Genomic DNA, 72,089 nt, shown 5'->3' on the forward strand with positions numbered 1-72,089 from the left:
AAAGTTATAGTGATGAAACAGCCCTAGTGGTGCAAGGATGGGACGTATAGCTCTATGGTATAGAAAAAAGGTCCAGAAACAGATATATGAGAACTTGATATGATAGAAAGTGGGGAAATTAAGGAGTTTTCAATAAATGGCATTAGGACAATTGCATATCCATGTGGGGAAAAGTAAATTAGAAAAAAAAAAAAGCAAGCCCTGGTCAGGTGTGACCTTGGGCCCAGGGCCATTGGCACAGGTTGTCATGTGGGATGTTCTTCCTTAGACTCCTCCCTCCCTCCTGTGTCACTGTCACTTCCTCCAGAACCTTCCTGGACTCCCCTCCACAAGCCCGGGGTGTGCCCTCACCCGCCCTGGATCACCAGAATTCCAATCCCGGCCCACCCTTCCCCGCCAGGTAGAGAACTGTGCATGGTCAATAAGACCGTAGAGGTCATTGGCCATTGCTATTGCAGCTGGAATTGTTACTGTGTTTAGATAGGGTGACCAACACCCGCCCCCAGTTTGCCCAGGACCGCTCAGGTTTGAGCGCTGGAACTCTGGGGAAACTCTCAGTCCCGGGGAACCCCAGAAGGCTGGTCAGCCTATTTAGGACAGATCTTTCACTTGATCTCCCAACCCCCGAGAGCCAGAAAGGGAATCTCCCCCCTCCTTCCATTGTAACCTTCATTCATTCACCCACTCATCCCTTTATTCAACTCCTTTATTCAGCAAGTATTTATGAAGCATCTACTACACAGCAGACACTCTTCTAGGTGCTGGGGACATAACAGCATCCCTGTCCTCAAAGAGCTCACGTTCTAGCGAGGGCAGCAAACAGTAAACTGAGAAGGTGTGATTTATTACATGGGGATGATGTCTCGGAGACCACTGCAGGGCAGGGGAGGTGGGAGAGGAAAGGGGCAGTTCTAAATGCAGGCGCTGACGGGATTGGGGCAGACCTTGCCCTGGGCCAGGCTGGTTGCTTCAACACAGCTGTCCTCGCCCAGAGCCATCCTGCCCCCGCCTCACCCAGTTCTTCCGTGATGTGTGGGGAAAATCTGTGGTTGTCACAACTGGGAGGGAGGGCCCCTGGAATCAAATGGGTGAGGCCAGGGATGCTGCTAAACCCCACACAGTGCCCAGGAGGGGCCCTCAGCAGAGGATGACCCGCCCCGAATAACCCCAGTGCCACGGGGAAGACCCTGCACTAATATTATTCAGACCCGCTGGTGCCCCGATTCCTGCACAGGCAGGGACTCTAACCGGCTCACCTCTGTATCCCGAGGTGACCTAGAGTGGGGCAGCCACGAGGGCTGAGATGAGTATCGGGGGTGAAATGACAAACCTCTGCACCCACTCTCCCCTCCGCACCCCAGGGGCGATGGTCTCTATCTCCTCCCCGTGCAGGTAGCTTTTCCCTGAGCCATTTCTTCTTGTCAAGGTCCCTGTCGCAGGTTGGGTTCCCTGAAGATGACGTTGAGAGCAAGGATTGGAGTGCAGGTGGTTGATGTGAGGCGTGCAGGAACAGATACAGCTGCCATAGGGTCCCACAATTCCACTCCCGGGCATAGATCCGGAGAAAACTCTAATTCAAAACTATACATACACCCCTGGCATTTCCCTGGTGGTCCAGTGGTTAAGAATCCATGCTTCCAGTGCAGGGGGCGTGGGTTCCATCTCTGGTCAGGGAACTAAGATCTCACATGCCGTGTGACAATAAAAGAAGAAAGAAAAAAGAAAGAAAGAAAGAGAGAAAGAGAGAGAAAGAAAGAAAGAAAGAAAGAGAAAGAGAGAGAGAGAAAGAAAGAAAGGAAGAAAGGAAGAAGGAAAGAAGAAAGAAAGAAAGATACATGCACCCCAACGTTCATTGCAGCACTATTTACAGTAGCCAAGACATGGAAGCTACCTAAATGTCCACTGATGGATGAATGGATAAAGAAGATGTGGTACATATATACAATGGAATATTATTCAGCCATAAAAAGAATGAAATAATGCTATTTGCAGCAACGTGGATGGACCTAGAGATTATCATACTAAGTGAAGTAAGTCAGAAGAGAAAGACAAATATCATATGATCTCACTTATATGTGAAATCTAAAATACGACACAAATGAACGCGTCTACAAAACAAAAACAGACTCACAGACATAGAGAACAGACTTGTGGTTGCCAAGGGGGAGAAACAGTGAGGGAGGGTTGGATTGGGAGTTTGGGGTTAGCAGATGCAAACTATTAAATATAGGATGGATAAACTACAACGTCCTACTGTCTAGCACAGGGAACTATATTCAGTATCCTGTGATAAGCCATAACGGAAAAGAAAAAAGTTTTATTTATAGGTTCCATCCCTAACTGAGCTGGCCCATCCCCTCCCATGTTTCTAAGTGCAGCCCGAGGCTGCAGACTTCCCACCGTGGTCTTCAGCTCCAGAGCAAGCCACCTGCGAACCACCCACATCTTCCCAGGGGCTGGCAACTCTCCTTTGCTACTGATTCCAAGACACATCCAAATAGCAAAAATGTGACCATGAAAAGAAACTCAGGCATGTTCAAATCAGGGAAATAACATTCTTAGCTCTGTTCAGTACTCGCTTAATTTTACAAGAGCTTAGAGTTACAAAAAAGTTGCAAAGATCTGTACAGAGTGTACAGAGTGCCGTGGACCCTGACCCAGTACCCCTATTTCCAACTCATTAGTACCTTAGTGTGACATGTTTATCCAACTAAGGAACCCAGATGGATACATTGTTATTAACTAAAGTCCACACTTTATTAGAATTTCCCTAGTGTTCCCCTAACATCCTTTTTCTGTCCCAGTCTCCTCTGGGCTGTGACATTTCTCAGACGTCGCTGGGTTTTGATACCTTGAAAGTTTTGAGGAGGACTGGTCAGGTGTTTTGTCCCTCAATTTGTTTGTCTGTTTGTTTTCTGATGTTTTCTTATGGTTGGTCTGGAGTTATGGGGTTTGGGGAGGAAGACCCAGACAGAGATAAAAATGCCATTCTCCTCAGGTCACATCAAGGATACACACCATCAACGGGACTTATGACAAACGATTTTACCCTTGATCACCTGGCCAGTATCGTCTTTTTTTTCTTGCTGCGTTGGGTCTTCGTTGCGTGTGGGCTTCTGTAGTTGTGTCACGGGGGCTCAGTAGTTCTGGCTCCCAGGATCTAGAGTGCAGGCTCAGTAGTTGTGGCCCACGGGCTTAGTTGATCTGCGGCACCTGGGATCTTCCCGGACCAGGGCTTGAACCTGTGTCCCCTGCATTGGCAGGCGGATTCTTTTCTTTTCTTTTTTTCTTTTGCAACCAAAACGTTAATCCCAAGGATTCTCACAAAACATATTACAAATGACAGCATGAAAAAAAAAATTGCACAGTAACTCAAAGTTCAGCTCTACAATATACTCTAAATCTGGCAGGACATTGGTATCTTGATAATCTCAAATTTCCAAAAAATATTACAAAGAGCTATGTATTCATGTACAGCAATCACAGAGGGGACGTATGACCTAACTCAAAGGTAAACTAACTTCCTTGAAACTTCTTAGATTTTAAACTCCCTGGACAACCTCTTGTCCGGTGTGAAGACTAGTGGAATTTTTAAACCTCTAATCTAGGGTAAGGGTGCGGCTTTCATTTTTACCTGCTGGCTTGGGTTCACAGCACCTTTTAAAGACTGCTTGCTTAACTACAGCTGCATACCATATCCCAGCTACAGAAAGTCTTTTCAACGTTTGCCAGTGTTGTTTCCATAATAGTAAACATCACACTTTAGGTGGGCAGGAGTTAGAGTTTTATTATCAGTCTAGGCAAGACCAAAAATTCAAAGCAAATTCAATTTTGCTTAAGGGAACATTGTAAGGTAACAATTCTTCATATTACATGCCTCACAGGACCCATTTCAAACCATAGAGAATGACACCTTTATGTGTCACTGTCCCAAGAGACAAACAAATGTGAACAACTAAAACATTTAAAAAGTGCACCAAGCTTCGGAAGTCTCAAACAAAACTTGAATTTTCTGTACATACTCCTGCCAAATGAAGTTATTGCCTGTACACCACTCCTCTTGCAAAGTGGTCTTCTATTTCCTTTCATCTGACCTAGATCGGCTAGAAGACCTAGAGAAAGATCGGGACGGCTTGTGATTTCTCTCTTGGGACAGGGATCTCTCTCTTCTCCTATATCTAGAAAGGGACCTGCTCTGGCTGACGGAGAAGGCTCTCCATCTTGGAGATGTGTGGGAGGTGGACGACTCCTCCTCCCATAATCATCTCGAGGGCGACGACCCCAAGAATGAGGCAGTCATGATTTCGACTTCTCTTTTCCCATTCGACAGGTCCACTCTTACTCGGCAGCCACCTAGTGTTCTCCCATCTAGTTCTCGGACAGCATCGGCTGCATCTCGGGGATCTTCACATTCAACGAGAGCGAAGCCGGGAGGGTTTTTAGCACCCCACACACTTCAGAGTGGTCCATAATAGCCTAAAGCTCGTTCCAATTCAGCCTTGTTACCACTGTTTCCAAGATTCCCTACATAAACTTTACAGTCCAATGGACAGGAATCACGATGCAAGACCCTCGTGGCTCCTGGGTTTCACGGGCCACAGGGTGGTCCCGGGCCTCTAGAATCTGGCAGCTGAATCTGCTTACCCAAGCTGTCCTGTGGGGATGCGTTTCCCCCTATGTGTCCAGCCCGGGGCCCTGCTCTCTTGGCCCAGCCTCCCGTGTGAGGGGGTGAACCCCAGCTCCCTGGAGCAGACACTCAGAGCCCTGGTGACCGGACTCACGGCTGACGGGGCTGGAGCGGCGGCTGGACACGTGTGGCCAGCCTGGTGGTGTTTGGCCCCGTCTGCAGTTCCAGTTCCAGCTGAGAAAGAGCCTCCCTGTGTTATTTTCTCCTGGTTGTGTAAGGATCCCCGGTGTCATTTGACAGAAGTGTAGATGGTGTGTTCTTTCTCTCTTTTCTCCCTGCTTCCTCTCCTCCCTCTATCCCTCCCTCTCTCCCTGTCCCTCTTTCCCTGTTCCACTCTTCCTCTCCCTCTTTCCCTCTCCCTCTCCCTCTCTCTCCCTCTCTTTCTCTCCATCTGTCTCTCCCTCTCTCCCTCCCTCTCTCCCTCTCCCTCTCTCTCTTTCCTCTCCCTCGCTCCCTCTCCCTCTCCCTCTTCCCTCTCCCTCTTCTCTCTCCCTCTGTCCCTCTGCCTCTTTCCTCTCCTTCTTTCACCTCCCTCTTCCCTCTCCTCTCTCCCTCTCTCCCTCCCTCTCCCTGTGCCTGTTTCCCAGTCCTTGTTTCCCTGTTCCGCTCTGCCTCTACCTCTTTCCCTCTCCCTCCCTCCCTCCTTCTCCCTCTCCCTCCACCTCCTTCCCTCTCTGGAGAGGGAAGGAGGTGGAGGGAGAGGGAGAGAGAGCAGGAGAGGGAGGGGGAGAAGGAGAGAAAGGGGGGAGACATCTCTCCCTCCCTCCCTCTATCCCTCTCTCCCTCTCCCTCCCTCCATCACTTTCCCTCCTTCTCACTCTCCCTCCCTCTTCCTCTCCCTCTCTCCCTCCCAGAGAAGGAGAGACAGAGGGAGAGGGAGAGGGGGGAGAGAGGGACATGGAGAGGGAGGGAGGGAGGGAGACAGAGAGGGAAGCAGGCACCCTCTCTCCTTTTCCCTCTCCCTAACTCCTTCTCCGACTCTCCCTCTCCTTCGCTCCCTCCCTCTCCTCTTCCTCTGTCTCTCCCTCTCCCTCCTTCCCTCTAGGAAAGGAAGAGGAAGGGAGGGAGAGGGAGAGAGGGAGGTGGAGGGAGAGGGAGAGGGAGAGGGAGAGTCATCTTGCCCTCCTTCCCTCTCCCTCCCTCGCATTTTCCCTTCCTCTCTCCCTCCCTCTCCCTCTCCCTCCCTCTGTCTCTCCCTCTCCCTCCGTCTCTCCCGCTCCCTCACTCGCTCCCAGAGAGGGAGAGATGGAGGGAGAGGCAGAGACCAGAGAGACGGGGAGAGGGAGGGGGGAGAGAGGGAGAGGGAGAGGGAGAGGGAAGAGGGAGAGAGGGAGAGAAGGAGGAGACAGGGAAAGAGAGGAAGGAAGAGACCTCTCTCTCTCTCCCTCTCTAACTCTCTCCCCTCTCTCTCCCTCTCTCCCTCTCCCTTGTCTCTGCCTCTCCCTACATCTCTCCATCTCTGGGAGGGAGTAAGGGAGATGGAGAGACGGAGGGAGAGGGAGAGCTGGAGGGACAGTGAGAGGGAGGAGAGGGAGCGAGGGAGAGACGGATAGAGGGAGTGAGGGAGAGATATCTTTGTCTTTCCCTCCCTCCCTCTATCCCACGCCCCCCTCTCTCTCCCTCACCCCCCTCCTTCTCCTGCTCTCTGTCCTTCTCCTTGAAACTCCTTCCCTTCTCCCTCCTGGCCCTTTTAGGCCACTCAAGCATGCAGGAAATGCAAATCAGCACTACAAAGAAGTCTCACTTCACAGCGGTCAGAAGGGCCATCCTAAAAAAGTGTAAAAACCAGAAATGCAGGACAGGCCAAGTAGAAAAGGGAGCCTTGTTAGGCTGATGGGTGGGATGTAAATTGCCAACGGCCACTCTGGAGAAGAGTATGGGGTTTCCTAAAAGATCGAAAAAACACAGCTAGAGAGCATATGGCACTTCCACTCATGGGCGTATAAATTGGGAAAACTAAAAATCAACAAGACACAGGCACCCCAAAGTATAGGGCTGCTCTGCTTACAAGAACCTCCACTTCGGTACACCTTAGATATCCCAGGAAAGAGAAAAATGGATAAAGAAGTTGAGGTACGTATGTACAATGGAATATCACTCAGCCATGAAATCAATGTCATAAGGCTAGTAGCAGCGTGATGAGTGGATTTAGGTACGAAGATTCTAAGTGAAATAAGTCACACGGAAAAAAACACCTTTCAAAAGATATCACTTATAGAGGGAATGTAAAAATCGCTACAGATAAACTGAATTACAAAACGGAACAAAGTCACACATTTAGAAAACACACTAGGGCTGCTTAACGGGAAAGCTGAGGTGGGGTGATGCATAAAACAAGGGTATGAAATTAGCACAGATACCGTTCCATAAACCAAATATGTGATAGAGAAGACCTCTTCCTTGCTCAATGAACTGGACTCAACACCCTCTATTCACTGCACAAGAATATATCTGACTAGTAAGAATCTTAAAACCTATGTATTGATATCTCTAAGTAAGAGAAGCAAGTGGGTGTAAAGCAGCATAAACACAGCATTGAAAATCAGATAAACCCCAGTATAAAAATAAATTCCAAAAAAATAAAGACAGTGAAAGAGAGAGACATACTTACAAAATTCGTTCGGGGGCTGTGATGCAACCTGGATTGACCATATCTAGACCCTCAGCTGAATGAGACATAAGGCTGGACACTCGTCGGGTTGCGAGGTTTGGTGAGGTTGGGTGCGCAAATGCAGACCCTTTAAAGTAATACTGCGTGGTACCCATTCCATGGGCCCAAAATCTCCAGGTTCAAGGGAATCTTCTTACAGCGAAAACATGCATAGGAAACCCAGAGGATGGTACACCGTGTGATCGGGAAAGGTTTCTAAAACGCACCTCATTTCTCATCTCCTGGTGCTCTGGTTCGCCATTCCAGCCGCTTTCCTAACAATCTCCCCACTTGGAGTATCACCACCTTTAAGTTCCTGTTTCATACAGGTTGCAATTTGTCCTGAGGATGAATGGGAAGAGGGGGAACCAATGAGAGACTAGCTCTAGCTATTCGGACAGGCACTGCTCACTCCAATTTCTCATCAGGAAGAAGAATTAACCATAGGCTCAGCCTGCTTCCCCGAACCAGAATAGGGCCTGAAGCAATCCTGCCTTTTTGCGACCAGCTCCCAAAAAAGCGAGTTGAAAAATGGAGCTCAGTGACACTACAATGCACAAACCTGCAGAGTTACAAATGATAACTATCGTCCAAAAATATATTGAGGGAAGGCAACGAAGAGGATGTGAAAGTAAGGCAGAATTGCAGGAAACAGATTTCAGGAGGTAGATTCGAATGTCCTTTAAAGCACATGAAAAGCGGCAAAACGTTGACAATGATGCACTTGGCCAAAAAGGGCGTATGCGTTTTTTCCTGAACATATTCAGGAAAAAATGCAAAGGCCCTTTTTGGCCAACCAAGCAAGCGGGAAATGCAAATCAGCACTACAAAGAAGTCTCACTTCCCAGCGGGCAAAAGGGCCATCCTAAAAAAGTGTAAAACCCAGAAATGCAGGACAGGCTAGGGAGAAATAGGAGCCTTGTTACGCTGATGGGCGGGATGTAAATTGCCAATGGTCACTCTGGAGAAGTGTATGATGTTTCCCAAAACATCTAAAAGACACAGCTAGAGAGCATAGGGCACTTCCACTCATGGGCGTATAAATAGGGAAAGCTAAAAATCAACAAGACACAGGCACCCCAAAGTTTACGGCTGCTCTGTTTACAAGAACCTCCACTTCGGTACACCTTAAATATCCCAGGAAAGAGAAAAATGGATAAAGAAGTTGAGGTACGTATGTACAATGGAATATCACTCAGCCATGAAATCAATGTCATAAGGCTAGCAGCAGCATGATCAGTGGATTTAGGTACGATGATTCTAAGTGAAATAAGTCACACAGAAAAAGACAGTTATCATAAGATATCACTTATAGAGGGAATGTAAAAATCGCTACTCATGAACTGAATTACAAAACAGAACAGAGTCACACAATTAGAAAACACACTAGGGCTGCTTAACGGGAAAGGTGAGGTGGGGTGATGCATAAAACAAGGGTTTGAAATTAGCACAGATACCGTTCCATAAACCAAATATATAATAGACAAGACCTACTCCTTGCTCAGTGAACTGGACTCAACACCCCCTATTCACCACACAAGAATATATCTGACTAGTAAGCATCTGAAAACCTATATATTGATATCTCTCTGTAAGTGAATCCAGTGGGTGTAAAGTGCCATAAACACAGCAGTGAAAATCAGTTAATCCCCATTATAAAAATAAATTACAAAAAAAAAAAAAAAACAAAGACAGTGAAAGAGAGAGAAATTCTTACAAAATTATTTCAGGGGCTGTGATGCAACCTGGATTGACCATATCGAGGTCCACAGCTGAATGAGACTTAAGGCTGGACACTCTTGGGGCTGCGAGGTTTGGTGTGGTTGGGTGAGCAAATGCAGACCCTTTAAAGTAATACTGCGTGGGACCCATTCCATGCATCCCAAATCTCTGGGTTAAAGGGAATCTTCCTACAGCGAAAACATGCATAGGAAACCCAGAGAATGGTACACCATGTGATCGGGAAAGCTTTCTAAAACGCACCTCATTTCTTATCTCCTGGTGCTCGGGTTCGCCATTCCAGCCGCTTTCCTAACAATCTCCCCACTTGGAGAATCAGCACCTTTAAGCTCCTGTTTCGTACAGGTTGCAATTTGTCCTGAGGATGAACGGGAAGAGGGGGAACCAATGAGAGACTAGCGCTAGCTGTAGGGAGAGGCATAGGTCACTTTAATTTCCCATTAGGAAGAAGAATTAACCACAGGCTGAGCTTGCCCCCCCGGAACCAGAATAGGGCCCGAAGCAATCCTGCGGTTTTGCGGCCAGCTCCCAAAAAAGCGAGTTGAAAAATGGAGCTCAGTGACACTACAATGCACAAACCTGCAGAGTTACAAATGATAACTATCGTCCAAAAATATATTGAGGGAAGGCAACGAAGAGGATTTGAAAGTAAGGCAGAATTGCAGGAAACACATTTCAGGAGGTAGATTCGAATCGCCTTTAAAGCACGTGAAAAGCGGCAAAACGTTGACAATGATGCACTTGGCCAAAAAGGGCGTATGCGTTTTTTCCTGAATATATTCAGGAAAAAACGCATACGCGCTTTTGGGCCAACCAAGCAAGCGGGAAATGCAAATCAGTGCTACAAAGAAGTCTCACTTCCCAGCGGTCAAAATGGCCATCCTAAAAAAGTGTAAAAACGAGAAATGCAGGACAGGCCAGGGAGAAATGGGAGCCTTGTTACGCTGATGGGCGGGATGTTAATTGCCAACGGCCACTCTGGAGAAGTGTATGGTGTTTCCCAAAACATCTAAAAGACACAGCTAGAGAGCATAGGGCACTTCCACTCATGGGCGTATAAATAGGGAAAACTAAATATCAACAAGACACAGGCACCCCAAAGTTTAGGGCTGCTTTGTTTACAAGAACCTCCACTTCGGTACACCTTAAATATCCCAGGAAAGAGAAAAATGTAATAAAGAAGTTGTGCTACTTATGTACAATGGAATATCACTCAGCCATGAAATCAATGTCATAAGGCTAGTAGCAGCATGATGAGTGGATTTAAGTACGATGATTCTAAGTGAAATAAGTCACACAGAAAAAGACACATCATAAGATATCACTTATGGAGGGCATGTAAAAATCGCTACACATTAACTGTATTACAAAACAGAAGAGAGTCACACATTTAGAAAACACACTATGGCTGCTTAACGGGAAAGGTGAGGTGGGGTGATGCATAAAACAAGGGTTTGAAATTAGCACAGATACTGTTCCATAAACCAAATGTGTTATAGACAAGACCTACTCCTTGCTCAGTGAACTGGACTCAACTCCCCCTATTCATCGCACAAGAATATATCTGACTAGTAAGAATCTTAAAACCTATGTATTGACTTCTCCCTGTAAATGAATCAAGTGGGTGTAAAGCGGCATAAACACAGCAGTGAAAATCAGCTAAACCCCATTATAAAAATAAATATATTCAGAAAAAAACGCATACGTCCTTTTTGGCCAATCAAACAAGCGGGCAATGCAAATCCATACTACAAAGAAGTATCACTTCGCATTCATCAAAAGTCCATCCTGGAAAAGTGTAGACAGCAAAAATGCTGGACAGGCCATGGAGAAGAGGGAGCTTTGTTTCGCTGATGACGGGGATGTAAATAGCCAACGGCCACTCTGGAGAAGTCTATGGTGTTCCCTAAAACGTCTAAAATACAGAGCTACAGAGCATACATCTCTTCCACTCTTCGCCGCATATCTTGGGAAAACCAAAAATCGACAGGACACAGGCACCCCATACGTTTAGTGCTGCTCTGTTTAGAAATGCCTCGATTTGGGTACAACTTACATGTCCTTGGAAGCAATAAATGGATAACGAAGATGTGGTACTTCTGTACAATGGAACATTACTCTGCAATTAAATCAATGAAATAAGGCCAATTGCAGCAACTCGTGGAGACTGAGGTACGATCATTCTAAGTGACCTAAGTCAGACATAAAAAGAGACTTACCATAAGGTATCACTTACAGATAGTATCTAAAAATGGCTACACATGAACTCAATTACAATACAGAAACAGTCACACATTTAGAAAACACACTTACGGCTGCTAAAGAAGAAAGGTGGGGTGGGGTGATGCATAAACCAGGAGGTTGAAATTAGCATAGATACAGTTCCATAAACAAAATAGGTATTCGACAGGACCTACTGTATAGCTCAACGAGCTGGACTCAGCACACTGTTGTCACCGGAAAAGGATATATAAGACTGGTAAGAATCTGTAAAACAATTTATTGATGTCTCTCTTTAAGTGAATCAAGTGGATAGATGCAGAGCAGGAAGAAACACAGTATTGAAAATCAGCTATACCCCATTATAAAATTAAATAACAAGAACAAAAAAAAAAAGACAGTGAGAGAGAGAGAAATTCTTACAAAATTTGTTCAAGGGCTGTGATGCAACCTGGACTGACCACATCTAGACACAGAGCTGGATGGGACCCAAGGTTCTACACTCGTTGGTCTGAGAGGCTTCGTGAGGATGGGACAGCAAATGCAACACTTTTAGAGTAATACTGCCTGGCCCCCATTCCATGGGTCCCATATCTCCAGGTGCAGGGGACCCTTCCTACAGCTAAAACATTCATGGGACATCCAGAGGATGGTACACCGTCTGATCGGGAAGAGTTTGGAAAAGTCACCCCATCTCCACTTCTCCTGGTATTCGGGTTCCCCAGCTCCTTTCCTTAGAGCCTCCCCACTTTGGGAAGGCAGCACACTCAACAGCCAGTTTTTCACGGCTTGGAATTTTCCGGTGAAGAAGGGGAATGGGGGGATGGAATGAGACACAAGCCTTAGATGTTTGGACAGGCATATGCCACTCTAGTTTCCTAATCTGGAAGAAGAATTTCCCTATCCTTCAGGTGCCCCAGTAACCGGAATGGGTCTGTAGAAATCCTGCCCCTTTGTGTCTGCTTCCCTAAACAACAAGTTGAAAACCGGTGCTCCGGGGCACTGCAATTCACAAACATGCAGGGTTGTAATTGACACCTCTGATGGAGCCATTTCTTCAGCCAAGTATTCCTAAAGGCCTTGTAAGCAAGGCAGAATTGCAGGAAAGGAATTTCAAGAGGTAGTTTGCACTCGCCATTAAAGCACACGCAAAGCTGCTGAACATCGCCAATGATGCAGTTTGCCAAAAAGGCCGTATGCGTTATTCCTTAATATATTCAGGAAAAACCCTTACTCCATTTTTGACCAACAAAACAGGTGGACAATGTCAATTAATACTACAAAGAGATATCACTTCGCACCAGTCAGAATGGCCAACCTCACAAAGTGTAAAACCTGAAATGCAGGACAGGGTGTGCAGAAAAGGGAACCCTGACAAGCTGATGGTGGGAATGTAAATTGCTAACAGCCACTCTGGAGAAGTGGGTGGTGATTCCTTAAAAATCTAAAAACCAGAGCTTCAGAGCATAGGGCGATACCACTCCTGGGCCTGTATCTTGGAAAAAACGTAAATTGACAGGACCCAGGCATTCCAAAATTTATGCAGCCCTGTTTACAAGAGCCTCTACTTGGAAGCTACCTAAAAGTCCTTGGAAGGAAGAATGGATAAAGAAATTATGGTAGATATGTACAATGGAATATTACTCAGCCATGAAATGAATGAAATAAGGCCATTTGCAGCCACTCGGAAGGACCGAGATACATTCATACTAAGTGTCATAAATCAGACAATGAAAAATATCATATGATATTACTTATCGGTGGAATCTAAAAATTGATAGAAAGGTACTATCTTACAACACAGAAACAGAGTCCCAGACTTAGAACACAAACTTATGGTTACCAAACTGGAAAGGTGTGTTGGAGGCATAAATCATGAGGTTGGAGTTAGTATATACATATTTACAGAGAGAAAACTTGTAATCAACATGGACCCGCTGTAGAGCACTTGGAACTCTTCTCAACACCCTTTAGTAACCTCAATGGGAAAATAATTCTAAAAAGAATATATAGTCATCTCTGTATAAATGCATCATGTTGGTGTATGTCAAAAATGAACACAATATGGTAAATCAACTATACTCCATTATAAATTTAAAATTAAATTACAGAAAAGAAAAATGATCACTAAATTCGTTTAGTCGCGGTGAACGTGCTAGTGTCACATCCCTGGACACAGACCCAATTTGGTCCCAAGACTGGACTGTTGTGGGCCTGAGGACCTCAGGAGGATATGCCAGCTAATTCACCCCCCTTGAACATGTAGTACCTGGTCCCCTCTGCATGGGATCACAATCTCCAGATCTAAGTGTGCCCTCATACTACTAAATCAACCCTCTGACACCCAAAGGATGGTGGACTCTCTGGGCTGGATGACACTTGGAAAATCACCTGGTCTCAACATATCCTGGTGTTTGGGTTCCGACCTCCAGACTTCTTCATTAGGGTCATCCCACTCTGCAAGACAGCACCCTCAACAGGTGATTTTGCAGGGGTTTGTATTTGTTCGGGGGATGAAGGGTAAGGGGGAAGAAGGAATGGGACAGAAGCCCTTACATGTTTGGTCAGGCACATTCCACTCTAATTTAAAACCCAGGAACAGGACTTTCCCTACATCTAAGGTTGTGTCAGCAACCAGACAGGGACAGTAGAAATCCTGCCGCCTTCTGTTTCCCATAACAACAACTCTAAAAACTGGACCTTATAGGCACTTCATATTCACAATGCCTGGGGAGCTGTAAATGACAACAGCCCTCAAAAAATGTCTTAGGGTAGGTAATCGAAATAGACTTCAAAACAAGGCAACCTTTCAATAACCCTTTTTCAAGGGCTAAATTTTACTCACACTGTTCAAAAAAAAAAAGCACATATGAAGATGCTCACCATTGCTTTATGTTAGACAAATGCAAATCAGATGTACAAAGAAGTATCACCTGGAACCACTCAGAATAGCCATCATCACAATGTCTACAAACACGAAATGCTTCAGATGGTGTGGGAAAAAGAGAAACCTACTACTTATTATTATTTTTTTTTAATCTGCGTTGGGTCTTCATTGCTGCATGTGGCTTTTCTCTAGCTGCAGCAAGCGGGGGCTACTCATCGTTGTGGTACAAAGCCTTCTCTTTGCGGTGACTTCTCTTGTTGTGGAGCACAGGCTCTAGGCACACAGGCTTCAGTAGTTGTGGCTCGTGGGCTCTAGAGTGCAGACTCAGTAGTTGTGGTGCACGGGCTTACTTGTTCTGTGACATGTGAGGTCTTCCCGGGCCAGGGCTCGAACCTGTGACCCCTGAAATGGCAGGCAGATTCTTAACCACTGCGCCACCAATACTATGCTATCGGTGGCAATGCCAATTGGTAATAGCCACTATGGAGCACAGAATGGAGGTTACCAGAGTAAGGGGAGGTGGCAGGGATAAATTGGAAATTGGGATTGACATATACACACCACTATATATAAAAGAGAAAACAAATAAGGGCTTGCTGTATAGCACAGGGAACTCTACTCAATACTCTGTAATGACCTGTATGGGAAGGGACTCCAAAAAGGATTGGATATATGTATAACTGCTTCACTGTGCTGTGCAGCAGAAAGTAACACAACATTGTAAATCAACTCTTCTCCAGAAAAATTGAAATTGAAATGAAATGAAATAAAATAAAATAAAATAGAGCTACCAGATGATCCAGCAAGTTCACTCCTGTGCGCATATCTGGAGGAAAGCATAAATCGAAAAGACACATCTTCCCCAATGTTCACTGCAACACTCTTTACAATAGCGAAGACATGGAAGCAACCAAAATGTCCATCAACATATGAATATAGGTAAAGAATATGTGATACATATATATAATGGAATATGACTCAGTCATAAAATAGAAGAAAATAATGCCAATTGCAGTCACTTGCATGGACCTAGAGATGATTGTACTAAGTGAAGTAAGTCAGACAGAGTAAGACAAATATTGTATGATACCACTTCTAGGTGGCACCTAAAAATTGATACAAATGAACTAACTTGCAAAACAGAGGCAGACTCACAGACTTGGAAAACAAACTTATGGTTACCAAAGGGGAAAGGTGGGGGGTAGGGATAAATCAGGAACTTGGGGTAAACATACGAATACTACTATATATAACATAGATAAGCAACAAGGACCTACTGTATAGCACAGGGAACTCTACTCAATATTCTGAGAATACTTTTATCAGAAAAGAATCTGAAAAAGAATGAATATATGCATATGTGTAACTGAATCACTTGCTGTGCAGCTGAAATGAACACAACATTGTAAATCAACTATACTCCAATAAAATTTAAATTACAAAATAAAGAAAATCACCTATATTTCAAAAGAAAATAAGAATCCCCATCTATTTTTATGGCTTGATAGTTTACTTTTTTAGTGCTCAATATTATCCCATTCCCAGAATATATTAATACTATATCATTTCATTCACCTATTGGAGGACACCTTAGTTTCATTCACATTTTGGCAATATTGAATTAGGTGCTATAAATATCCATATGCAGGTTTTCGTCTGGAAGTATGTTTTAAACTACTTTCAGTAAATATCCATGAGAACACTTGCCGGATTATACAGTAAGGGAATGTTCAATATTATAGCAAGTGTCAATCAGACTACCAAAGTAGCTGTATTATTTTTCATTTCCACCAATAACAAATGACATTTCCTATTGTTCCACATCTCCTACAGAATTTGTTCTTGTCATTGTTCACATTTTAGCCATTCTAAGTGTTACATAGTGGTATGTAATTGTATTTTTAATTTGCTTTTTCATGGCAGCATGTAATCTGGATTATTCTTCTGTATACTTATATGCATAGTGTCTATTTTCTTTGGTGAGGTGTCCATAAAGTATATTGGTCCACATTTTATTTAGGTTGCTTTCATTTTTTTCTACCCAATCTGTATATGTTTTATTTATTTTCATGCCTTATTGCATTAGCAAGGACTTGAAGTAAAATATGGAAAAGGAGCCATGAAAGAGGACATCCTTGCTTTTACCTGAACTTAGTGGAAAAGCTTCATGTTTTTGACCATTAATCATGATGTAAGATAAAAGTTTCCTGTAAATCTTTGTTATCAACTTGAGAAAGCTCCAGTCTATTTCTTTAACTGAGAATTTTTATGAAGAATGGGTGTTAGATTTTTTCAAAGAGCTTCTGAATCTATTGATATGCTAATGATTGTCTTTAGGGTGTTGATATGATGGATATAATTATTTGATTTTAGAATGTTGAACCAGCCTTGCATACCTGGGATTATTCCCTCTCATTCATGATATAAAATTCTCTCAAGATATTGTTGGATTCGATTTGGTAATATTTTGTTGAGGATTTTTGCACTGATGTTCCTGAGAGATATTGGTCAGTTTTCTTTACTATTCGTATGTTCCTCTAAGTTTGGATGTTGTGGATTTAGTGTCAGACATTCATTTGGGGAGATTCTCAGTCATTTTTAGAAAATATTTTCTGTTCTTTGTTATCTTTATTCTCCTCCTGCTATACCCATTATGTATAGGTCGCAGCATTTTTCATTGTTCCACAATTCTTGATTACTCTGTTCTGTTGATTTCTTTCCTGCCCATTTTCTCTTTTCTTTTGAGATTTAAAGGTTTCTCTTGATATTTCTTCAAGCTCACAGATATTTCTCCTCAGCCAGCTCTTTGACTGCTAAAGCAAAATATGAGAGACTTGGTATTTTATAAACAACAGAATATTTTTGTTTTCTCATAATTGCTGAGGCTGAAAAGTTCAAGAACAAATTACCAGGGGCTTCCCTGGTGGTGCAGTGGTTAAGAATCTGCCTACCAATAAAGGGGACAAGAGTTCGAGCCATGGTCCGGGGAGATCCCACATGCCATGGAACAACTAAGCCCACGCACCACAAATACTGAGCCTGTGCTCTAGAGCCCACAGGCCACAACTACTGAGCCCGTGAGCCACAACTACTGAAACCCGTACGCCTAGAGCCTGTGCTCCGCAACAAGAGAAGCCACCCAATGAGAAGCCCGCACACCGCAACAAAGACCCAACACAGCCAAAAAATTAATTAATTAATTATCTAATTAATTTTTTTAAAAAAGAATAAGTTGCCAGCTGACTTAGTGTGTGGCGAGCGACCAATTTCTGGTTCATAATATGGGTCTTCTCGCTCGGCAATGAAATCATGGAATGGGCATAAGATCTTCTGTGTGCTACATTTATTAGGTCACTAAGCCCATGTTTGAGGTCTCTGGCCTCATGACCTAATCACCTCCCCAAAACTCCACCTCCTAATACCATCAACATGGGAGCTAGGTTTCAAAATTTTAAAATTAGAGGTACAAATTGTTTACACCATAACAGGGACCACAGAGTTAACTGACTTTTCCTTTCATGTTAAAGGTTTGCACATTTATATTTATTATATAATCCCCAAACCCTTGTTTTTTTTTAAGATTATTTTTCCGTATATGCCAGTACAGACCATTGAGTAGAGTTCCCTGTGCTATAAAGCAGGTCTTTATCAATACTTATCTATTTTATATATAGTAGTGTGTATATGTCAGTCCCAATCTCCCAATTTATCCCTTCCCCACTTATCCCCTGGTAACCATAAGTTTGTTTTCTATATCCATGACTCTTTCTGTTGTGTAAATAAGTTCATTTGTACCTTTTTTTTTAGATTCCTCATATAAGCAATATCATATGATATCTGTCTTTGTGTGTCTGAGTTGCTTCACTCAGTATAACAATCTCTAGGCCCATCCATGTTGTTACAAAACCCTTAATTGTTAAGGATAACTCTCAATTTTTTCCAGTATCATCAGCAATTCTTTCTGGCAGACACGTGATAACACTTTAAACAGGGATATTGAGACCAAGGCTCCTGACCTGCAAACAAACAAAACATCATTCATATAGTGAAAACTTTGCACATAAAAGGATGAAAGCACTTGGTCTAAATCCCTTTCCACCCACTGCTGACAGAGGGCAGAGGAGTTTGATTCACTAATCTTCCTTACGTGCACTTCTTCCTAATGGGGTATTCCATGTAAAACTTATAAGAAGCGGGAATGCATCATGGAACACACCAATCTCTACTACAGATTCTGAAGCAGCAAAACAAAACAAAACAAAACAAAACATGATGAATCCATCCAAAGGGTTCTGTCCACATTGTTACAATAGCTTCCCTCGCACTGTGAACCCTTTTCAAACCCTATCACTTGAACCTATTTTTATTTTTTTCAACAAAAATAATGTTAATCTGCAGTCAGACACTCCAATAATATTACACTATCCCTTGTGCAAGTATGTAGGGATTTGAGGAGCTATGGGAGGCCATCATGAGAAGTTGCCTAGAGTAATTAGGACATTTCATTTAATGTTGGCTCTTCTCCCTAAGATGTCTGCTGTCCTCTTCTTTTTGTAGCTACTAGCATTGAGAAAGTGACCAAGATAAGGCCCTTCTCTTTTACTGCCCATGAACGCAGCTGTGATTAACCCCACAGAACTTGGTGCTTCCAGAATCCCCTGAACCTACTGACCCTCCATGAATGGCATGACATAGATAAGAATGGTGACGTGTATCCTTGTATAGAGTATGCTATAAAATTTTCGACTCTTCCCTTCCTCATAATTCCAAAGAATAGATTTCTTTGGATTTCTGCTTAATGCTGCTGGAGTTGGTACATAAGTTGAGGGAGGTATCAAGGCACACCAAAAGAGAGGGTAACTGCACAGAAAATACAAGCAGGTACGTTTCTGTGTAGTTTCAAGCAGCTTATTTGCTATATCAACCATGGTGACATGTTGACCCTTCCTCTTTCTACTAGTAGTACAACAAACATAAAGGATATTTAGGCTGCTTGTTTTATCCCCACCTCTCACAATTGATCTGCATTAACATATAGGACAATGAAGGGCCCTTTCTACCATCTTAACCAATATTTGAGAACTAGAAAATGTCCAGATTTTTCTGGGGATTATTTTCATATTCCCCAATCAGGCCTATGAAGGAATCTTACCTATTGTGTTTAATGAAGTCATATCTCTGACAACATTCCATCATCAACAAAACTGGAAAGAAATTTGAAGGGTCTTCGATTTTACCATATTTGAAATAACAATATTTTAGCCTGACACGTTTTTGGATTTTAGAAAAAAATATTTTAAATGAGACAAAAAATCATTTTTATGGCACAAAAAGACAGCAATAGTTTTATATTTTTATCTGTTCCACTTGCACACAAGTGTCTCATGGGGTTATGTAAAGCACTCCTGCTGGGTGCTGTGCATGGTGCAAGTATGGATTAAAGCTTAGGAATCTTAAGCTTCAGTCACCTGAAACATTTAAATTAGGATGCAAGCAATCCTGTCCAACATTTGAACAGAGCAAGACACTCTCTTTATTTTATTTGTCAGGTAATTAATCTGTCTTTTCCCCAAGGAGAGAAACAACTGGCATCTTCCATCAATGTGTTGTACAAAAATCTTTGAACAGAGAGTGCAAGCAGAGGCTGATACAAGATGTGAAAAAAAAATGAGAGACCCTTGTGGCATTTTCTCCTAACTTATTGCAATCTCCCATTTAAAATGTGGGAATAATCAACCTTCTGAGGAAAAAGGCCCAAGGAAGGTTTTTGCTTCTGTGGAATAATGGGATTGCTAAAGATTTCAGGAGGCAAGACGAATTAGTGAGAATGACCATGAGAAATCAGAGAAAAGTCAGATCCATGGATGAAGTGATGTTTACCACTGTGAATCAATGAGAAGTAGGAGCAAATGAAAAGAAAACTGAATACAACATTTTCTGAATAAATGTAACCTTTCAGCTGTCATAGAAAAATTAATACTCACTATGATACAACATATTTAGTTTAGAAAGTTAACTTAATTTTAAAGCTTAATAATTAGATTTATTAAAGAAACGAAAACATATTTGTGGTTTAGAATAAATAATGTGTTCTGCTACAGATAAGAAGACTACATAAATAAATAGAAATAAGACTAAATAAATAAATAAAGAAGAAAATAACAAATTAGATGTTATTAACATTAAAAACTGACACTCATCTAAAGAAAGAGAAGGAGAGACAGAAAGAGAGAAGAACTCATATCAAGCATATATTAAAAACTCTTAAATAAAAAGTCTTCAGATGTTAAAAAAACAGAAGTCTTCAATAAGAAGATAATGGAATAGCAAAATGGGGAAAATATACCAAAAGATATTTCAAAAAAGAGAGTACAGAATGTTAAGTAAACATATCAAAAGATGCTTGGCTTCTTAGTAGTCAATTAAATGCAAAAACGTGATACCTGGAATTATCACTCACCAACCAGAAAGTTCAAATGAAAATGACAAGTATTATCAAGTTTGACAAGAATGTGTATAATCCTTGAATCACATTCATTGCTGCTGAGGATGAAAAATCATACAAATGTTTTGAAAATATTTAGAAATATCTAAAAAGATAAATACAAGAAAGCTATGACTCGAAAATTTTACTACTACATGTATACTGAACAATAATTTATACACACACCACCAAAGCTCAAGTTCTAGAATTTATATACCAGTGCTGTTCTCAATAGACACAAACTGAAAATCACTCATATTGTAATACACATTGGAATAAATTAATTAATAGTTAAATATTTACACTATGGAATCCTATGCATCAGTGGCAATGCATGATCACAACAACAGGCAACCATATAGGCATATTCACAAACAACATAAAATAAAAAAGCCCAATCCAAAAGTGATTTTACTGTGCCATAACATTTATATAAAATACAAAATACAGGTAAAGTTATCTTTTTGTTAGATACCAGAACAATATTAAACCTTAAGGGGAGTCACTAGAATGGGACCAGGGGACCTCTGAGTATCTGGCAATTTTCTGTGTCTTTATCTAGAAGCTATGTATAGAGCATATTCAGATGCTGAATTTTCTGAAATTTGTCATTTCCTTACAAACCATGCATGTTTTTAGTTGTTTTTTATACATAACAAAAAGTAAAAAAGATAGACTAGGGAAGGTAATTATATTAGCACTTTAATATCCATGCTTTTCAAGGTGGAAGTGAAAGGTATTAAATACTTGACATTGTGATTACTTCTTAAATGTAAGGTGAAACTTTGAGGTTAATAAATAAGACATACTTCTTCATATATAATCCTCAAAGAGGAGGGGTAGAAAGGAGTATTATTTTTTTTCTTTAATAAAGAATCGTTACGATAGAAAATAATGAAAACAGACTAGGTTTAAAAAAGAGCACACTGGACTTCCCTGGTGGCACAGTGGGTAAGAATTTGCCTGCCAATGCAGGGAACAGTGGTTCAATCCCTGGTCTGGGAAGATCCCACATGCCACAGAGCAACTAAGCCTGTGTGCCACAACTACTGAGCCTGTGCTCTAGAGCCTGCAAGCAACAACTATTGAGCCTGCATGACACAACTACTGGAGCCCATGCACCTAGAGCCCATACTCCACAACAAGAGAAACCACCACAAGGAGAAACCCTCGCACCACAATGATGAGTAACCCCTGCTTGACACAACTAGAGAAACCCTGTGCAGCAACGAAGACCCAACGCAACCAAAAATAAATAAAATTAAATCTTTTGACTTCTGAGATGACTCACTCACGTGGCTGTAGGTAAGAGGCCTCAGTTCCTTGCCACATGGATCTCTCCTTAGGGCTACTTGAGTGTCCTCATGACATGGCAGCTGGCTTACCCCAGGATGAGTGATCTAGCAGAAACCAAAGCAGAAGCTGCAATGTCTTTTATAACTTTGGAAGCTGCACTTTGTCATTTCTGCAATTTCTTATTAGTTAAACAGTCAAACCTTTTCAAGTGCGAGGAGCCACACAGGTACATGAAGACTGGGAGATAATTAGGGGATAATTAGGGCCATCTTGGAAATTGGCTACCAAAGTGGCTGACAAGCCAAAGTCTGAATTTTGTTTTCTTCACTTCTGGAGAGAAAATGGTCAGTGATTCTCATTGGTGGTCTTTGAGATATACCAAAGCTACCTCTTGCTCTCACCCCCAGCCATGTGGCTGACAGGGTCTTGGTACTCCAGCCGGGTGTCAAGCCTGTGCCTCTGAGGTGGGAGAGCCGAGTTCAGGATATTGGTCTACCAGAGACCTCCGGCACCTTGTCATATCAAATAGCGAAAGCTCTCCCAGAGGTACCCTTCTCAATGCTAAGACCCAGCTCCACTCAGAGACCAGCAAGATCCAGTGCTGGACGTCCCATGCCAAACAACTAGCAAGACAGGAATACAGGCCCACCCATTAGCAGAGAGGCTGCCTAAAATCATAATAAGGTCACAGACACACCAAAACACACCACCAGATGCGGACCTGTCCACCAGAAAGACAAGATCCAGACACACCCACCAGAACACAGGCACCAGTCCCCTCCATCAGAAAGCCTAAACAACCCACTGAACCAATCTTAGCCACTGGGGGCAGACACCAAAAACAACGGGAACTATGAATCTGCAGCCTCTGAAAAGGAGACCCCAAACACAGTCCCCAAAGCCAAATGAGAAGACACAGAAACACACAGCAGATGAAGGAGCAAGGTAAAAACCCACCAGATCAAACAAATGTGGAGGAAATAGGCAGTCTACCTGAAAAAGAATTCAGAGTAATGATAATAAAGATGATCCCAAATCTTGGAACTGGAATGGAGAATAGACAAGAAACGTTTAACAAGGACCTAGAAGAACTAAAGAGCAAACAAACAATGATGAACAGCACAATAAATGGAATTAAAAATTCTCTAGAAGGAAACAATAGTAGAATAACTGAGGCAGAAGAATGGATAAATGACCTGGAAGATAAAATAGTGGAAATAACTACTGCAGAGCAGAAAAAAGAAAAAAGAATGAAAAGAATTGAGGACAATCTGAGACACCTCTGGGACAACATTAAACACACCAACATTCGAATATAGGGGTCCAAGAAGTAGAAGAGAAAAAGAAAGACACTGAGAAAATATTTAAAGAGATTATAGTTGAAAACTTCTCTAATATGGGAAAGGAAATCATTAATCAAGTCCAGGAAGTGCAGAGAGTCCCATACATGATAAACCAAAGGAGAAACATTCCAAAGCATATATTAATCAAACTATCAAAAATTAAATACAAAGAAAAATTATTAAAAGCAGCAAGGGAAAAACAACAAATAACATACAAGGGAATCCCCATAAGGTTAACAGCTGATCTTTCAGCAGAAACTCTGCAAGCCAGAAGGGACTGGCAGGACACATTTAAAGTGATGAAAGGGGAAGAGCTACAACCAAGATTACTCGACCCACCAAGGATCTCGTTCAGATTCGACAGAGAAATTAAAACCTTTACAGACAAGCAAAAGCTAAGAGAATTCAGCACCACCAAACCTGCTTTACAACAAATGCTAAAGGAACTTCTCTAGGCAGGAAACACAAGAGAAGGAAAAGACCTACAATAACAAACCCAAAACAATTAAGAAAATGGTAATAAGAACATACATATCAATAATTACCTTAAATGTAAATGGATTAAATGCTCCAACCAAAAGACATAGACTGGCTGAATGGCTCCGAGAACACGACCGGTATATATGTGGTCTACAAGAGACCCACTTCAGACCTAGGGACACATACAGACGGAAAGTGAGGGGATGGAATAAGATATTCCATGCACATGGAAATCTAAAGAAAGCTAGAGTAGCAATTCTCATATCAGACAAAAAAGACTTTAAAATAAAGACTATTACAGGAGACAAAGAAGAACACTACATAATGATCAAGGGATCAATCCAAGAAGAAGATATAACAATTGTACATATTTATGCACCCAACATAGGAGCACCTCAATACATAAGGCAAATGCTAACAGCCATAAAAGGGGACATTGACAGTAACACAGTCATAGTAGGGGCCTTTAGCACCCCTCTTTCACCAATGAACAGATCATCCAAAATGAAAATAAATAAGGAAACACAAGCTTTAAATGATGCATTAAACAAGATGGACTTAATTGATATTTATAGGACATTCCACCCAAAAACAACAGAATACACATTTTTCTCAAGTGCTCATGGAACATTCTCCAGGATAGATCATATCTTGGGTCACAAATCAAGCCTTGGTAAATTTAAGAAAATTGAAATCGTATCAAGTATCTTTTCCGACCACAACGCTATCAGACTAGATATCAATTACAGGAAAAAATCTGTAAAAAATACAAACACATGGACGTTAAACAATACGCTACTTAATAACCAAGAGATCACTGAAGAAATCAAAGAGGAAATCAAAAAATACCTAGAAACAAATGACAATGAAAACATGAAGACCCAAAACCTATGGGATGCAGCAAAAGCAGTTCTAAGAGGGAAGTTTATAGCAATACAATCCTACCTCAAGAAACAAGAAACATCTTAAATAAACAAGTTAACCTTACACCTAAAGCAATTAGAGAAAGAAAGAAAAAAGACCCAAAGTCAGCAGAGGAAAGAAATCATAAAGATCAGATCAGAAATAAATGAAAAAGAAATGAAGGAAACAACAGCAAAGATCAAAAAAACTAAAAGCTGGTTCTTTGAGAAGATAAACAAAATTGATAAACCATTAGCCAGACTCATCAAGAAAAAAAGGGAGAAGACTCAAATCAATAGAATTACAAATGAAAAAGGAGAAGTAACAACTGACACGGCAGAAATACAAAGGATCATGAGAGATTACTGCAAGCAACTATATGCCAATAAAATGGACAACCTGGAAGAAATGGACAAATTCTTAGAAAAGCACAACCTTCCAAGACTGAACCAGGAAGAAATAGAAACTATAAACAAACCAATCCCAAGCACTGAAATTGAGACTGTGATTAAAAATCTTCCAACAAACAAAAGCCCAGGACCAGATGGCTTCACAGGCAAATTCTATCAAACATTTAGAGAAGAGTTAACACACATCCTTCTCAAACTCTTCCAAAATATAGCAGAGGGAGGAACTCTCCCAAACTTATTCTATGAGACCACCATCTCCCTGACACCAAAACCAGACAAAGATGTCACAAAGAAAGAAAACTACAGGCCAATATCACTGATGAACATAGCTGCAAAAATCCACGGCACAATACTAGCAAACAGAATCCAACAGCACCTTAAAAGGATCATACACCATGATCAAGTGGGGTTTATCCCAGGGATGCAAGGATTCTTCAATACATGCAAATCAATGTGATACACCATATTAAAAAGCTGAAGGATAAAACCATATGGTCATCTCAATAGATGCAGAAAACGCTTTCGACAATATTAAACACCCATTTATGATAAAAACCCTCCAGAAAGTAGGCATAGAGGGAACTTTCCTCAACATAATAAAGGCCATGTATGACAAACCCACAGCCAGCATCGTTCTCAATGGTGAAAAAGTGAAACCATTTCCACCAAGATCAGGAACAAGACAAGGTTGCCCACTCTCACCACTATTATTCCACACACTTTTGGAATTTTTAGCTACAGCAATCAGAGAAGAAAAAGAAATAAAAGGAATCCAAATCGGAAAAGAAGAAGTTAAGCTCTCACTGTTTGCAGATGACATGATACTATATATAGAGAATCCTAAAGATGCTACCAGAAACCTACTAGAGTTAATCAATGAATCTGGTAAGGTTGCAGTATACAAAATTAATGTACAGATATCTCTTTCATTCCTATACATTAAAGATGAAAAATCTGAAAGAGAAATTCAGGAAACACTCCCATTTACCACTGCAACAAAAAGAATAAAATACCTAGGAATAAACCTACCTAAGGAGACAAAAGACGTTTACTCAACAAACTATAAGACACTGATGAAAGAAATCAAAGATGACACAAACAGATACAGAGATATACCATGTTCTTGGATTGGAAGAATCAACATTGTGAAAATGACTCTACTGCCCAAAGCAATCTACAGATTCAATGCAATCCCTATCAAACTACCAATGGAATTTTTCAGAGAACTAGCACAAAAAAATTTCACAATTTGTATGGAAACACAAAAGACCCTGAACAGCCAAGGCAATCTTGAGAAGAAAAACAGAGCTGGAGGAATCAGGCTCCCTGACTTCACACAATACTACAAAGCTAGAGTAGCCAAGACAGTATGGTACTGGCACAAAAACAGAAATATAGATCAATGGAACAGGAGTGAAAGCCCAGACATAAACCCATACACATATGGTCACCTTATTTTTGATAAAGGAGGCAAGAATATACAATGGAGAAATCACAGGCTCTTCAATAAGTGGTGCTGGGAAAACTGGACAGCTACAGGTAAAAGAATGAAATTAGAAGACTCCCTAACACCACACACAAAAATAAACTCAAAATGGATTAAAGACCTAAATGTAAGGCCAGACACTATAAAACTCTTAGAGGAAAACATAGGCAGAACATTCTATGACATACATCACAGCAAGATCCTTTTTGACCCACCTCCTAGAGAAATGGAAATTAAAAAAAAAAACATAAACAAATGAGACCTAAGGAGACTTAAAAGCTTTTGCACAGCAAAGGAAAACGTAAACAAGACGAAAAGGCAACCCTCAGAATGGGAGAAAATATTTGCCAATGAAGCAACTGACAAAGGATTAATCTCCAAACTTTACAAGCAACCCATGCAACTCAATATCAAAAAAACAAAAACCCAATCCATAAATGGGCAGAAGACCTAAATAGACATTTCTCCAAAGAAGATATACAGATTGCCAACAAACACATGAAAGAATGCTCAACATCATTGATCATTAGAGAAATGCAAATCGAAATTACAATGAGATATCACCACACACAGGTAAGAATGGCCATCATCAAAAAAATCTACAAACAATAAATGCTGCAGAAGTGTGGAAAAAAGGGAACCCTCTTGCACCGTTGGTGGGAGTGTAAATTGATACAGCCACTATCGAGAACAGTATGGAGGTTCTTTAAAAAACTAAAAATAGAACTACCATATGACACAGCAATCCCACTACTGGGCATATACCTGGAGAAAACCATAATTCAAAAAGAGTCATGTTCCACAATGTTCATTGCAGCTCTATTTGCAATAGCCATGACATGGAAGCAACCTAAGTGTCCATCAACTGATGAATGGGTAAAAAAGATGTTGCACATCTTCAATATAAAATGGAATATTACTCAGCCATAAAAAGAAATGAAATTGAGTTATTTGTAGTGAGATGGATGGACCTAGGGTCTGTCATACAGAGTGAAGTAAGTCAGAAAGAGAAAAACAAATACTGTATGCTAACACATATATGTGGAATCTAAAAAAAAAAGAAGCAAAAATGGTTGGGAAGAACCTAGGGACAGGACAGGAATAAAGACGCAGACATAGAGAATGGACTTGAGGACATGGGGAGGGGGAAGGGTAAGCTGGGACGAAGTGAGAGAGTGGCATGGACTTATATATACTACCAAATGTAAAATAGCTAGCTAGTAGGAAACAGCTGCATAGCACAGGGAGATCAGCTCAGTGCTTTGTGACCACTTAGAGGGGTGGGATAGGGAGGGTGGGAGGGAGATGCAACAGGGAGGAGATATGGGGATATATGGATATGTATAGCTGATTAACTTTGCTATAAAGCAGAGACTAACACACCATTGTAAAGCAATTATAGTCCAATAAAGATGCTAAAAATAAATAAATAAATAAATAAATAATTTATGCCCCCCAAATTAAATCTTTTTAAAAAATAAATAAATAAAAAAGAGCACTCAATGACATGGAACTCTAAACCGAAGTATTGTCAGTACTATAGTAAATGTAAATGGATTAATATCTCCTATTAAAGTGTAATTTTTTATATTATGTGCAACTAAATTTTCTTCACAATATACAGGTAAAATAAAAGAACTACATTAGAAAGGAGAAAACATTCCATGTTTTTAAAAATAATAAGACAATAAGCATATAATATGCATCTTAGATATAAGTAGTCTTTAAGTTCAGAACAATTTGTCATTATTGTAATTAGTATTATTATACCAATTTCTTAAAAACATTTCAATACTTTTTGTATTTGAAAAAATATTTTAATATTTTTTTCTTCACTCTTTTGTGGTCTAATACATGGTAAGTATTTAGGTGCTAACATAACTTAAAAATATATTTTGTTTTTTTACAGCTGAACAAAACTGAATCAAGAGGAAATAGATAACTTGAACATACTGATCACTAAAAGCAAAACAGAGGGCTTCCCTGGTGGCGCAGTGGTTAAGAATCTGCCTGCCAATGCAGGGGACATGGGTTCGAGCCCTGGTCTGGGAAGATCCCACATGTTGCGGAGCAACTGGGTCCGTGAGCCACAACTACTGAGCCTGCGCGTCTGGAGCCCGTGCTCCCCAACAAGAGAGGTCACGATAGTGAGAGGCGCACGCACCGCGATGAAGAGTGGCCCCCGCTCGCTGAAACTAGAGAAAGCACTCGCACAGAAACGAAGATCCAACACAGCCAAAAATAAATAAATAAATAAATAAATAAAATTTTAAAAAAATAGAATCTGTAATTTTAAAAAACTCCCTACCAACAGAAGTCCAGGATCAGATGGTTTCACAGGCAAATTCTACCAAATATACAAAGCAGAACTTACACTGATTCTTCTCAAACTCTTTGAAAAGACTGAAGAGTAAAGAATACTTCCAAAGACATTCTATGAAGCCACTATCACGCTGATATCAAAAACAGATGGAGGGGCGACTTCCCTGGTGGTACAGTGGTTAAGAATCAGTCTGCCAATGCAGGGGACATAGGTTCGAGACCTGGTCTGGAAAGATCCCACATGCCACGGAGCAACTAAGCCTGTGTGCCACAACTACTGAGCCTGCACTCTACAGCCCACGAGCCACAACTACTGAGCCTGATAGCCACAACTGCTGAAACCTGTGCACCTAGAGCACATGATCTGCAACAAAAGAAGCCACCGCAATGAACAGCCTGCACACCACAGGGAAGAGTAGCCCCCGCTCGCCGCAACTAGAGAGAACCCGAGCACAGCAACGAACGCCCAATGCATCCAAAAATAAATAAAGAAAGAAATTTACTTAAAAAAAACAAAATAAAACAGATGGGGACTTTTCTGGTGGTCCAGCAGTTAAGATTTTGCCTTCCAGTGCAGGGGGTGCAGGTTCGATCCCTGGTTTTGGAGCTAAGATCCCACATGCCTCACAAACAAGAAACCAAAACATAAAACAGAAGCAATATTGGCACAAATTCAATAAAGACTTTAACAAAAAACACAGAGGAAGACACTACCAAAAAAGAAAACTGCAGGCCAATATCTTTGATAAATATAGATGCAAAAATTCTCAACTGAATATTAGAAAACCGAAACCGACAGCACATAAGAGGATCATACACCATGACCAAATTTGATTCATCCCAGTGTCACAAAGTTGTTTCAACATATGCAAGTCAATCAACATGATACACTCCGTCAACAAAGGAAAAACACAAAACAAACGATCATCTCAATAGACGGCGAAAAAACATTTGAAAAACTTCAACATCCATTCATGATAAAAACACTTACCAAAGTGGGTATAGAGGAAACATATCTCAACATAATAAAAGCTATTTATGACAAACCCACAGCCAATATAATACTCAATGTTCATAAGCTGAAAGCCTTCCCACTAAAATCTGGACAAGACAAGGATGCCCACTCTCACCTCTTCTCTTCAACATAGTACTGGAAGTCCTAGCCACAGCAATCAGACAAGAAAAAGAAATAAAATCTAACCAAATTGGAAGGGAAGAGGTAAAGTTGTCATTATATGTGATGACATGATAATATATATAAAGGAAACCCTAAAAATTCCACACAAACACTACTAGAACTGATAAACAAATTCAGCAAAGTAGCAGGATACAAGATTAACATACATAAATTGGTTGCATTTCTTGGTTTTTCTTTCTTTTTTTAAAAATTTATTTTGGCTGCATTGGGTCTTCATTGCTGTGCACGGGCTTTCTCTAGTTGTGGCCAGTGGGGACTAGTCTTTCTTGTGGTGCGCAGGCTTCTTATTGCAGTGGCTTCTCTTGTTGTGGAGCATGGGCTCTAGGCACGCAGGCTTAAGTAGTTGTGGCACACGGGCTCAGTAGTTGTGGCTCTCTGGCTCTAGAGTGCAGTCTAAGTAGTTGTGGCACACAGGTTTAGTTGCTCCACGGCATGTGAGATCTTCCTGCATCAGGGCTCAAACCCATGTCCCCTGTATTGGCAGGCAGATTCTCAACCACAGAGCCACCAGGGAAGTCCCTGGTTGCATTTCTTTATACTAACAATGAAATATCAGAAAGGAACTGTAAACAAGCAATCCTTTTTTAAATGGCATCAAAAAAATAAATTCTTAGGAATAAACCTCACCAAGGAGGTGAAAGACTTATATGCTGAGAACTACAAAACGTTAGTAAAGGAAACTGAAGATGATTCAAAGAAATGGAAAGACATCCCACGCTCTTGGATGGGAAGAATTAATACTGTTAAAATGGCTATACTACCCAAAGCAATCTACAGATTTAATGTGATCCCTATCAAATTACCCATGGCATTTTCCCCAGAACTAGAACAAATAATCCTAAAATGTATCTGGAACCATAAAAAGTCAGAACTGTCAACACAATCCCCAGGAAAAAGAACAAAGCAGGAGGCATAACCCTCCTAAACTTCAGACAATACTACAGAGTTACAGTAATCAAAGCCGCATGGTATTGGCACAGAAAGAGACACATGGATCAATGGAATGGAAATAGAGAGCTAAGAAATAAACCCACACACCTATGGTCAATTAACATTTGACAAAGGAGGCAAGAATATACAATGGGGAAAAGATAGTCTCTTCAGCAAGTGGCGTTTTGAAAGTTGGAGAGCCGTATGCAAATCAGTGAAGTCAGAACATACCCTCACACCATACACAAAAATAAACTCAAAACAGCTTATATGCTTAAATATAAGATAGGACACCTTATAACTCCTAGAAGAGAACATAAGCAAAACATTCTCTGACATAAGTCATACCAAAGTTTTCCTAGGTAGTTCTCCTTAGGCAGTACGAATACGGTAAGTCACCTACATACGAACCTTCAAGTTGCAAACTTTCAAAGATGCAAACGTCCATTTGCATGTCAAATCATGTAAGTTAGTTCACGTGTCTGGCATACATTGTCACGTGCGTGCTTCCTGTATATGTGGTTGTGCTTTTGTGTACTTTACAGTACTGTATAGAGTACAGTAGTACAGTATCTTTATTTCAAGCCCAAGATGTCTGGAAGCAAGCGTAAAAGCAGAGGTGATGTAGCTGGTACTGTTAAGAAGCGCCAAGCGATAATGATGGAAACAAAAGTGAAAGTAATTGAGAGAGTGGAGCGAGGCAAAAAGATGTTAGACATCGCTCATTCTTATAACATGAATCATTCAATCATTGGCAGGAATCTAAAGAACAGGGACAAGATCATGGAACATGTGAAGTCTGCTGTGCCGATGATGTTGACAAAATATCGAAGAAGCATGGAAAAGTGATGGAGGAGATGGAGAAACTTCTCAGTGTGCGGATGCAGGATCAACATCAGCGCTGAGTCCTGCTCAACTTAACGCTGATTCAAGAGAAAGCTAAAAGCCTTTATGAAGACTTGAAGAAGAAACACGGCAAAGAATCAGAGGGCACATCTTTTAATGCCAACCATGGCTGGTTTCATCGGTTCAAGGCTAGAGCCAACCTTCACAATGTAAAAGTAAGTGGAGAGGCAGCAAGTGCAGATAGGGTAGCTGTCCAGGAACATCCAGAAACACTTTGAGAAATTATTGATGATGGTGTGTATTTACCCAACCAGGTTTTTAATGTGGATGAGACACAACTGTACTGGAAGAGGATGCCAGACCGATGTTACATCAGTAAGGAGGAAAAGTTGATGCCAGGCTGTAAAGCAGCAAAGGACAGGCTAACTGTTGTTTGGTGGCAATGCTTCCGGTGAATTGAAGCTGAAACCTCTCTTAGTTTAATATCTATATATATATATATAAAACTGAATCACTTTGCTGCACAGCAGAAATTAATACAACAATGTATAAATGCTGCAGAGGGTGTGGAGAAAAGGGAACCCTCCTGAACTGTTGGTGGGAATGTAAACTGATACAGCCACTATGGAGAACAGTATGGAGATTCCTTAAAAGCTAAAAATACAACTACCATATGACACAGCAATCCCACTACTGGACAGATACCTGGAGAAAACCATAATTCAAAAAGATACATGTACCATAATGTTCACTGTAGCACTATTTACAATAGCCAGGACATAGAAGCAACCTAAATGTCCATCGACAGATGAATATATAAAGAAGATGTGGCACATCTATACAATGGAGTATTACTCAGCCATAAAAAGGAACAAAATTGAGTTATTTGTAGTGCAGTGGTTGGACCTAGAATCTGTCATACAGAGTGAAGTAAGTCAGAAAGAGAAAAACAAATACCGTATGCTAACACATATATATGGAATCTAGAAAAATGGTACTGACGAACCTAGTGACAGGGCAGGAATAAAGACACAGACGTAGAGAACGGACTTAAGGACACAGGGGGGAAGGGGAGACAGGGACGTAGTGAGAGAGTAGCACTGACATATATACACTACCAAATGTAAAATAGCTAGTGGTAAGCTGCCTCATAGCACAGGGAGATCAGCTCGGTGCTTTATGTCCCCCAGAGGGGTGGGATAGGGAGTGTGAGAGGGAGGCTCAAGAGGGAGGGATGTGGGGAATATATGTATACATATAGATGATTCACTTTGCTGTAAAGCAGAAATTAATACAGTATTATAAAGCAATTATACTCCAATAAACATGTATTTTAAAAACCCACAACATTGTAAATCAACTACACTTGAAAATATTTCTTAACTGCAAAAAATTTTCTGAATGTAAGTTTTATTGTGTGTGTGTGTACCACAGGTTCAATATATGTGAATTATGTCAAATTGATTACATTGCTTTGCAAAATAAAGAATTTTTGATATTTTACATCAGCTTCATATTATAAATGCAGAAAAACTATATTATTTGTTTCTAACGTTCAGAAATAGCCATTTTGCTCATTCGGTATACTATAAACCAATAACTATTAAAAAGGGATTCGTGACCTCTTCCTTCCAAAGAAATATTTCTCCACTCACACAAGTTTAATAGAATGTTCCGCCATGAACTGACTTCCCACCTTAGAGACACGAGATTTGCATCCTGAAATCTCTTTCTTGCAAAAATGTCCAATTAGCATCCTAGCAGTACAGAAAAGAGATGCTTTTTTTCCAGATCTCAAATTCCATACAACTTTAGTCAAGAAATCATGTATGTTTTTTTTCACACACACACACTGTATTTTATTTTTACAAGAGATAAATCAACTGACACCAAGCATTGTAAATGGATGACCACAACAAAAGCAACAATGATTGCAATTACCAAACACGAAACACACTCATACTGTGTCGTAATATTGACATTCAGTCCAGTAATCCTCCACTGTAACAGCTCCTTTACTTTGCAGTGAAAGACATCATGTATTTTTAAGTTATCAGCACTCACCTGAGGTCTTTAAAAATCAACAGAAACATAATTTTGTGTTCTCTTTCATTTATTCTGGTTCTAAGTGGTCATTTCTAAACGAAAGTATTTAAGTATGTTAACGTCATCTTATAACATCATATTTCCAATGACTACCATGTCTCCAAAGATGAAATATGAGGAACTCACAATTAGGCTCTACAAAGTTTTACTCTCTGAATCTGTATGACCCTTCTGCTGAACTCCACACTGTTCATTATTCTGTGAGAATATTCTTTTTCTTGTATGGCCATCTCACATGCTCTTTCATTTCATGAAGTTTTTTCCTACAGTTTTATGCCTAGTTTACTTCTGAGAAAATGCATTATTTCAGAGTGATATTTATAGACACAAAGACTTCTCTATAATTCCCTCAGAGTTTCAAGAACTCCTTTTTTTTTTAATACCTAGATTCTGAAGCTCTCCACAAAGCATTACTAAACTTGCATTTACGTAAGTATCTACATATTAATCACACATTAATGCAGTTACAATTGTATTATGATTTATTGCTAATTTTGGAGCATAAATGTAGCTGTCTTATTTACCACCCTCTTAGAAATCACTTTAATATTTGCACTTAGGACTTGAAAGAGAATGGATAAATAAAAACCTGAAGAATATGCAAATACATTTTATATATTTCTCATAAAATTAGGTGATTATCTAACCTTTATCCAGAAAAAAAGAAGAGCCCAGATACTCGGCAGGCATGATACTCGAGAATGTGTGGTCTTCCAGCAGGAAAACATGCAGTAATCCACGTGGCAGAGTTTACCTGTGACCAGCTGGGATTAGTGACCTATGCATTCTTTACATGCAACATATCAGGAGTGGAAAAAGGGAATTTGTCAGTTGTGGCAATAAGTATAATGAAGATTTGTAGCAGGTCATGCTCATATATTCAACACAGGTAAAATCAAAAATTTGCTCAATTCTGGTAGATCTAAGTCTATATCTGTTACCTTGTCTTTAACGAGGAAATGTCAGAACTGACTTACAAAAAAAAGTATTTTGTTTGTTTGTTTTAATTAGAGTCACGGTGAGTAAGACGTAGCTCAGAACAGCTAATGTGACTTAGTGAGTCTCTCATCAGGAAATACAGTTTCTACTTCCCTGTTTATTCTCCACACCCTGTAGTCAGTAAAGTTTCAATGAAAGATAAATCTACGGGGTGAAAAGATAAGAAAACTTACATGTGTGGATAAGATCATTTTGACAGGTTTTACCACGTATGTCAGTGTTTCTGGGGATGGACACAAGCCAGAGCTCCCTACTCTGACATTTTCACTGATGACATTCCCCATGATCCTCAATTTGAAAGTGGATAAAAATGTTTTCTATGTTTTCTTCTTTAAGAAATTAAATAAGGAATGCTTTCTAGACATGATCCTCTAATGATTTTCAGTCAGTGATCATCGACGGAGGAAAAGCACAGAATCTCATCCCTACAGAAGGGTGACATTCAGTCAGGTAAGAAAATTCTCCCCGAAATCAGAGCTTCATCTTTAACATGCAATCAAAGGCTTTCACAGGTTCTTCATCACTCTGCACTCAGCCCTACCATAAGGAATTGGCTCTGAGAATCTCACATCAGATGACTGACAAACATGTCATAGTACACTGATCTGGTACCAGATCCTGCCTCTCTTAATGATCTCCCACAGGGACATTGGAATATTCTAGGATATTTCCTGGAGCCCTCTATTCTACACAGGTACACTTCCAAGTAGAAACAGAAGCTTCGATTCTCACTGGGACCCCTGCTCTGTCCAACCAACCTCTCTAGAAATATGATGTTCTAATCTCTCCTAATTAGAACATTTCAAGGTCTCTCCCTGTGCTAATTTAGTAAAGATAAAAGAGAAACAAGAAAGAGCAAACTATGCAGGGAGCAATATATAAGATTCCTTTACTTAATGTATTTATCTGATATACCCAAATACTGAGAAATATAGATTCATTTCATAATGGTCAAGAAAAGAGGAGGAGGAACCTCCATGCCAACAGTATATATAAAATGGAATCAATATTGCATAAGCTCCAGCTTAAGCTTAGCTACGAGGTACTAACTCTTCTCATAAAGAAACAATAGTTCTCCATCATTTGAAGCACACTGAGGACTCAGACAGCTGGACACTGAGGGTGTAGTCTCCTCACTCGAATTCTGTACCTGCATCACAGAGCCATGAAATATTCCCAAAGAATTATTAAGGATGAGGGGGGGAGCCGAAATGAAAAAGATGAACCCATAGTCTGTCCTACCATCTGTTCTGCTGGATATTACCACCATCTTGGCCCAATATGACCTTCCCACTTCTCTCTGGGCCTCCCTACTTTCCACCTCCATCCTCTCATTATATCTTACCTACACTTGGGAACGATTCTAGTTGTTCCACTTATCTTTATCAACAAGTAATCCAAATAGCAACTGTGTATATAACTCCTTAGAAACCTCAGGTCTGACTCAGTAATAATACATGACCTTCGAAGTCCACAGTTTTCCTAATTCCCTTTATTATTTTTTTTTTAATTTCCATGTACTTACACTCTTAAGACCTCCACTGTTCTCAGGTTCGTCTTCCCTGCAAAATCTGTCAACCTAGACATAGACTTAAGTACCACCCTCTAATTATCTCCTAGGGAATCCAGTTTTTAAAAAAGCCTCAGCAAGCCTTATGGACTTTATTAAAGACTCTTTAAGATAACCCATGGGAGATAGCAGTGCACCCATAGATATCTATTTAATACACCCTCAGAGTAATTTTTTTTATAAAGACTCTCCTGGCCAATGAAGACTCTCAGTTCTTCTTCTTCAACATATGCAGGGTCTCACCCTACTGATTACTCTCTGCTCTATCCCAGGTCCACTCCCTTTCCTGATATTACATTCTTTCCCAATTGTGTATGTTGGTAAAATCAAATAACATAAAATATAACATGTTAATTATTATAAAGTGCACCGTTCAGTGATATTAAATACATTCATATTATTGGGTGATCAACATCATCATTTATTATTCTAATACTTTTCTATGTTTTAAACCTGTAACTCTGTATCCTTTAAACATAACTTTCCTTCTTGTTCCATAACCACCTGAAAAGCATCATTACCCTCCCAATTTCTATGGTTTTGACTACACTAAGTACCCCATATAATTGAAATAAGTAGTTGTATTGTTATGACTCACTAAAAGTCACAAAAATGGCATTTTTGGTAGCTCAATTTCCTCAAGATTCATCCATGTTGTAGCATATTCCTAGATCTTTTCCTTCTTAAGGCTGAATAATATTGTATTATATGGGTATACCACACTTTGCTTATCCAGGAACTAGTGGATAAACACTTAGGTTGCTTTCATATTTTAGCTACTCTGATTATTACTGCTCTAAACACTGGAGTACAAATATTTCTTTAAGACCCTGATTTCAATTCCTTTGGGTATACCTCATAGTAAAATTCTTGGATCATGTAGTAATTCTATTTTTCAATATCTGAAAAATTGCCATACTCTTTTGCAAAGCAGCTGTATCATTCTACATTCCCACTGACATAGCACAATGGTTCCAACTCCCTCACATCCTCACCAATACTTGTTTTCTGCTTGTGTATGTGTGTGTGTGCTTGTGTGTGTATGCATGCACACAAATATATAAACATGCATTTAGTGATACGGAGCATCTATTCAAGTGCTTAGTCATTTGTACATCTTTTTGAAGAACCATCTATTCAAGTCTTTTATCCATTTTTGAATCAGGGTGTTTGCTTTTTGTTGAGGTGTAGGAGTTCTCTGTATATTCTGAATAGACATCTCTTGTCAGATACATGGCTTTCAAATATTTTCTCCCATCTTGTGGGTTGCCATTTTACTCTGTTTACATTTCTTTGATACACATTTTTTTAAATTATGTACTGCAAATTGTTAATTTTTTTGTTAGCTGTACCTTTGTTGTTCCTTCGTTTCATATTGAGGAAAACACTGCCAATCCAATGTCATGAAGCCCTTGTCCTGTGTCTTCTTCTAAGACTTTTTATTTTATTAGGTCTTATATTTAGTTTCTTGATACGTTTTCATTAATTTTTGCATATGATGTTAGGTAAGGGTCCATCTTCCTACTTTGCCTGTTGACAACATGACTTCTCAGCACCATTTGTGGAAAATACTATCCTTTCTACTTTGAAAAGTCTTGGCAACTTGTCAAAAATCCTTTGGCCATATATCAGGGTTTATTTCTGGGTGTTCTATTCTATTCTATTGGTCTTGAATAAGGGAGAAAATAGTATAACCTATCCAGGTTGATGAAGAACATAAAGAAAGACCAGGACTGAGAATTAGGAGGGCAATATAAAACAGCAGGGAGTAAAAGACAGTGTGAGAGAAGGTCTTGTATTTGCGAGTTCATGGAAATAGGATCATGCTAAAACCACTAAACGCCTGACTTTGAACAATACGGTAAATGTGCTAGCAAGAAACATAACACTTACCCATCTCTGGGAAATATAGTATGGGCATAAAGATAAACTACACACAAATATAGTAAACAGGGAAGGGTTTTCATGGTGTGAAAATATTGTGGGATTTGAAATACAATTTACTTCTGTTCTACCATTGTCTCTAAAATTTATCAAAGTGTATATACAAGCAATTCCAATTCTGGTAATGTGCTTGACAGGTTTATATATGAACTTCAGCAGACCAGTAAATGTACATTCATAGTAGGACTGTTCCCTAAAGCAAAAAACAAAACTCAAAAACTGGAAAGACTAGAGTTCACTTTGTCAACACACTTAAAGATGCAATGATGGTTAACGGTCCGAAAACAGAAGGTGTGAGCATGGGTGTAAGAGGTTAATTGCCAGGCTGGGGTGGGGTGCAGAGTTTGAGGGTAACACAGGTCGAAAAGGCTTTTGTCCTATCCTTGATTTTTGAGGTATGGAAATTCACAGGTCACTACCTACATTTCAAACTGAATGAATGCACTATTCAATTTCTTTAAACAGGCGAAGTAAACATGAGTGATAATAAATTTCAAACTGTCGCTAATCAAATAAGATACTAAGAAAACTTGAATAATATGATTTAAGAGTGAAGTAGAGAGATTGTCCAACATGGTAGCATTCAAAGACACGGAGCCTGATGCCTCTCATGGGCACACCAAAGTCACAACTGTTTACAGATCAGCAATTGATGAAACAGGCCGGGACCTACGGTAAAAGATGTTTTACAGCTAAAGATATAAGGAAGGCACCGCGACAAGACAGGAAAGAAGGGCAAAATCTCAATAGAGTCAAGACCCATACCACCAGGTGGGTGGCCCACAAATGTGAGAATAATTACAATTTCAGAGGTGCTCCCAGGTAGCAAGGGGTATGAAGCCAACATCAGGCTCTCAAGCCCAGGGATCCTGTTCTGGAAAGAAGAGTTTCTAGAAAGTTGGGCTTTGAAGACCAGTAGTGCTTATTTTCCAGAGAGCCAGAGGGTTGTGGGAAATAGAGATTCCACTCTTAAAAGATGCTCACAAAATCCCACATGATCCGAGAATCAGAACAGAAGCAGTCATTTGAAAGGATCCCGGGTCACACCTACCTCCTGATCTTGGAGAGTCTCCCAGAGAGGCAAAAGGCAACTACAGCACAGCCTCAGGGACAGAGACACTGGCAGCAGCCATTCGGGGGAGCTCCTTCTACCTCGTGGACACTGGTACCAGCAAGCATAATTTCAGAATCCTCCCTCTATCTTTTTAGCCTCAGGACCTAGCCCTACCCATTTCCACCAGACTAGAGACACAAGTACTAGGATGCTGCAGGCCAAGCAACTAACTGAGCAAGGGCATAGCCCCACCCACCGGCAAACAGGCTGCCTTCAGACCCTCTCAATGCACAGCTGCCCCTGGACATGGGCCCAGCCACCAAAAGCCCCAGGACCAGCCTCCACACCTCAGTGGACAGGCACCAGCCCCAGAGTCCCTGGCCCCTCTGACAAGTGAGCCTACTCTGGCCTTGGAGTCAGCCTCACCATCGGCAGGTGATAACTGCACAGGGACTGGATGGAGCTTGGACCTACCCAACAGCAAACCTGCTCTAGCATTGGGATCAGCCTCATACACCAACAGGCACACACCAGCTCCAGGAATACCACAGCCCAGCAGCCTGTGTGACCAGAACACTCACTTGCAGGCCAGAAGCAGCCATGGACTCAGCTGGGTCCTGACCCTGCCCACCAGAATGCCAACACAAGATTAGGGACACCCCAGACCCTGCAGATAGCTGTGTCAGGAACAGTGATCCAACACCAACTTTGAGACTCCTGGGCCCTGCAGCCAGAACTCAGGACCTGTCTCTTCCTCCCAGTAGCCAGCATAGCCCCAGGACCAGTGACTGGGCACTAGCCCTGATTATCACCTGGACTGCAGTTCTACCCATAAGTGAACCAGCACTAGATTTGGTGTCCCCCAGAGTTGTGCAGCCAGCTGCCTTATGATTTAGTCTCACCAAGCAGCACAGACAGCCTCCATACAAGGCAGAGCCTGGCAAACGAGCAGTCTGGGGGCAGCCAAGCCTACCAGACCACCCACAGTAGTCAGCCCACCACAACAGAAGAGCCCAAGCAGCCCACATAGGGGGTACACCTAGAACATATAGTTCTAGTGACCAGGGGACACTGGGTTGCTGGGACACATAGGACCTCTCCTACAAAAGGCCACTTCTCCAAGGTCAGGAAATGTAACGAACCTACTACATACATAGCAATAAAAACAGCAAGTTAAGAAAAATGAGGTGACACAGAAACACGATCCAAATGAAGGAACAAGATAAGAACTCAGAAGAAGATCTAAGTGAAGTGGAGATAGCCAATCTACTCAAGAAAGAGTTCAAGGTAATGACGGTAAAGATGATCAAAGAACTCAGGAGAAGAATGGACGACCAGAGCAAGAAGTTAGAAGTTTTTAAAAAAGAGTTAGACCATTAAAGAACACCAAAACAGAGATGAGGAATGCAATAACTGAAATGAAAAATACACTAAAAGGAAACTATGGTAGACTAAATGATACAGAGGAATGAATCAGAAAACTGAAGATGAACGGTAAAACAATAGATTAAAATGACATGAGGAAAGTTGAACAGACTTGTGAAATAACATCAAGTGTACTAATATTTGCATTATACTGGTCCCAGAAGCAAAAAGGAAAGAGAAAGCGGTGTAGAACAAACCTGAAGACATATGAGCTGAAAAGTTCCTTAACCTGGGAAAGAAAACAGACATCCAAGTCCAGTAAACACAGTAAGGCCAAAAGAGGATCAACCCAAAGAGGACTACACCAAGACTCATTGTAATTAAAATGGAAAAAATAATAAAGATAAAAAGACACTATTAAAAGGAGCAGGGCTTCCCTGGTGGCGCAGTGGTTGGGAGTCTGCCTGCTAATGCAGGGTACACGGGTTCGAGCCCTGGTCTGGGAAGATCCCACATGCCGCGGAGCAACTGGGCCCGTGAGCCACAACTGCTGAGCCTGCGCGTCTGGAGGCTGTGCCCCGCAATGGGAAGGGGCCGCGATAGTGAGAGGCCCGCGCACCGCGATGAAGAGTGGTCCCTGCACCACGATGAAGAGTGGCCCCCGCTTGCCGCAACTAGAGAAAGCCCTCACACGAAACGAAGACCCAACACAGCTATAAATAAATAAATAAATAAATAATGTAGCTATTTAAAAAAAAAAAAAGGAGCAAAGGAAAAGCAACAAGTTACAAACATGGGAAATTGCATAAAGTTATCTGCTGACTTTTCACGATAACCTCTGCATGCCAGAAGGGAGTGGCATGGTATATTTAAAGTCATGAAAGGGAAAAGCCGATAACCAAAAATACTCTACCTAGCGAGGCTCTCCTTCAGATTTGATGGTGATATCTAAAGTTTTACAGAGAAGCAAAACTAAAAGAGCTCAGCATCGCCAAACCAGCTTTATGAGAAATCTTAAAGGGGCTTTTCTAAGTGAAACAGAAATGGTCACGACTGAAACATAAAAATTAGGAAAGGAAACTTACTAAAGGAAAAAGCTCATTTGTTAAGGCAAATATTCAACAAAGGTAGTAAATCAACCATGTACACAGCTAATAGGAAGGATGAAAGAAAACGGTAATAAAATCATCTATATTCACAATAAGAAGTTAAGGCACACACAAACAAGTAGATGTAAAATATAAGGTCAAATTCAGTAACTGTGGGGGAGGAGAGTAACAATGCAGGGTTGGTAGTTTCCATGTGAAATTAAGAGCTCAGCAACTTAAATAATCACACACACACACACACACACACACACACACAAATACACAAAACTGAAAGAAATCCAAACATAATATTAAAGATAGTCCTCACATCACAGATGAAGGGAATAAAAGGGGAAGAAAGGAACACTGAAGAAATTAAAGAGGGATTCCAAAAATACCAAAGACAAATGAAAATGAACACACAATGATCCAAAATCTATGGGACATGGCCAATGCAGATCACGGGGGAAGTTATAGTGACACAAGCTTATTCTTAGGAAATAAGAATAATATCAAATAAACAACCTAACATTACACCTGAAGGAATTAGAAAAAGAAGAAAAAAAAACCTCAAAGCTGTCAGAAAGAAAAATTAAGAAAACATCACCATATGCAATCACATCAAAAAGAATAAGATACCTAGGAATAAACATACCTAAGCAGGTAAAAGACATGTGCTCAGAAATCTATCAGCCATTGGTGAAAGAAGTTGAAGACAACACAAAATGATGGGAAAATATAGCATGTGCATAGACTGGAAGAATTAATACTCTTAAAATAACCATACTACCAAAGACAATCTACAGATTTAATGCAATCCCTATCAGAATACCAAAGCATTTGCACAGAACTTGAAAAAGTAATTTTAAAATTTGTATAGAAACACAAAGACCCCAAATAGCCAAACAATCTTGAGAAAGAGCAGAGCTGGAGGCATCATGCACCTTGACTTCAGACTATACTGCAAAGCGACAGTAATCAAAGAGAAAGGTACCGGAGCAAAAACAGACACAAAGATCACTGGAAGAGAACAGAGATCCCAGAAATAAGCCCACACACTTATATTTAATTGATTTATGACAAAGCCGGCAATATGGAGAAAAAACTGTCTCTTCAATAAGTGGTACTGGGAAAACTGGACAGCTAGATGGAAAAGAATAAAATTCGATTATTTTAGCACAGCATATATAAAATGAATGCAAAACTGAATAAACACCTAAATGTAGGACCAGAAACCATAAAACCCCTAGAGGAAAGTATACAACATTCTTCAACATAAATGATAGCAACAGTTTTAGGTTCAGTCTACTAAGGCAAATGAAACAAAAGCAAAAATAAACAAATGGGACTTCACTAAACTTAAAAGATTTTGCACAGCAAAGGAAACCAAAGACAAAATGAAAAGACAACCTGCTGAAGGAGACACAATATTTGCACATGATAAGAGGTTAACACCAAAAAGATGACCAAGCAAGGGTTCATATCTAAACTACAGAAACAGCACATACAACTCAATATCAAAAAAACACGCAAAATCTTTTTTAAAAAAATGAGAAGACCTAAATAGACATTTTTCCAAGGAAAAAATACAGATAGACAGCCAGAACTCACAAAGATGCTAAACATAGCTAATCGGCAGTAAAATGCAAATCAAAACTACGAGATCTATCACCTCAGTCTTGTCAGAAAGGCTGTCATCAAAAAGATCACAAATAACAAAGGTTAGTGAGGATGTGGAGAAAGGGAAACTCTTGTACACTCTTGATGTGAATGTGAAGTAGTGCAGCTACTGTGGAAGGCAGAATGGAGGTTCCACAAAAAACTAAAAATAGAACTACCATAATATCCAGCAATTTCACTGTTGGGTATATCAGAAGAAAACAAAAACACTATTTCAAAAAAATAACTGCACCCCAATGTTCATAACAGTGTTATTTGCCATAGCCAAGATATAGAGTCAAACTAAGTGTTCATCAATAGCTTAGTGGATAAAAAAGATTTTTTATGATGACTTCCGCAAAAAATGAAATTTTGCCATTTGCAAGAACATGGATGGACTTGGAGGGTATTATGCTTAGTAAAATAAGCCGCAGAGAAAACAAGCATGGTATGTTATGAGAAAACAAGCATGGTATGTTATGAGAAAACAAGCATGGTATGTTATCATTTACACGTGGCATCTAAAAATTTGAATACAACACAAACAACAACAACAAAAAAACAGACTCACAGATTAAAGAACAGACTAGTGGTTACCAGCAGGGAAAGATAGGGTGGAGGAGCAAAATAGTGGTAGGAGATTTTGAGGTACAATCCACTATGTATAAAATCAATAATCTACAGTGGTGTACTGTATAGCATGGGGAATATAGCCACTCTTTTATAATAACTGTAAATGGAGAAGAACCTAAACATTTATGAATCACTGTTGTACCTCTGAAACTAATATAATAATGTAAATTAACTATAGATCAATAAAATATAAAGTAAGAAACAATAAATGGGAGACAGATTATTAGATAGAAATCAATTAAATAAACACAAGTTTTGGAAATCAAGGAATTGAAAAACAAAACGGAAGACACAACATTGGCATTTAAAGTGTACAAATCTATTCACTTAAAAGAAACTATTTAAGTGGTAAAAAATGGTACCCATTCTCACAATTTTGTATATCTAGGATAAATTATTATCTACAAAAATATGTTACAAATATTCACTCAAAAAGAAAGAGAAAATTTGGATAAACCCATTTTAGTATACAAATTTAATATCAAAGTCTCTAGGTAAAATTGATTTGAATAAGTTCTGTTAGCCACTTCTAGTTTCTTTGTGATGTAAAATCTTTTAAAGCATAAAAATCAGCCTTTCTACATTATTCCATTAGACATACATGGAAGTTAAAAGAAATGAGAAGAGAGAACAATCAACCAGGAAGGTGAATTTACTGAGAAACAGTCATTCGTTCTCCCTCCTCCTTTTCTTTTCCTCCTTTTCCAGGTCTCTTTCGGTTCCAATCAAGAGAAGTCTTGAGAGTTCTGAGAATATTTCTTTGACGGCTTCAAATCACCATACCTACATCCTCTGACACAACTACACACACGGGAACAAAAATAAACCTCTGTTATCTACTCATGTAGGAGGGATTCATGCAAAATAAACTCCTACATGGAGACCAATAGGTGAGTTTTCTACTTGTTCTTTATAATGTCCTTCCATTATAGTAAATCTCACACATTATGAGGAAGAAGCGGTTATGTGAGCGTTTCCTTGAAGTCAAAAAACTTGCATTCATTTCAAGTACCTGGTGATCATAGGGTACAGCCAGGGAAGGTGCCATCCCCCTTGGGGGGAGGGGCGGTGAATGGGCTCCCCCACCCATGAACCTCCTGATGTACAGATTCTGGAGAAACAAAGGGCGGTCACACTGCAGTCAGCCTGTCAGGCTGTCGGGTCACTGAGCGACCCGACCAGCCTGGAAGTGCCCATCAGTTGCTGAAAGCAAAACTCTGTCCCCCTGTGAAGCCAGGCAATTTGGGTCAGAGAGGCAGAAGAGACCGGTAATCAACTCCTCCTCTCTGCTCACCTCCTTGGGGTTACAGCACCCCATCTCCAAACCCAAATCTGACCCTGGAGTGCCAAACTGGGAGTGGCAGGTGGGCTCTGCCTGTACTTCAGCGCCCTCTGGGGGTCGTCTGCTCTAAAGCCAACTCTCAGCCCTTCCTCCCCCTCCTTCCCTAATCCTGGGGGCTGCCTTGGCCTCCTGCAGCTGCTGTCCTGAATTCATTCTTCTTTTTTCTCCAATTACAATGAAGTGTCTTACAGAGGTTTGGAATCTCTTGAAGAAGGAAGATCTTTTAGCCAATACACCTTAACCGTGAGAAGTTGGTTTCAAGAATGAACCTGAAATGCTGCATTTTTCTCCTGATGATTCCAAGGAGAGACAGCTCAAGTTTTCTAAATCATAAGAAAAAACAAGGTAGGTAAATATGATATTCTGAGCCAGAGATGAAAAAGCAGTTTCTAGCACCCCCTTCTCATGTCATATGACCGGGATTTAAATCAATCAACTGCCACTGGTTTTTAAATCACATGACCCAACTTTAAATCAATCAGCTGCTTCCCCGTAACTCACGTGACTTGGCTTTGAATAGTAAGAAATTCAGAGGTATAAAAAGGATGTTCTGAACAATAAATGGAAAAACAACATTTTAGAAAGTTTTTTTCTTTTCGAATGGACCATTCATTGCCTACAGAATAAAGGATTCCCTTGTGGATTTCTTGAACTGTAAACACATACAATGTCTCCGTTGGCTTGATTGACTTAGATTTGGTTTTTTTTGTTGTTGCTATTGTTAACATATTTCTTGGAATATAATTACTTTACCTTGTTGTGTTAGCTTCTGCTGTATAACAAAGTGAATCAACTATTCATATACATATATTCCCATATCCTCTCCCTCTTGTGTCTCCCTCCCACCTTCCCTAACCCACCCCTCTAGGTGGTCACAAAGCACTGAGCTGATCTCCCTGTGCTATATGCAGCTGCTTCCCAATAGCTATCTATTTCACCTTTGGTAGTGTATATATGTCCATGCCACTCTCTCACTTCATCCCAGCTTACCCTTGCCCCTCCCTGTGTCCTTAAGTCCATTCTCTACAGCTACGTCTTTATTCCTCTGCAGCGACTCCTGCTAGGGATGGATACTTCCTCTTATGCTCAGGAAAATCCCCTAGCTTGAATATGATTTGAGTTTGATCCTGTGAAACCATCAGAACTTCCCACCAGAGATAAATGAGGAGATTCTGGCCTTTATTAGTATGCACGATGAACACGGGTGTCCTGGCTGTACTTGCCAACCCTCCTATTTACCCACCTATTTTTATCCACCTTCCTCCTTGTGAGTACCTTTGACCAACCCTGAGCTCAGACTCCTGACCTATTCCAGTGACTTTGTCAGTCTTTCTTTAAAAATGGACAGGTAATGAAATGAAATTAACCTAGAAGCAGCAGCTCAGTAAGGGAAATAAAATCATCAGAAGTTATCTAATCACAGCCACAGCCATCCAGGGCTCTGTCTTATCTCCTGGGTCATAAGAATGGTACCTTCCTAAACTTGAAGGACATCCAATCAACTAAGCAAAGGTGTTGCTCACCTCTGGCTCTTGGAGGGATTGCTAGGCACTCTACCCAGTGTATACTAACTGCAAAACACTGTCATGGTTGTGAAACACCTATGATCCAGGAAAGCTTTTTGGGGTGCATGGGGAAGGTTTCTTTTTGACATCAAGCAAAAAATAAATCACCAAGCTCTTTGAGCACAGGGGTTCTTAAGACGGCAGTAGAAGGAAGGAATGGGCAGAAAAGATGATCTCCAATGAAGTTAAGGACATTTTCCCAAAAGAGTAGGATTTAGTCTCAGTTTAAGGAGAAGACTTTTAAATAGCTGGGACAGCTCCAAACTGCAGTTTAGGGAACGAGTGCTTCAAAAGAACAGTGCTTTAAAAGTCCTGGCAAGGCAGCAAGAGGATGAAGAGTTGGTTTTGCATAGTTTTGAACACAGGAGTAAAGAAGCAGAGGCATCTCTGACTAAAAGGCCCTGAGATCCTATGGCATCAATGGGTCAGTTGCAGGGGCAGGGGTGTGGGGGGCGATATTTCTCTCTCAATGTCTCCCAGGGCAGCCACCCCTCCCTACCCTAACCCCCAGTCCCTTCACCCTTCCTCCCTCCACTGTTGGGTCCCCAGGGACAGCACTTCTTACGCTGGAGCGCTCAGGCACCATCTCTGCAGTCTGGATTCTTCCTGGAGCCTGGCAAGTTCTGGGACAGGAAGACAGGTCTGCAAGCCCGCTGCGGTGCAGTCGGACCTGGAGGCCTGGAGAGGAACTGGAGCCCTGAAGCCCACCCACGTCCTTGAAGCCGAGGGAGGAACACATCCTCCTAACAGTACTTCTCAGGGGTCAGCGTGCTCCCCCCCACCCGACGGTGATCCATACTCACTTGAGGCAGCAAGCACTGCCTCTAACTGGCCCCCTCGATTCCGCCTTAAGGGTCCTCGCACATGTGTGATAGCGCAGGCCCCGGATCTCTTTAGTCAGCTGAGGCCAGTGCTGCCGGGATCGCTCCAGTCCCATCCCCCAGCCCCTCCCTCTCGGACTGTATGTAATAGAAGAAAGAGCACAGAGGAATAGGCTGAATCAAGGGATCTGGGAGCCTGGGTATGAGTTTGAAGACCGAGAACCTAAGGCGCAATTACATATTATTGGAAACTCTTGTGGGGTGTGTGAGGGGAGGTTAGGGGGCTGAGAGGCTGAGTCGACCTGGTGAGTCCAGTCCCAGGACACTACACAGCCCCGCCCCCCTTTCCTTGCCATCAGAGAAGGGTGCCGCAACTCCAGCTGGGACTCTGCACTTCCCCCTCCCTGATTCTCCAGAAGAGCAGGTGGCCCCCCTCTGAGGGCAGGGGCAAGACCACGGACCAAGTCCCCCTGCACTAAGGCACTACTGGAAGCTCTTCCTGAACAGCAGTCCTGGCTTGGAGCGAACCCGTGTACCGCCAAAGCTGGTCTCGTCCTGCAGCTGAGGGACGCAGGCTTTAAGTCAGCTGCCTTGGCTTTAAATCAATCAGTCCCCCCTTTAAGTCAGGTGACCTGATTTTAAATCACTGTGTGCCCCTCAAGCCTGCAACTTCAAAAGTTGGGAACTTCACTTTGATCCCAGCACCTCACACAGCTGAATGCACACTGTAGTCACCCCCAACCCTGGCTTAGAGGCAGGATATAAGGTAAGGGGATGGGCGTGCACACATGGTGATGAGGGTGTACTTCATGGACCAGAAGGGTCCAGGTACTCTGGGCACAGCAAGCAGTGCACGATACAGCAGCTCCCTGGCAAAGCTGGTGATGCACAGGGGGAGCAGGCACACCCAGGCATGCAGAGGCTCCAGGGCGGGAGCTGGGGCACAACCAGCCGGGAGGGTGTGAAAGCGGAGGATCTGAGCCTTCTTGAGAAAGGCAGACACAGAGGATGGATGAGAAACAAAGACCAGATGAAACATGGATTTGAAAAATACACCCTGCTCTTGAATTGGGATGGGGGGCACCCCAGATTTGAATCTTCTTACTCCCCAGTCGCTAGTGCTTTGGCATTTGCCCAATTACTTATAAAATGTGACTGATAATATCTAACCCATAGAATACAGCATTTGGAGTGGTTTTGCGTGTTTATGTTTCTATAGGGGAACAAACTTTTCTACAAGAAAAATGTATATTTTCTGAAATAAATTAAAACCCCTTTTTGAAAAGTACTATATCGGACTTCCCTGGTGGCGCAGTGGTTAAGAATCTGCCTGCCAAGGCAGAGGACATGGGCTCGAGCCCTGGTCAGGGAAGATCCCACATGCCGCAGAGCAGCTAAGCCCATGCCCCACAACTACTGAGGCTGGAGGCCACAACTACTGAAGCCTGCGCGCCTAAAGCCTATGCTCCACAACAAGCGCAACAAGAGAATCCACCACAATGAGAAGCCCGTGCACCGCAACAAAGAGTAACCCCCGCTCCCTGCAACTAGAGAAAGCCCACACGCAGCAACGAAGACCCAACACAGCCAAAAATAATTAAATTAATTATTTTTTTAAAAAAACTACTATATCCTTCTATACATCTTCTCTGGGAAAAACAGAGAGAAGGAGTGGGAGAGTGAGAAAGACCAATACTTAGTGCACATCCCTGATGCAAGTGCTCTGCTGGCTCAGATAGTTTTATGCCCACTTTACAAAGGAGGAAGTAAGCTCAGAGAGGTTTAGTAATTTTCCCAAAGCCAAACAGCTACTGAGTGGCAGAACCAGGATCTGAACCAAGTCTGTTGCCTTCAAAGCCTAAGCCCTCATCACAACAAAACTCAATTAATATTTACATTTATCGAATTACATTGCAACCTGGGGAGTTCTTGGCACAGTCCTGAATAAGAGTGAGAAAGAAAGAAATAGCATTGTTCATCCAGTCAACCAAAATTTTTGAAGCAGCTGCTAGATACCTGGCCCTGTTTGGAGTTCAGCAGTGATCAAGACAGGAAGAGTCCTGCTTTCATGAACCATGTAGTGGGGAGGAGAGACGGGTGCAACTTGGGTGAGGGATTTCACCTTGCTGGGCCTCTGTTTTCTCATCTGGAAAATGGGATGGGTGTTTCTCATTTTCTGGGATTGTCCCGCCCTCATATTCTCTGATTCCATAAGAAGCATTTGTTTTCCTGTTTCTTTAAAATTCAATCAGGCCATGAGCTGTGATGAATGTCGTTAGCTGCTCCCCAAATCACTCTATTTCCACCCATTTCCTGTGATCAGGTCTTTCCCCCAACATGACTCACAATCAATCAAGTCACAGAAGCTAAGGGGCACCCAGCAGAAGAATTCCAACCCTGGCTTCTCAGGAGCTCTGCAGTCTACCTGGCCAGGTAAACTTCACGCACCTGGCACAAGGTGGCCATCCCTGGTTTCACATCAACATGATCTCAGGCACAAACCTCCTTGTTTTTCCATTTTGTCTTTAAGTTACTTGCTGAAACAACTGCACAAATATGAAAAAAGATACAAAATCAGGCATCCTCTGCCCTCAGTGCCTACTAAATGATTTTCTGCCACTTTAATGATAAAGATACAACATTTCAGCATTCCGCTGCCCTTATTATTTTTCATTTTGTTGATATTTCTACTGAATACATCTTTCAATATTTTAACAATGGAACATGTATTCAGGTTGTTCCACACACAGCCTTTGGTGGTAAGGGTTTTGTTGTTATATTTCTATTATGTTTCCTTTAAAAATAATTATCCTGTTTAAATGGATTACGTCAATTTTATACGCATTTATCATATGATATTGATGAAATTAATACATAGAGGGCAGTAGTACAAATTGATTGGAATTGAGAGCCTCCATTAGCACACTTAAATATGAATATTATATATATACATATATATATTTATAAGCCAAATTACATGCTGAGTGAGATTCTCCTACTCTTTTTCACTCTCTGCCCCTCAAGCCTGTGAGAAATGGAATATTTCTTGCCATATCAGTAAAAAAAGGATGTCACAGACATCAGCACTTGCAGCCCTCCCGTGTGAGCCGGCAGGCCCTGAGGAACTCAGGATATGCAAATACAGAATGCTGGCCCCAGAGAGCTGAGGTGCATATCAAAGGAAGGATTTCAGTGAGCCCAGACGCTTGCATCTTCCCATACAAAGAAAAGCGCTACATTCCTCACCTTGGGAGAGCTGGTTTTCCTTAGTTAACAATCACCTTTTGATGTTCCCCATTACCTGCGCCATTCCCCTCCCCTGTCCCCTCCCCCCAGTACTTTAGCTCAGGGAGGAAGGAGCGCAGAGAGACTCAGCTGAACAAGGGGCCTGCGAGCCTGGGGATGCGTTTTCAGCCGCTTTCCCCGCAGTCAGGAGGAGGGGCGCTGACGCTCCAACCGGACCCTGGGCCTCCCTTGCCCCGTTTCCCCTCAGGACGCTCAGGCCGACCCACTCCCCACGCCCACCAGGCCCGGCGAGCCAGGCCGAGGGCAGGGGCGAGAGGAGGGACTGAAGTTCCCCGGGACCAGACGCAGGGGGCCGCTCTTTCTGCACAGCAGCGGCGGGTGGCAGCGACCCCCTGCCCCTCAGAAGCTGGTCTTGCGCTGACGCCCGGGCACCGGACCAGGAGGAGGGTCAGCGCCCACTTACCCGGCCCGCGGTCCCCAGGACTGTCGTGGCTTCAGCCGCCAGGGCCCCTCCAGAGCCGGCAGCCTCAGTGAGGCCTCCCTCCCCTCGGGCTCCGGGGCACTTCAGTGACAGCGGAGGGAAGAGACACCGAGCCAGGAGTTCCAGCTCTGCGGAAACGTGGGCTCCGTTCTGGGCGAGGAGGTGAGACCGCTCTGCCCCCAGGCCTTCCGGGAGTGAGGGCGGCGCTGGGGGAGGAGCCGCCTGCAGCCGCCAGGAGCCCTTCCGGGGGTCCTGGAGGCGCGGCCCGGCCTGGGGGCCCCGCCCACTGTGGCTGCAGCCCAGGCCTTTTTCCTCGAATCCTACACAAGAAAGAAAGATACACAGTCTATAGTAAATATTCACAAATGATTGTTGCTGCTGTGCTTACTATTCTATTAAAGGTGTAAAATCCATAAAACACTTTAAGTTCAAAGTTAAATATGAATTTTTACCTTTCTAATTATGTCTCTGCTATTCCCAACTGTGATTAATGAATCAGAGACTGTGGCATCACCAGTTAAAAATGAGCTTGAGAAAAAAATAGAACTCAGGCCCACCAGACCTACTGAATCACGATCTGCACTTTTACAATCTCCCCAGTGTACTTGTGTACCCATGAATAGTTGAAAGGTACATTTCTACCTCGACATGTCTTTTCTGTCTGAGAAATACACACATTTTATACAGTTTGATATAAATAACACACCCAAAAATGCATATGCCTTTGTTGAAACCATCATTTTATCATTTCTTTTCCAGATAAGTATAGTCTCTACACTGGTTTTGTGGATCACATGCCATACTCTTTTCTTGTAGTTAGAAATAAGGTAGAGAAAGTTACTTTGTAATATATATATATATATATATATATATATATATATATATATATATATATATATATATATATTAGTGGGTAATTGAAGACAGTCTTCTAAATTAAAAGCAGTTCTCTTAACTTGCTGTTTTCTTCTTGGGTCACATTATGAACTCTTCCCGTGGCCACATGGCATGTGTACTTTTAATTTCAGGGGCTGCTGACATTCCAGGATGTGGCCATAGATTTCTCTCAAGAGGAGTGAGAATGACTGGACCAAAATCAATGGGAATTGTACAGGGATGTGATTTTAGAGAAGTATAGGAACCTGCTCTCCTTGGGTGAGGATACCTTCCTTCCAGAATTCCTTATCCAACCACAGGGTTTAGAGTCCTTCATTTGTAGAATGTCTCCTGGAATCTTCTGCTTCCTACAATAGGGTTTCAGATTGCAACGTTTCAGGAAAGATTGGGAGTTTGTGGGTATAATTTATCTTATTCTTTTAAAATTGCAGCCTCCCTTTTAATATACTTTGTAACTGCTTGGGAAGTGTCTATATGAACTGTGTACTATATGCTTCTGTTATAGTCCTTACAATATTTTTTTGCCTTATTTTCTGTAACAATTTTCCATGGATTCTTTGGGCTTAAGGTATATTAAAAGGGAGACTGCGATTCTGGGACTTCCCTGGTGATGCAGTGGTTAAGAATTCACCTGCCAATGCAGGGGACCCGGTTCGATCCCCGGTCCGGGAAGATCCCACGTGCCACGGAGCAACTAAGCCAGTGGGCCACAACTACTGAGCCTGCGCGCCACAACTACTGAAGCCGGCGTGCCTTGAGCCCGTGCGCCATTTATTGTTTGGAGAATAAAACCGCCTCCGAGTGATTAAAATTTAGACCAGCTAGTCAAAATGCTTTATCACCTGTTCTTCTAAAGCACTGATCAACGGAACAAGTTTTACTAGGGATAACAGTGTGATTGTATTCTGGAGTTCATATGGGCAATATGGTTTATGACCTTGATGCTGGATCACGACATTTCAATGGCATAACTGCTATTAATTGTCTGTTTGTTCAGCGATTAAAGTCTCACGTGATCTGAGTTCAGACTGGAGTCATCCTGGTTGGTTTCTGTCTATTGCAGATTTCTTCCAGTATGAAAGGACAAGAGCAATTCGGCTTCCTTTACAAAATGTCTTCAAACTAAATGATGATGTAATCTACATTCAATTAATTTATACATACCCTACTGTAGAACAGGGTTTGTTACGGTGGCAGAGCCCGGTAATTATGTAAAACTGAAACCTTTATCTGCAGTGGTTCAAGTCCTCTTCCTAAGAATATGTTTATAATCAACATTCTTTCACAAATTACCCAATTTAATTCACCATAGCATTCCTCATATTAACTAAATGGAGAATCCTAGGCTATATGCAAATCCAGAAAGGGCCAAAAATCATCAGCCCCCATGGATTATTACAACCCATTGCTGAGGCATTCAAATTACTTATTAAAGAACCACTATGTCCATCAACATCATCAATTTATATATTATTGCCCCAATGCTAGCCTTAACCCTGGCTCTCACAACATGAATTCCTCTTCCCATATCTTATCCACTAATTAATATAAATGTAGGCATATTATTTATATTAGCCATATCACACCTAGCCATCTATTCCATCCTCAGATCTGGATGAGCTTCACGTTCAAAATACTCACTCACTGGAGCTCTAGGGACAGTAGCACAGACAATCTCATATGAAGTAATGTAACAGTTATTCTATTCTCAGTCTTACTGATAAATGGATCATTTACACTTTCAACAGTAATTATTACACAAGAACACCTATGACTAATTTTCTCCTGACCCCTACCCAGAATTTGATTATCTCCGCAGTAGCAGAAATCCAATGAAGGCCCACTTGATTTAACAGAAGTAGAATCAAAACCTGTATATGTCTTCAATGTAGAAAATGTAGCAGGCCCATTCACCCCGTCCTTCCTAGAGAATATGTCAATTTCCCTATAATAAACATTTCCACAACAATCTATTTTTAGGAGCATTTGACAATCCCTAGGTTCCAGAATTATAGATTCTTTCATCCTGTGAATATAGTTTTTTTTTAATAATTTTTATAGTTTTACTACCTTTAAACAAAATGTACTCCATTGCTGTGGAATATTCCTTCATAGGAGCGTGCATGATTCATTTCTGCATCCGCTTGTGATGGCCTTCAAGTTCTTTCAGGTTTGGCTCCTGTGGCTGCAGAGTCCATGTCCGTGTGTCCTGGTGCAGGGCTGGTGGGTTTGTGTTCAACTGGGAGGAGCACTGTGGGTCTGTGTGCACGGACTTCGCTATCTGAGGCCCGATTATTTCAGAAGTGGTTGCATCCCCCCCGCTGCATACCAGGCTTTCCATTGCTCCACATCCTGCTGATAGTTGATACTATGTCTTTCATGTCTGCCATTCCGGTAGGTGTATGCACAGTATTTTTCTTATGGCTTTAATCCCTCGGTTGTTAGTGAAGTTGTGCATCTTGTGGTATTCATGGACTATTTCCTGTTGTTTTTTAAAAAGTTTTTAAAATTGTGGTCAAATACACATAACATAAAATTTACTGTCTTAACCATTTTTAAGTGCACATTTCAGGGTCAAGAAGTAATTCGCACTGTTGTGCAAACCTGACCGCCATCGTCCTCCAGAACTTTTTCATCTTGCAAAATTGAAACAGTCCCCATTAAACACTCACTCCCCATTGTCCCTCCCTCAGCCTCTGGCACTCAACATCCTACTTTATGTCTCTATGATTCCAACTGCTCTAGAGGTCTTGTATGAGTGGATCAAGCACTGTTTGTTTTTTGTGTCTAGCTTACATCACTGAGCATAATGCCCTCAAGGTTCATCCCTGCTGCAGCCCGTGTCAGAATTGCCTTCCTTTGTAGGCGGAATAAACATTCCCTTGTATTGATGGGCTGTGTTTTTCTTCTCCGTTCATCCATTAGTGGACACATGTAATATCTACATTCATTTCTCCTGTCATAATATTTGTGGAATAATGTCAGAAAGTCCTATGAATCAAAAGTCATTTGCCATTAACTTTTTTCTTCAACTTTTTATTGTGAAAAACATCAAAGCTAAGAAAAGGGAAAAATACATGTCAGCTTCACTTGTGTTCAGGAATTAATACTTTACGGATTCACTTTATTCCCTGTGTGTTGTGCTATGCTTGTGCATGTGCCTGTTTGCATACATATGCTGTGCATGTGCATAGGTATGTGCACTTGCACACGTTAGTGTGTCCATGGGCATATGCGTGCATGTGTGTTCATATGCTAGTGTGTGAATATATTTGTTCTGTGCACGTGCATATGTTTGTGTGTGTGCTGTGCCTGCCTGTGTGCACACCTGTGTGTTTGCTGGAACCACTTGCACTTGCAAGTTGGTTGCAGACTGAATTGTGCCCCAGATATATCCGCACGCAGCTGCTCCAACAATCCTGCGTAGCCACGTAAAGGTCACAGATCTCAGGGATTTAAATGGATGGAGCAGGATGTCCTGACACAGAGTCTGTCTTCCAATGACTGTCACCGTCTCAGTAACTTCTTTCACACCTTCTTTAAACCCCATTCAGGGTCCAGTTTAGACCCCCATTACATTCAGTCACCTGCCCCAGGTCCCCTAAAGCAACAATGTCACAGTTGGGGAGCCCGGCCAAGTATGGGGGTGCCCCTCCTGTTGGCCTGGCCTCCAGGCCCTGCACTTGGCTCCTGTGTTTCCATCTCTCAGCCAGGCCCCAACTTGGATGGGGCCGCCACCTCTTTCCTCACAGGGTCCCATCGCCCAGTCAAGGGGGTTCATTCTCCCCAAACACAGTATCAGGAGTGGGGGGGGTGGTGACAGTCCCCACTGGGTCTCCTTCATGTGAGACCCTGTGCTGTTGAAAGATCAGGCACCCTGTCCTCGGGGGTGGGGGGCTGGGGGGTGACATGCGGCCCACGATGGGCAGGCGGGTCCCCGGGTGGGGCGAGCCAGCGTGCAAGGAGTTCCGCGGTAGGTTCTCCTTTCCAACGGCTTCTGTGTCCCTACATCTCCCCGTGCCTCCCCTGGAACACAGCGCGGTGCCTGGGACAGGAGCCATGGGAGCCGTCAGCCACCGCCCCCTCTACACACACACACACACACACACACACACACACACACGCACACACACACGCACACGCTGCAGGGAAGCAGGACCTGAGTGTAGGGCTCTCAGCGGCCCTGAGCGCCACGCCCGGAATCGGCCAGCCGAATGGACAGACCGGATCTCCCGGCCCGGACCATGCAGGACTCTCCTGCCTGGGCTTCCAGTGTGGTCGCCTCCTTCTGGAAGCCTGGGAGGCTGGAATCAGGCCACTTCTTGTCTGTCTTGGCAGCAGACTGGGCTGCACTCTAAGAAGTTCGTGGCTCACCCATGGATCCTGACCATCAGGTGGCCAGAGAAATTGGGAACATTTCTGTTTTGCCTGTTGAAATGTTTAATGACAAAGATTTTGTTCAGTTTCCTGATGTGGGTGTCCAAAGATGAGAGACCCATGTGTGTGATCTGTACGTCCTATGAGATCAGCCCTAAGCTAGTTTAAACATGATCAAGTTCTGTCTACACGGTAGATTTAGACCTCTGCATGTCTTGTCTACCGATTATGTTTAGAGCTGACCATGTGTTGTCTATAATAAGAAGATTTAGACCTGACCATGTTCTGTGTACGCTAGGACTATGGGGACCTGGGTAGAGACCCGGCCTGGACTCAGTACTGGGAAGCTCCGTGCCTGCATCTGAATGTCAGTGCTTAGATGTCTGGGGTCTGGAGCTGAGGTGGGTTTGTCTACGTAGCAGCCTCTCCTCTGAGTGTGGTGACCTGGTCCTTCCAAGGGTCAGTGCTATGGTCGGGGCCTTAGTCTTAATCCCTGCAAGGTTCACCTTCCCTGGGGCTCGTGGAGAATCCTCAGGGAGGCTACCTGGCAATAATTCCAATTTACCAGCACGTGCATGGTGCATAGGGAGGCAGGTTTAGCTGGTGAATTGATTGCAGGGCACGCAGATTGGGCAAAAGCCCGATAGGCAGGTTTAGCTGGTGAATTGATTGCAGGGCACGCAGATTGGGCAAAAGGCCGATGGGTAACAGCTGAGGCTGCTGCTGAGCGCTCCTTCCAGTCTACCGTCCCTACTCAGCAGAGTCCAGAGCTGCCCCTCGGCTTTCAGCCCTGCTGTCCTGTGAGTTTTCTCAACATGTAAGTGAGACGAGAAAGCACTGAGCCTGCCAGCGCCAAGGTCGTGTGTTCAGCTCTAGCCTGAAAGCTTTAAAAACAGTTAAAATCACACAGAACCAAAGTGAGAAGAGGAGGACTCCTGTGGGACAAGTGTGGGGAAAGGAGACCCACCTGACACTTTTTCCCATCCCAGGAGGTCCCAGGGACCCAGCTTGTTTCCACATTGGGGGAGCACCCTGCAGAGCCATGGTGTCCTGACCAAGGGGACGTGTGACCCCAGGTGCAGGGTCTGGGGAGGTGAGGTCACCCTGGGACTGTGGACGTGTGACCCAGGTGGAGGGGTCTGGGGAGGTGGGTCACCCTGGTGAGTGTGGATGTGTGACCCCAGGTATAGGGTGCGGGGACTGTGTGGGTCTCACCACACCTGCATGGGTCAGGATCACAGGTACGGGGAGACCACATATGCACTCTTTGCCTGCAGTGTGTCCTGTCCCCTTTGAGATTTCCAACCTCTGCATTAAGGGTGTTGCCCTGATTAACCTGTGGTTCCTTTTCTTCTCTTAATCTTGTCACAATCATATGAGGTCAGACATGTTTGAGTGGGTTGCTGCTCTGTGTTCTGGTGAGTGACAATACTTGGTGGTATCATATTAATATCATAGCATATCATATGTCTAATCTATGGGGGTCACCACTGCCTGGGTCCCCCTGGACAGAGGTCAGGTGAGCACAGACTAGCCCCCCCTAAGAATGGTCTCCCACGTGCTCTGTGAGGGTACCGTGATGGCCCCTAAGGTAGGGGACTGTGTCTGGGCCTCTGACATTTGTGATGAAGGGGAGTCGAAATGGAATCTCAATTAACAAGACATTATTTTAAGAATTTATTTTAAGTGAAATAAAACACACATCACAAAAAAACAAAAACAAAAACAAAAAAACACACACATCACATACCCTTTACCATCATCACCATTTTAAGTGCACGTTTCTGAGGCATCAGATATATTCACTTTCTCGTGGAGCCATCACCACCATCCCTAGAACTTTTCATCTTGCAAAACGAAAATTCCACAACCATGAAAGTCTCACTTCCCATTCCCTCCCACTGCCCCTGGCACGGATATCCACTTCAGTCACTGAGTTGTCGACTCCAGGGCACCCACTGGAGTGGAATCCTGCAGTGTTTGCTGACGGGTCATTTTGGAAGAGCTGACTTTCAGTCTGAAGCTCTGCCTGTTTGCATCTGAAGATTCTGCATTTAAGGAGAGGGTGTATGAGGAAGGGGGTGTATGAGGGACAAAGGTGTCCGGAGTGCAGATGAGCCAGGACCTGACCAGCTGCCTTTTGGGTCCTCTGGTCCCATCTCTTGGTCTGTGCCTCATCTGCATCATCACTGTCCCCGCTGGCACCCCTGGGGTGTTGTTGTCTGAGTGAGACTCCCCTGGTGCCCCTGCTCTCCTCCCCTCCTCCTGCTGGTTGGGGAGGGAACTGCTTGCTGTGTGGGCTCTATTCCTGAGGCATGAAGGAACCTGTAGCATGGACCTGCAGAGTGTGGGGTGTGGTCCCAAGAGCATGGGGCCCACATAGGACACAACATCGGGGCGTGACAAGTGCTAGGGCTGCCTCATCACTGACAGGGAATGTTGCGCAGATCCTGCTCGGGAGGGTGTGGTGGGTGGCCTGGGACCCTAGAGGCCCCATTCCTATCCTGGAGCTTGGAGAGTGCATCCCCATGGGCTCCAGATTCACCCCATATCTCAGCCATATCCCTCTGTCCTGTCTTTGAACTCAGGAAAACGAGCTCTCTTGTCCACAACATAGGCCTGGTCCTGTTGGTACTAGGATTCTTTAAGTTAGGCGTCCTGGGATAGCAGCTCTTTTTAGGTCTGAGAAGGAACAACTCAGGAGTGTACAACAATTTCAGATGAAACTAATATTCAATGACTATCTCTAACTATTCGGTTGTTGACTTCTATTAGTCATTATTCTCCTGGTTTTAGCTCTGATGTGGGGATTACAGAGGAGTCAACATTTAAATCTTCATAATCTGTGTATTTGTAGCTTCAGTATCATTACTGACCCATAGTTTTTTATGGTTTGGGAAGAGTTATTGATTTCATGTATCATGTAAAGGATTCACAATGATGATAGGGCAATTAAGATTACAATAGTGGCTAGTAAATTGTTCACATTTTCTCTACCTGTGCATCTATTGTATGCAAGTGAGTTAGTTTAGATGTCAATATTAGTGAAATGATATAGAGGACTAGAGAACTTATTTTTAAAATCACTATTCATGTGTGATGATGAAAATGTAAAAGTTCTTCCATAATCGGTGATGTTGTATCTTGAGAGCCGAGATGAAATTGATATGCCTTAGTGATATACAGGATTTTAGCCTATGATTTAACTTTGACAAAGCTACATCACTTTTTACTTTTATCTCATTTATTGAGAAAGACATAATTGTTATGGTGTTGGCTTGAAACTGGTTGAGAAGGACTTGAGTCCTTCCTTATTTTACATTTACATAGGTAGGATCTTGAAACATAGGATATGGTAAAGGACATTCGTGTAACCATTCTAGGTTAGGAGTAGCAGTTTCCACTGCTAAGACTTCTTGTTTAGACGCAAATGCTTTTCAAAGTATGAAGATTATTAGCATTACTGCTGCTACTGAGATTAATGAGCCTAAAGACAAAATATTTCATGTGGTGTGTGCCTCAGGGTACTCAGACTAACGTAGTGACATCCCTGAGAGGCCAAGAAAGTGCTGCAGGAAGTCATATTTACTACTACAAATATACTTGTGAAGTGAATTTTTGCTCATGCTGAGTTAACTCTATAACCTGAGAATAGTGGGAATCAGTGTAGGAAGCCTCCTATAATAGTGAAAACTGCTCCCATGGACATTAGGTCATGGAAGTGTGCTACTACATAGTATGTATCCTGGAGGACAATGTCTGCGATGAGTTGGCTAAGATGATTCCTGTCAAACTACCTACTGTAAAAAGAAAAACTAAAGCCTAAAACTCATAATATAGTGGGAGGTCATATAATATTACCTCCATGAACAGTTGCTAACCAGGGACTTCCCTGGTGACGCAGTGGTTAAGAATTCGCCTGCCAATGCAGGGGACACGGGTTCGAGCCCTCGTCTGGGAAGATTCCACATGCCGCGGAGCAAAAAGCCCGTGCACCACAACTACTGAGCTGCCCTCTAGAGCCCACAAGCCACAACTACTGCAGCCCACGCGCCTAGAGGCTGTGCTCTGCAACAAGAGAAGCCACTGCAATGAAAAGGCCGCACACCGCACGAAGAGTAGCTGCCGCTCACCGCAACCAGAGAAAGCCCACGTGCAGCAAACAAGACCCAGCGCAGCCAAAAAAAAAGAAAAGAAAAAGAAAAATTAAATAAAGAGTTGCTAATCAGCTAGATACTTTTACTGCTGTAGGGATAGAAGTAATTACGGTAGCTGATGCAAAGTATACTCCTGAGTCGACAGCTATCCCTATGGTAAACATATGATGGGCCCACAAGAGAAATCCTAAAAAAACAGTGAACATGACTCATACTATTCCCAATTAGCTGAAAGGCACTTTTTGTCCTAAATAGTATGTAATGATATGTGAGTTTATAACAAAGCCTGGTAGGCCATGAATACAGACTTCAGGGTGAGCAAAGAATCAAAATAGGTGTTGGTATAGGATTCAGTCCCCTCCTGCAGGGTCAAAGAAAGTAGTGTTTAGATTTCTATCTCTTAACAGTATGGCAATTCTGGCTGCTCGGACTGAGATTGGTAATTATAGTAATATGGCTATAGTTGGGGAAGATTAAACAAATAATGGTGTTTGGTATTGGGATATGACTGCTGGTTTTGTATTAAAGACTATAGTAATAAAAGTAATAATACCAAGAATTGAAGAGACACCTGCTAAATGTAAGGAGAAAACAGTTAGGTCGACAGAGGCTCCTGCATGGGCCAGATTGCAGGCTAGAGCTGAATACATGGTTCCACTGGTACCAGAACCAGCTTCTACTACTGGTGATATGAGTAGGAGTAAGAATGATGGGGGAAGTAGTCAAAAGTTTATATGATTTATTGGGGGAAATGCTACTTCAGGTGTCTGAGTTATTAGTGGCCCAAGTCAGTTTTCAAAGCCTGCAATCATAACGGGTACAGCTATAAAGAAAATTATTACAAGTGCAGGGACTGTTATGACTACCTTACAGACTTGGGCATCTCCAAGTAGCGGTCCAGGTCAGCATAGCTCAGCCTGGATTAATATAATTAAGGGGCTGCCTGCTACTCCAGCTCAAGCACCAAATAGTAAATATAAAATGCCGATATCTTTGTGATTTGTTGAAAAGAATCAGCAGTGTATGAACAGAGGTAAAATGACTGAGTTAGCATTAGACTGTAAATCTAAAGACAGAGATTGAGCCCTCTTTCTGGCAAACCCTGTGGTGAATCAACAAATTGAATTGTAACTTCAGAGAAGCAGCTTCAATTCTGCCAGTGGTTTTCCTGCCTTGTTTTTTCTTTTTTTCTTTCTCAAATGAAGGAGAAGTAGACTGAAGCCAGTTGACTAGAGGATTTGCCTGTTAACTAGAGTTTCCTGGGGTTAAAACTCATCAATCTCGTAAAGATTTGGCTTAAATACAGTGTTTGCTTTACATTCAATTGATGTAGAATAAAGTCTTGCAATCCTTATTTTTAGGAATTAAGTAAATTTCACTTGTTTAGGGTTTTGAAAGCTCTTGGTCTGAACTAACCTAAATTCCTAGTCCAGCACCGATAGAATGGGTGTTGTGTGTAGTAATCGTGTGGGTATTATGATTGGTAATGATAGGAAGGTTATTTCTTTGTATGTTCAAATTGTTTTGTGTTTGTGTTGTTTAATGAAGGGAATATAGTTAGTGATGTGGAGTATGTTAGCTGCAAGTAGAAATATATGCTGAGGACTGCTATGATGGCTATTAGTGTTGGTAGAATGATGTTGTCATTTTGGTTATCTCTTGGATAATTATTCATTTGGGTAGAAACCCTGATAGTGATGGGCGATGTCCTAATGATACTATAATGGTGAGGAAAATGATTGTGATGGGAGGTGTTTTATCTCATGTGTGTGATAATGATACTCTTGTAGTCCATGATCTGCGCATAAATAAGAAGAAGATAGTGTTGTTATGATATAAATTTGTATGTTTAGGATTGTTATAATCTGAATATACATTATAATAGCTGTTATTCATCCTATATGGGCAATTGATGAGGAGGGTGTAATATTTTCCAGGTGAGTATGGCGAAGTCTGCCTCAGCCTCCAGCTATGATTTATAATATCACTATGATTAATAGTATATTTAGGTTGATGGATGGTGACATGTGGTATAAAACTGATAGGGGTGCAATTTTGTCATGTTGATAGCATCAGGTCTGCTGTTCATGGGATGCCTTGTATGACTTCAGGCACTCAGAAGTGAAATGGGGAAAGTCCTACTTTTGTGACAAGGGCGATTGTCATGAGGGTGGATGCTGCTGGATTAAAGATTTTTGTTATTCATTGTGCTCTTTGACCAGAGTATATTAGATTAACGATAATAGCCATTATAAGTAGTATTGATGTGGTGGACTGTTTTAGGAAATATTTGTTGGATGCTTCTGTAGCTTACGGGTTCATGTTTTTTATTAGAATGGGGATACCATTAACCAGTGTGAGCTTGTTATACAATTATATTTCCTGAGAAAATGGTCAGTAGAATGATGGTAAAAACAATGAGAGTTTATTAGCACAGGAAGGATATACAAAAATATTTTGGGGGTATGGGCCTGAAGCTTACTTAGAGAACTTTACTATATAGCATGTGGTGTAATGCGGTAGGTAGCATGGAGAATGTAAAATTATTAGGAAGAATTCAATTCCAGGAATAAGAGCATTGAAACCTCTATGATTTACTCTATCAAAGTAACTCTTTTGTCAGACATATTTCTTAAATTTGTGGTGGGTTGCCTGGTATGATGACAAGTAGTGAAAACTCTCATATACATAAGGTTAATGTTAGTCGTAAAAAAACATTTTATAAGAGATGTATGCGTTGGTCATATCAAAATTGTAGGTAAGAGGCTCAAATTCATAGAAAGGAGATTGTTAGATGTGTTTTAATGATGACTTGGGCTGTATATAATTCTGGCACCTAGGGATTGTCGAATGCTCCTAAAAGTAGATTGCTGTGGAAATGTTTATTATAGGGAAATTGACATATTCTCTAGGAGGGACGGGGTGAATGGGCCTGCTACATTTTTTACATTGAAGACATATACAGGTTTTGATTCTACTTCTGTTAAATCAAGTGGGCCTTCATTGGATTTCTGCTACTGCGGAGATAATCAAATTCTGGGTAGGGGTCAGGAGAAAATTAGTCATAGGTGTTCTTGTGTAATAATTACTGTTGAAAGTGTAAATGATCCATTTATCAGTAAGACTGAGAATAGAATAACTGTTACATTACTTCATATGAGATTGTCTGTGCTACTGTCCCTAGAGCTCCAGTGAGTGAGTATTTTGAACGTGAAGCTCATCCAGATCTGAGGATGGAATAGATGGCTAGGTGTGATATGGCTAATATAAATAATATGCCTACATTTATATTAATTAGTGGATAAGATATGGGAAGAGGAATTCATGTTGTGAGAGCCAGGGTTAAGGCTAGCATTGGGGCAATAATATATAAATTGATGATGTTGATGGACATAGTGGTTCTTTAATAAGTAATTTGAATGCCTCAGCAATGGGTTGTAATAATCCATGGGGGCTGATGATTTTTGGCCCTTTCTGGATTTGCATATAGCCTAGGATTCTCCATTTAGTTAATATGAGGAATGCTATGGTGAATTAAATTGGGTAATTTGTGAAAGAATGTTGATTATAAACATATTCTTAGGAAGAGGACTTGAACCACTGCAGATAAAGGTTTCAGTTTTACATAATTACCGGGCTCTGCCACCGTAACAAACCCTGTTCTACAGTAGGGTATGTATAAATTAATTGAATGTAGATTACATCATCATTTAGTTTGAAGACATTTTGTAAAGGAAGCCGAATTGCTCTTGTCCTTTCATACTGGAAGAAATCTGCAATAGACAGAAACCAACCAGGATGACTCCAGTCTGAACTCAGATCACGTGAGACTTTAATCGCTGAACAAACAGACAATTAATAGCAGTTATGCCATTGAAATGTCGTGATCCAGCATCAAGGTCATAAACCATATTGCCCATATGAACTCCAGAATACAATCACACTGTTATCCCTAGTAAAACTTGTTCCGTTGATCAGTGCTTTAGAAGAACAGGTGATAAAGCATTTTGACTAGCTGGTCTAAATTTTAATCACTCGGAGGCGGTTTTATTCTCCAAACAATAAATGGCGCACGGGCTCAAGGCACGCCGGCTTCAGTAGTTGTGGCGCGCAGGCTCAGTAGTTGTGGCCCACTGGCTTAGTTGCTCCGTGGCACGTGGGATCTTCCCGGACCGGGGATCGAACCGGGTCCCCTGCATTGGCAGGTGAATTCTTAACCACTGCATCACCAGGGAAGTCCCAGAATCGCAGTCTCCCTTTTAATATACCTTAAGCCCAAAGAATCCATGGAAAATTGTTACAGAAAATAAGGCAAAAAAATATTGTAAGGACTATAACAGAAGCATATAGTACACAGTTCATATAGACACTTCCCAAGCAGTTACAAAGTATATTAAAAGGGAGGCTGCAATTTTAAAAGAATAAGATAAATTATACCCACAAACTCCCAATCTTTCCTGAAACGTTGCAATCTGAAACCCTATTGTAGGAAGCAGAAGATTCCAGGAGACATTCTACAAATGAAGGACTCTAAACCCTGTGGTTGGATAAGGAATTCTGGAAGGAAGGTATCCTCACCCAAGGAGAGCAGGTTCCTATACTTCTCTAAAATCACATCCCTGTACAATTCCCATTGATTTTGGTCCAGTCATTCTCACTCCTCTTGAGAGAAATCTATGGCCACATCCTGGAATGTCAGCAGCCCCTGAAATTAAAAGTACACATGCCATGTGGCCACGGGAAGAGTTCATAATGTGACCCAAGAAGAAAACAGCAAGTTAAGAGAACTGCTTTTAATTTAGAAGACTGTCTTCAATTACCCACTATATATATATATATATATATATATATATATATATATATATATATATATATATATATATATATATTTACAAAGTAACTTTCTCTACCTTATTTCTAACTACAAGAAAAGAGTATGGCATGTGATCCACAAAACCAGTGTAGAGACTATACTTATCTGGAAAAGAAATGATAAAATGATGGTTTCAACAAAGGCATATGCATTTTTGGGTGTGTTATTTATATCAAACTGTATAAAATGTGTGTATTTCTCAGACAGAAAAGACATGTCGAGGTAGAAATGTACCTTTCAACTATTCATGGGTACACAAGTACACTGGGGAGATTGTAAAAGTGCAGATCGTGATTCAGTAGGTCTGGTGGGCCTGAGTTCTATTTTTTTCTCAAGCTCATTTTTAACTGGTGATGCCACAGTCTCTGATTCATTAATCACAGTTGGGAATAGCAGAGACATAATTAGAAAGGTAAAAATTCATATTTAACTTTGAACTTAAAGTGTTTTATGGATTTTACACCTTTAATAGAATAGTAAGCACAGCAGCAACAATCATTTGTGAATATTTACTATAGACTGTGTATCTTTCTTTCTTGTGTAGGATTCGAGGAAAAAGGCCTGGGCTGCAGCCACAGTGGGCGGGGCCCCCAGGCTGGGCCGCGCCTCCAGGACCCCCGGAAGGGCTCCTGGCGGCTGCAGGCGGCTCCTCCCCCAGCGCCGCCCTCACTCCCGGAAGGCCTGGGGGCAGAGCGGTCTCACCTCCTCGCCCAGAACGGAGCCCACGTTTCCGCAGAGCTGGAACTCCTGGCTCGGTGTCTCTTCCCTCCGCTGTCACTGAAGTGCCCCGGAGCCCGAGGGGAGGGAGGCCTCACTGAGGCTGCCGGCTCTGGAGGGGCCCTGGCGGCTGAAGCCACGACAGTCCTGGGGACCGCGGGCCGGGTAAGTGGGCGCTGACCCTCCTCCTGGTCCGGTGCCCGGGCGTCAGCGCAAGACCAGCTTCTGAGGGGCAGGGGGTCGCTGCCACCCGCCGCTGCTGTGCAGAAAGAGCGGCCCCCTGCGTCTGGTCCCGGGGAACTTCAGTCCCTCCTCTCGCCCCTGCCCTCGGCCTGGCTCGCCGGGCCTGGTGGGCGTGGGGAGTGGGTCGGCCTGAGCGTCCTGAGGGGAAACGGGGCAAGGGAGGCCCAGGGTCCGGTTGGAGCGTCAGCGCCCCTCCTCCTGACTGCGGGGAAAGCGGCTGAAAACGCATCCCCAGGCTCGCAGGCCCCTTGTTCAGCTGAGTCTCTCTGCGCTCCTTCCTCCCTGAGCTAAAGTACTGGGGGGAGGGGACAGGGGAGGGGAATGGCGCAGGTAATGGGGAACATCAAAAGGTGATTGTTAACTAAGGAAAACCAGCTCTCCCAAGGTGAGGAATGTAGCGCTTTTCTTTGTATGGGAAGATGCAAGCGTCTGGGCTCACTGAAATCCTTCCTTTGATATGCACCTCAGCTCTCTGGGGCCAGCATTCTGTATTTGCATATCCTGAGTTCCTCAGGGCCTGCCGGCTCACACGGGAGGGCTGCAAGTGCTGATGTCTGTGACATCCTTTTTTTACTGATATGGCAAGAAATATTCCATTTCTCACAGGCTTGAGGGGCAGAGAGTGAAAAAGAGTAGGAGAATCTCACTCAGCATGTAATTTGGCTTATAAATATATATATGTATATATATAATATTCATATTTAAGTGTGCTAATGGAGGCTCTCAATTCCAATCAATTTGTACTACTGCCCTCTATGTATTAATTTCATCAATATCATATGATAAATGCGTATAAAATTGACGTAATCCATTTAAACAGGATAATTATTTTTAAAGGAAACATAATAGAAATATAACAACAAAACCCTTACCACCAAAGGCTGTGTGTGGAACAACCTGAATACATGTTCCATTGTTAAAATATTGAAAGATGTATTCAGTAGAAATATCAACAAAATGAAAAATAATAAGGGCAGCGGAATGCTGAAATGTTGTATCTTTATCATTAAAGTGGCAGAAAATCATTTAGTAGGCACTGAGGGCAGAGGATGCCTGATTTTGTATCTTTTTTCATATTTGTGCAGTTGTTTCAGCAAGTAACTTAAAGACAAAATGGAAAAACAAGGAGGTTTGTGCCTGAGATCATGTTGATGTGAAACCAGGGATGGCCACCTTGTGCCAGGTGCGTGAAGTTTACCTGGCCAGGTAGACCGCAGAGCTCCTGAGAAGCCAGGGTTGGAATTCTTCTGCTGGGTGCCCCTTAGCTTCTGTGACTTGATTGATTGTGAGTCATGTTGGGGGAAAGACCTGATCACAGGAAATGGGTGGAAATAGAGTGATTTGGGGAGCAGCTAACGACATTCATCACAGCTCATGGCCTGATTGAATTTTAAAGAAACAGGAAAACAAATGCTTCTTATGGAATCAGAGAATATGAGGGCGGGACAATCCCAGAAAATGAGAAACACCCATCCCATTTTCCAGATGAGAAAACAGAGGCCCAGCAAGGTGAAATCCCTCACCCAAGTTGCACCCGTCTCTCCTCCCCACTACATGGTTCATGAAAGCAGGACTCTTCCTGTCTTGATCACTGCTGAACTCCAAACAGGGCCAGGTATCTAGCAGCTGCTTCAAAAATTTTGGTTGACTGGATGAACAATGCTATTTCTTTCTTTCTCACTCTTATTCAGGACTGTGCCAAGAACTCCCCAGGTTGCAATGTAATTCGATAAATGTAAATATTAATTGAGTTTTGTTGTGATGAGGGCTTAGGCTTTGAAGGCAACAGACTTGGTTCAGATCCTGGTTCTGCCACTCAGTAGCTGTTTGGCTTTGGGAAAATTACTAAACCTCTCTGAGCTTACTTCCTCCTTTGTAAAGTGGGCATAAAACTATCTGAGCCAGCAGAGCACTTGCATCAGGGATGTGCACTAAGTATTGGTCTTTCTCACTCTCCCACTCCTTCTCTCTGTTTTTCCCAGAGAAGATGTATAGAAGGATATAGTAGTTTTTTTAAAAAAATAATTAATTTAATTATTTTTGGCTGTGTTGGGTCTTCGTTGCTGCGTGTGGGCTTTCTCTAGTTGCAGGGAGCGGGGGTTACTCTTTGTTGCGGTGCACGGGCTTCTCATTGTGGTGGATTCTCTTGTTGCGCTTGTTGTGGAGCATAGGCTTTAGGCGCGCAGGCTTCAGTAGTTGTGGCCTCCAGCCTCAGTAGTTGTGGGGCATGGGCTTAGCTGCTCTGCGGCATGTGGGATCTTCCCTGACCAGGGCTCGAGCCCATGTCCTCTGCCTTGGCAGGCAGATTCTTAACCACTGCGCCACCAGGGAAGTCCGATATAGTACTTTTCAAAAAGGGGTTTTAATTTATTTCAGAAAATATACATTTTTCTTGTAGAAAAGTTTGTTCCCCTATAGAAACATAAACACGCAAAACCACTCCAAATGCTGTATTCTATGGGTTAGATATTATCAGTCACATTTTATAAGTAATTGGGCAAATGCCAAAGCACTAGCGACTGGGGAGTAAGAAGATTCAAATCTGGGGTGCCCCCCATCCCAATTCAAGAGCAGGGTGTATTTTTCAAATCCGTTTCATCTGGTCTTTGTTTCTCATCCATCCTCTGTGTCTGCCTTTCTCAAGAAGGCTCAGATCCTCCGCTTTCACACCCTCCCGGCTGGTTGTGCCCCAGCTCCCGCCCTGGAGCCTCTGCATGCCTGGGTGTGCCTGCTCCCCCTGTGCATCACCAGCTTTGCCAGGGAGCTGCTGTATCGTGCACTGCTTGCTGTGCCCAGAGTACCTGGACCCTTCTGGTCCATGAAGTACACCCTCATCACCATGTGTGCACGCCCATCCCCTTACCTTATATCCTGCCTCTAAGCCAGGGTTGGGGGTGACTACAGTGTGCATTCAGCTGTGTGAGGTGCTGGGATCAAAGTGAAGTTCCCAACTTTTGAAGTTGCAGGCTTGAGGGGCACACAGTGATTTAAAATCAGGTCACCTGACTTAAAGGGGGGACTGATTGATTTAAAGCCAAGGCAGCTGACTTAAAGCCTGCGTCCCTCAGCTGCAGGACGAGACCAGCTTTGGCGGTACACGGGTTCGCTCCAAGCCAGGACTGCTGTTCAGGAAGAGCTTCCAGTAGTGCCTTAGTGCAGGGGGACTTGGTCCGTGGTCTTGCCCCTGCCCTCAGAGGGGGGCCACCTGCTCTTCTGGAGAATCAGGGAGGGGGAAGTGCAGAGTCCCAGCTGGAGTTGCGGCACCCTTCTCTGATGGCAAGGAAAGGGGGGCGGGGCTGTGTAGTGTCCTGGGACTGGACTCACCAGGTCGACTCAGCCTCTCAGCCCCCTAACCTCCCCTCACACACCCCACAAGAGTTTCCAATAATATGTAATTGCGCCTTAGGTTCTCGGTCTTCAAACTCATACCCAGGCTCCCAGATCCCTTGATTCAGCCTATTCCTCTGTGCTCTTTCTTCTATTACATACAGTCCGAGAGGGAGGGGCTGGGGGATGGGACTGGAGCGATCCCGGCAGCACTGGCCTCAGCTGACTAAAGAGATCCGGGGCCTGCGCTATCACACATGTGCGAGGACCCTTAAGGCGGAATCGAGGGGGCCAGTTAGAGGCAGTGCTTGCTGCCTCAAGTGAGTATGGATCACCGTCGGGTGGGGGGGAGCACGCTGACCCCTGAGAAGTACTGTTAGGAGGATGTGTTCCTCCCTCGGCTTCAAGGACGTGGGTGGGCTTCAGGGCTCCAGTTCCTCTCCAGGCCTCCAGGTCCGACTGCACCGCAGCGGGCTTGCAGACCTGTCTTCCTGTCCCAGAACTTGCCAGGCTCCAGGAAGAATCCAGACTGCAGAGATGGTGCCTGAGCGCTCCAGCGTAAGAAGTGCTGTCCCTGGGGACCCAACAGTGGAGGGAGGAAGGGTGAAGGGACTGGGGGTTAGGGTAGGGAGGGGTGGCTGCCCTGGGAGACATTGAGAGAGAAATATCGCCCCCCACACCCCTGCCCCTGCAACTGACCCATTGATGCCATAGGATCTCAGGGCCTTTTAGTCAGAGATGCCTCTGCTTCTTTACTCCTGTGTTCAAAACTATGCAAAACCAACTCTTCATCCTCTTGCTGCCTTGCCAGGACTTTTAAAGCACTGTTCTTTTGAAGCACTCGTTCCCTAAACTGCAGTTTGGAGCTGTTCCAGCTATTTAAAAGTCTTCTCCTTAAACTGAGACTAAATCCTACTCTTTTGGGAAAATGTCCTTAACTTCATTGGAGATCATCTTTTCTGCCCATTCCTTCCTTCTACTGCCGTCTTAAGAACCCCTGTGCTCAAAGAGCTTGGTGATTTATTTTTTGCTTGATGTCAAAAAGAAACCTTCCCCATGCACCCCAAAAAGCTTTCCTGGATCATAGGTGTTTCACAACCATGACAGTGTTTTGCAGTTAGTATACACTGGGTAGAGTGCCTAGCAATCCCTCCAAGAGCCAGAGGTGAGCAACACCTTTGCTTAGTTGATTGGATGTCCTTCAAGTTTAGGAAGGTACCATTCTTATGACCCAGGAGATAAGACAGAGCCCTGGATGGCTGTGGCTGTGATTAGATAACTTCTGATGATTTTATTTCCCTTACTGAGCTGCTGCTTCTAGGTTAATTTCATTTCATTACCTTTCCATTTTTAAAGAAAGACTGACAAAGTCACTGGAATAGGTCAGGAGTCTGAGCTCAGGGTTGGTCAAAGGTACTCACAAGGAGGAAGGTGGATAAAAATAGGTGGGTAAATAGGAGGGTTGGCAAGTACAGCCAGGACACCCGTGTTCATCGTGCATACTAATAAAGGCCAGAATCTCCTCATTTATCTCTGGTGGGAAGTTCTGATGGTTTCACAGGATCAAACTCAAATCATATTCAAGCTAGGGGATTTTCCTGAGCATAAGAGGAAGTATCCATCCCTAGCAGGAGTCGCTGCAGAGGAATAAAGACGTAGCTGTAGAGAATGGACTTAAGGACACAGGGAGGGGCAAGGGTAAGCTGGGATGAAGTGAGAGAGTGGCATGGACATATATACACT

This window comes from Balaenoptera borealis, assembly GCF_965194805.1.
Source record: "Balaenoptera borealis genome assembly, contig: HAP1_SCAFFOLD_483, whole genome shotgun sequence".
Lineage (NCBI taxonomy): Eukaryota > Metazoa > Chordata > Mammalia > Artiodactyla > Balaenopteridae > Balaenoptera > Balaenoptera borealis.